At 46.3% G+C, this 72,089-nt stretch overlaps 1 protein-coding gene across 1 annotated transcript; it reads right to left on the bottom strand.

Annotated features, from left to right (window-relative positions):
- Window positions 1-34,508: 34,508 nt before the first annotated feature.
- cotl1 (coactosin-like F-actin binding protein 1) lies at window positions 34,509-66,823 on the bottom strand. Its single transcript, XM_038806315.1, has 4 exons — window positions 66,478-66,823; window positions 66,286-66,368; window positions 64,710-64,867; window positions 34,509-35,032 (listed from the first exon to the last, which is right to left on the bottom strand). Exons 1-4 carry the CDS (start codon window positions 66,552-66,554, stop codon window positions 34,916-34,918), a joined length of 435 nt encoding a protein of 144 aa, XP_038662243.1. The 5' UTR covers window positions 66,555-66,823; the 3' UTR covers window positions 34,509-34,915.
- Window positions 66,824-72,089: the final 5,266 nt, after the last annotated feature.

The following is a 72,089-nucleotide window of genomic DNA, read 5'->3' as shown; positions in this document are numbered from 1 at the left end:
CGCAGCTCCAACAATTTTCTCAACAATTTGCTCAATACCACTAGCTATCAGCTATTTATTTCTATTTGTACTATCAGTTCATATCTTTCTTTGAACGCCATGTTCATTCAAATACAGAGGCAGCATCGATTTAGCAGCTGTGATCACTGCGGGCACAAATCCCGTAATGGCCGCTAAATCTCACGAGAGGCCAAAAATGGGATTTAGGCTGGCGTGATTGCAGTTTGGGATCTTCCTCTCTCCCCTCCAATGATGCGATCAGGTTCACGTCCAGGAAGGTTGCAAACCTCAATTGCATACAGTGCAATATCATTAGTGAGCTTGATGCCAATCCTTCAACCCTCAAGGTACCCTCCCACACAGCCGGCCTGACATCACGCCAGCCCGAATCACTACTGATTTTCAAAAACGAAAACCAGTCGTGATGACCATGTTAGGAGCACACAGGTACGTGTTGTCACCGGGTGGTGAAGGACATGTCTGGGCACGGCCCCCTAGCAGTGCAAAACTGATAGTGCCAACCTGCCAGGCACAGGTCCTCTGGGGAGCCCTAGTGGGTTGGCTCCCCTTATGTGTGGTGGGGTGGGGCAGCCCTAATGCTTGTGGGGTGGAGTGAGGTACCCCAATGCTTAACGGGTGGGGGGTTTTCCCAATGCCTGTTGGGGGGGGTGCCGCAATTGTTGTGGGGAGAAAGTGCCTCGATGCCTCTGAGTGATGAGTTGGGTGCACCGATGCCTCAGGGTAAGGGAGTGTCCCGGTGCTCAGGGGATGGGGGATTCGCTGATGCCTGTAATGTGGTGGGGGGGGGGTGCAGATATCTATTGGGGAGCGGATAGTGCACCAATGCCTTTGGGATGGGCAGTGTGCCATGATGATTGTTGGGGATGCACCCTGATGCTTGTGAGGGGGCAGCGCCCAAATGTCTGTGTGGTTGGGGGGGAGGGGGGGTGGGGGCGGGGGGGGGGGGGCGCTGGGGGTGCTCCTATGCCTGTGGGGGAGCTGGGCCTCCCCGATGATTGTGAAAGGGTGTCCTCAATGCACTGTGAGGGGGTGGGAGGAGGCTTTTTTTGAGCTACCAGAGCGCGCTTTAGAAATGGCGCCCTAATTGTGGATCTAGCCTTGCCGGCTCTTTGAAGCCCCACCTCTCCAGAGTGATCATGCAAACCATGCCCCCCGATTCTCTGTGCACAGAGTGCCAGAGGACCTGGAGGGAAATCTCCGCTGTGCAGCCGGAGAGCTACACACCAGTTTCCATTCAGGAAAATTTTAGGACAATTCCACCCAGGGGCTTTAGCGCATTCGTGCACTTGCTGTGGCTCAGAAACATGCAGCACTTCTTTAGTGCTCAATGTCACCTGAAACCTCCAGTATGGCGGGTGGGAAGGGCACACACACAACAGGAACCAGAAGCACAGCATCTTCTTTGTTAGTGAAGGCCTCAGGATCAGCATACAGTACCCTCACCTAAATAGGCATGAGGTGAATTTCCCAGCCCTTTCTCCCGCCGAGACCTTCCGGTCGCACTGATGGCGACCCACGTGGGTTCCCCGGCGGCGGAGGATGCGCCATATCGCCATAGACACCAGCACGACCGGAAGATTCTGCCACTTTGGCCAATGACAGACGGCCTCTGCCGCTGGGAAAGATCTATGGGGGACCAGGCCCTCTTGCCTGTTGTCACTTTGCATGTTTGAATACAAGGCCCAGGGCCTATTTAAGATCCGCAATGCAGGGCGAATTTGGAAAACCATGTTTTAAAAAAAAAAAATTAGAGTACCCAATTCATTTTTTCCAATTAAGGGGCAATTTAGCGTGTTCAATCCACCTACCCTGCACCTCTTTGGGTTGTGGGGGCGAAACCCACGCAAACACGGGGAGAATGTGCAAACTCCACACGGACAGTGACCGAGGACCGAGATTCGAACCTGGGACCTCGGCGCTGTGAGACTGCAGTGCTAACCCACTGCGCCACCGTGCTGCCCCTGGAAAACCATGTTAACATGCAGCCAAACAAGTGGACCAACTGTTAGGCCATAGCCAATGAGGCAAACTTTTAAAACATTAAAATTTAATTAAAAACTAAACATTAGCTGAAATCGGAGCCTTCCTGGGGTCCAGCTGAGTATGTATACCCATCAAATGGCCACAGTTATTGTTATTGTTAATAGGCCGAAGCTTTCTGTCCTATTACACTCAAGAAAGTTGCCACATTAGTTTGATCCACTGTCCTATTTCTAGTAAGGTAGTATTGGAATCACCCTGCACAGGATCTCCATGATTCTCATCGAATGGCTCCATAGCACCACTGGCTGTAATTCTGCTTAATCTTGGTTACTAACGCGTTATTTTTCCTTTTTGGTCAGTTGCTTTTCCCCAAAACAATTCCCTGTCTCTCACTCTCCGAGTTCGAGGATCCGACGCCCCATCCTGCCACGTGCGAAGACGCGCTGCTGAGAAAAAAGAATGAAGAATGGTTCTGAGCGTTTTCTGTCGCTTCTAAAATTCACTCTTAGTAAAGCTAAAGACCCCGCTCCCGAAAACCAGATTTACCTCACATTTATGAATGATGGCGTGGTCTCCCGAAAACCGATCTTTGCCTCGAGGTCCAGGTCTGTGTTGATTTTTTTCTCTGACTATTACAGCAAAAACATCCTCATCGCCAGCTTTGTCTTTAATACCGTTATGTTTTAAGGGACTTTACTTTTTTCCACAGTGGAGACAAACAATAACCAGGTTGCCACACCCGTAGGTTACTTAATCAGCTGTCAGATTTTATTTATGGAGGTGTTGCTTGCTCACAGTCTAAAATGGAAGATAGGAAAAATGTCCCAAGTGCCACTGATGACGTCACCACGTAATCATGTGACACACTACACGTAGGACATAGGTTTTAATACAAAACAGTTACAATTTTTCTTTGTAATTGTTAGGGATTTGTTTGCTTGTTACATTATTACGCAGTACAGATTTATGCTGAATGTTTTTAAATACCTTTAAATTCCTATTTTTTCCAATTAAGGGGCAATTTAGCATGGCCAATCTACCTACCCTGCACATCTTTTTTGGGTTGTGAAGGTGAGACCCACGCAGACACGGGGAGAATGTGCAAACTCCACACAGGCAGTGACCGACCCGGGGCCGGGATCGAACCCGGGTGCTCAGAGCTGTGAGGCAGCAGTGCTAACCACGGCGCCACCGTGCCTCCCCTCTCTTGAATTTTGTAATTAGACATTTGGGGATCCATTTGACAGTCGCTAGTTACCGAACGCTACAACTGTATGAGGCTTATTTAGTACTTTGCGAGAGCAGGAAATTAGTTCAGAAAAATCACCCAATGGGAAAGGGTTGAATACATTTTCAAATTTTGCTGTGTTTAGTCTCATGTCTTGGCTGTGGAATAAACTGGCACGCGGCAGCACATCACACAAAGGAGGTTTCTCAAAATGGCTTGTCATACAGATACTGGCCAGAATTCTCCATCCTTTGGGATCTTCTGTTACCGCCAGAAGCGTACTCCCGCCCACGGGTTTCCAGGCGAGTGGCTTCAATGGGAAATCCTATTGACAAGCAATGGGAGTAAAGGATCCCGCCGCCAGTTAATGGCTGGGTGATCAGAGAATCCAGCCCACTATTTCATGCCTTCTTCTCCTGTTTATTCTGGAGGTGGAGTATACAATGATTCTTTCTACATTGCACAGCCAATGGTGCCGGTATGTTGAAATTTCTGAAATTATATATTCACAGTTGAGTTCACACCATTTGTGATACAACCTGTTTGGGGCAAGTATATTTATTCCAGGAATATTGCAACATACAACCTTGATTTGGCTGACTTTGTTTTTCACAAAATTGAATTGCAAAGTAACCCTTTTCAATCTGGTTCATACTGAAAATAATTCACCTGGAAAGTTGCTTTTAATTTTTCCCCCTGTCACCGGGCCAAATTCAGGCTGGAGGTTAAAGATGGGCATGCCGATTAGCCACTTGGAACCTGAACTTTCCCACATCCCCGAGATTCTGCTGACGCTTGAGCACTCACCTAAAGTAGGTGTAGAATTCGCTGAAGCATTGACCAAGCAGGTAGGAAACAAAGACTAGGTTTTATTTACGACATACAAACTCTCCACTCCCCAAAGGGTCTCCGGCCCCAACCTGCACGCAGTCAGGGTCTTTATACTAGTTAGCTAGCCTCCTGTTAAGGGGCAGCTCCGCCCCCTCATTCCCAGGGAAGTTCGGATTCAGTGGAGGTCATGGGGAATCTCATAGTCCTGGTGCGATGACCTCCATGAGAGTTTACAACATCCCTTCCCCCCCCCCCCCCCCCCCCCCCCCCACACACGTCCGGAGATACGTCCATGTCCATGTCCGCAGGCAGCTCCAATGAATCCCTAGTCATCTTAGCGCAAGAACGGCCATCAGGGGCCAGCCGTATGGCATCCGGAGGCGTGCCGAACCAGGGAGCAGTGTTTCCGCGTGGAATGTCTCAGTGGAGTAGTCAGATTCCACACACGACCCTGTCTTGCAACAACCCGTTGAGCATGGCACCAAATTCACTGGTTTCAGCCGATTTGAGGAGGCAGGCCAGAACGTTGCTGGTTGATTCTGACTGGGCCTGAGTGGCCAGAATTATTGGGCAATTAATGGCGATTTTGAATCAAAATGCCACTTCACTAAGGCCACCAATGTGGCGAACGACCAGGTATCCGGCGCATGCGGATGTGAGGCTCTGTATGTAGGCCCAGCGCAGGCCTTGAGTAATATCACAGTCTGCCATTCGTCCTCGATAATCCCATTGGTACAAAGAAATATTGCATGCACTCGACATACTGTCCCTAATCATCGACACCTGCTTGAAATGGCTCGAACTTACCGATTTGCGGCATTTTGGTAGATGGATGAGAGGTCTTTCTGAGCCTAGACAAAATGGCTCCAACGCATGGGATTTAGTGAAGACGGCAGCTCCACTTTATTCTCATCGCCAGTGTAGAATCCACTAAAGCAGTACGCATTGACCAAGCAGATAGAAAATAAAAGTTAGGTTTATTTACAATATACAAGCTCTCCACTCCCCGAAGGGAACCGAGGTTGGTGTTTTTATACTAGTGATCTAATCCCCTGTTAAGGGAAAGCCCTGCCCCCTCATTACCGGGTAGCTCATATTCAGGGAAGGTCACGGGGAATCTGATAGTCCTGATGCAGTAACCTCTACGAGGGTTACAACACTTAGGTTCCTGGACTCCATGGTTATTCCTCTACCTGGAGCATACTGCAGTACCGGCAGTAACCAACTCTCCCAGTGGCACTGTTGGTACTGAAGAGCTGCTGGCCTTTGATTGCATTGCAGGATCTGGGAACCCCGATATGGACCAGGTAAATACCCAATTGGCTTTGATTGGCTTTAATTGCGGTGGTGCACTCGAGGGTGGTCTCAGTAGGGTTGCTACCCGCTCTCTACTGGTGAATGGACCCACTGCTCTGACCAGTAAACCCAGCCCACTCTTTGCATTGACAGGAGGGTTGGTAACTGGGGGACACAGGTCTATAATAATTGGCACAAGAGCCAGTGAGGAGAGATAAGGAGAGTTATTTTACACAATATCATGTTACTGGACTATTTGAAGAGTAGTTGAAGCAGATTCAGTAATTACCTCCCTCAAGGAAATTGGATATATACTTGAAAAGAAAAAGAAAGTAGCATAATATGGAATGATTGGGACTAACTGGACAGCTCATTCAAGGAGATAGCACAGTCATGAGAGACTGAGTGCCTGCCGTCGATGCTCCAAGATTCTGAGGTTCTATGATAGGACTAAATTTCTATTTCACGGCAGCTAGATTCTCCGGTTCCGCAGCAGTGAATGGGAGATTTGGCTGAGCGACAAATTCTCGTGACAAGGGGTAGTGGGGCAGACCTGCAGCGGAGAATCTAACTAAATCCAGAGGCAAAAATATCAACGCGAATTACAATTGCACCTCGTACTGGAACAACACTGCTGGTCTCCAAATTGTGGCCACATTCGTCAAGGAGCGTCTGAGCTGGCCAAATTAACCAGACACAGACGTGCTCAAGTCAGCAGGAAAAGGAAAATTGAAAACATGGGCACCTCATTTGGATTTAAGAACAAACTGGGAACATCAATGAATAATTTACTAACCCATTCCGTTTCCAAAGCTTTTCTAACTTACATTTGCTGTCTTGGAACTGTGCAGATTCATTTGTTGTTGCTAACCCTCAAGCACAAACCTTAAGAAGCCCTGATTGTGCAACATGACTATCAATCTGATTGACCATCTTCACTGTAGTGTGCCCAGGCGTTTCTCACTCTGTTCCTGTCTACCTCTTTTCACATTCACCTTTCAAGATCCCACATGGGAAAGTAATGTGCTCTTAAGTGTGAAGATATTGAGGAACAGGAAACTCTGTTACAAGACATTGCTAATGACCAAGAACACAAAACTGAAATGGTATGGGAAAACAAGACTGCACAAGAAAGAAATGTGTTGCTGTAAGCAAAATCTTGCACTCGGCAAACGGGAAGCACCCTGACCAAACTATTTAACCAAAAATACGAGATTCCTTATAGTAGTGTGGGACTAATAAGAAATGGGTGAAATTCTCCCATCTGCAACTAATTCTCGTGGTGTGGACGGGGAGTATTTTTCCCGCTGCAGAGGGTGACAGGAAACCCTGTCATATATCCCATTCCTGGTGTAATTAGTTACCATCCAGGGGTTATGTGACGACTTCTATGGTGGGGTGGGATTGGCGGTATGCATCCCACTGTCATATCTGAGTGCCATATTTAAAAGGTTGGCCTACATAGGGTGCTCTTTCAGAGGGTCGGTGCAAGCTGGATGGGCCGAATGGCCTTCTTCCGCACTGTAGAGATTGTATGAAATTCTGGTCGGGCCTTAATCTGTATACCATGAGCGAGATGCAAAGAACGTCCAGAGTGATTCTCCTACCTGCAGGAAGGCTTGCAGGGCCCCGGAGTGCTTCTCGCAGCTCTGGCTGTGGATATGGGGCCCTGCACTTCTGGTCGGGAGTCCGCGCAAGCGCACAGAGGTGGCCTGTGGCGGCCGCCCTGTGTGACATGGCGACTCACCCCGCGGGACCTGGATGGATGAAGTAGGTCCCCCCGAGATCGTGCGCGCCGTGGGTCGGTGCCGCCTGATTGCTTGCCTGGCCGTCCATGAGACCGCCCCCCCCCCCCCCCCCCCCCCCCAGTGAAGGCTCCCCCCGTCCTCACCAGGGCAGCCGCCACCAGGGACTGAGTCCGCAGCCGCCACCCGAGGTTCCCAATATGTGGTTAGAACCACGCCGTCAGGAACTCGGCCAGTTACCCTCGGTGAATCGCGGGGGGGGGGGGGCACTCATTCAATGGCCCCCTACCCGCGCCGAGTAGACGCATAGGGACCGGAGAATCGCGGGAGTGGCACCGGCACTGATTCCCACGTGAACGCCCATTCTCCACCACTGCGCCAAAGGCTCAGAGAATCCCGCCCCATATTTCCCGATTTTCCCGTAATTTAATCACTCTAATCTGGGCTGATATTACAGTGTTGTACTGAGGGAGTGCTTTACTGTAGAAATTGTGATCTGTCGGATGAAATGTTAAAACAGTTTCGGGTGAATGCAAAAGGCTGGAATCCTCCGGCCGTTCACTGCTGGCAGGGATTCTCTGGTCCCACTGGCAGCACACCCCTCCGAAGGTTTCCCGACAGCATAGGGTGGCTTCAATGGGAAATTCCATTGACGAGCGGTGGGAGTAGAAAATCCTGCCGCCAGCGAACGGCGCGTCGTCTCCCTCAGCCGGAACCACGCGGCTGCAGGGCCGGAGAATCCTGCCTTTGCTGATAATATTTGAAAACAATAGTGGCCAATATTTATCCCTAATCAAATTCACAATGACAGATTATCTGACCATTATTATGTTGTTTGGGGAGTATTTTGTAGTGCACAAATTGGTTGCATTTCCTACATCAGTGACTACACTTCAGAAGTGTTTATTTGACTGTAAAGAACTTTGAGATGTCCTGGGATTGTGAAAGGTGCTACACAAATACAACTGGTTCTTTTCTTTATTTTCATTCCCAATGCTGTCCAAGGAAATTGAAGTCCACAGAGATGTATCACAGGCCATTGAACTGGAATCAGCCATTTTACAGTATTGTTCATGTAGAATCCACTAAAGTAGCACACATTTACCAAGTAGGTAGAAAAAAAGGTTAGGCTAATTTATGATATAGAAGATCTCCACTCCCCGAAGGGTCTCCCTCCATGACCTACACCCAGGTCGGGGCGGTTTTATATTCGTGATCTCACCCCCTGTTAAGCTAGTAATATAAAAGAAGATAGGAAGAGTTTTTTTCAATATATAAAAGGTAAGAGAGAGGCAAAAATAGACATTGGACCACTGGAAAATGTGGCTGGAGAAGTAATAATAGGAAACAAAGAAATGGCAGAAGAACTGAATAGTTACTTTGCATCAGTCTTCACGGGGGACAACACTAGTGAGATGCCAGAGCTCCAGGAGAATCAGGGGGCAGAGGTGAGTGCAGTGACCATTCCTAAGGAGAAAATTCTGGGGAAACGGAAAGGTCTGAAGGTGGATAAATCACCTGGACTGGATGGACTACACCCCAGGGATCTAAAAGAGAAAGCTGAGGAAATTGTGGAGGTATTGGTGGTGATCTTTCAGGAATCACTGGAGGCAGGAAGGGTCACAGAGGACTGGAAGGTGGCTAATGTAACACCGCTGTTTAAGAAGGGAGGGAGGCAGAAAATGGGAAATTATAGGCTGGTAAGCCTGACTTTGGTCATTGGTAAGATTTTAGAGTCCATTATTAAAGATGAGAACGCGGAGTACTTGGAAGTGCATGATAAAATAGGACTGAGTCAGGATGGCTTCGTCAAGGGGGGTCATGTCTGACAAATCTGTTAACTTTGAGGAGGTAACAAGGAAGTTAGATAAAGGAGAACCAGTGGACATGATTTATTTAGATTTCCAGAAGGTCTTTGACGAGGTGCCGTATAGGAGACTGTTAAATAAGTTAAGAGCCCATGATGTTAAGGGTAAGATCTTGGCATGGATAGAGGATTGGCTGACTGGCAGAAGGCAGAGAGTGGGAATAAAGGGGTCTTTTTCAGGATGGCAGCCGGTGACTAGTGGTGTGCCTCAGGGGTCTGTGCTGGGACCACAACTTTTCACAATATGCATGAATGATCTGGAAGGAGGAACTGAAGGCACTGTTGCTAAGTTTGCTGATGATACAAAGATCTGTAGAGGAACAGGTAGTATTGAGGAATCAGGGGGGTGCAGAAGGACTTGGACAACCTAGGAGAGTGGGCAAAGAAGTGGCAAATGAAATACAATTTGGAAAGGTGTGAGGTTATGCACTTTGGAAGGAGAAATGGAGCCATAGACTATTTTCTAAATGGGGAAATGCTGAGGAAATCAGAAGCACAAAGGGACTTGGAAGTCCTGGTTCATGATTCTTCTAAGGTTAAGTGCAGATTCAGTCGACAGTTAGGAAGGCAAATGCAATGTTAGTATTCATGTCAAGAGGCTAGAATACAAGAGGCTGTATAAGTCTCTGATCAGACCCCATTTGGAGTATTGTGAGCAGTTTTGGGCCCAGTATTTGGGGGCCTCACGGTAGCATGGTGGTTAGCATCAATGCTTCACAGCTCCAGGGTCCCAGGTTCGATTCCCGGCTGGGTCACTGTCTGTGTGGAGTCTGCACGTCCTCCCCGTGTGTGCGTGGGTTTCCTCCGGGTGCTCCGGTTTCCTCCCACAGTCCAAAGATGTGCGGGTTAGGTGGATTGGCCATGCTAAATTGCCCGCAGTGTAAGGTTAATGGGGGGTTTGTTGGGTTACGGGTATACGGGTTACGTGGGTTTAAGTAGGGTGATCATTGCTCGGCACAACATCGAGGGCCGAAGGGCCTGTTCTGTGCTGTACTAAGGAAGGATGTGCTGGCCTTGGAAAGGGTCCAAAGGAGGTTCACAAGAATGATCCCTGGAATGAAGAGCTTGTTGAATGAGTAATGGTTGAGGACTCTGGGTCTGTACTCGTTGGAGTTTAGAAGGATGAGGGGGGGATCTTATTGAAACTTACAGGATACTGCGAAGCCTGGATAGAGTGGACGTGGAGAGAATATTTCCACTCGTAGGAAAAACTAGAAGCAGAGGACACAATCTCAGACTAAAGGGACGATCCTTTAAAACAGAGATGAGGAGGAATTTCTTCAGCCAGAGGGTGGTGAATCTGTGGAACTCTTTGCCGCAGAAGGCTGTGGAGGCCAAATCACTGAGTGTCTTGAAGACAGAGATAGATAGGTTCTTGATTAATAAGGGGATCAGGGGTTATGGGGAGAAGGCAGGAGAATGAGGATGAGAAAATATCAGCCATGATTGAATGGCGGAGCAGATTCGATGGGCCAAGTGGCCTAATTCTGCTCCTATGTCTTATGGTCTTATGGAAGCCCCCCTCCCACATTACCGAGGGAGTTATTATTCAGTGGCAGTCACGGGGAATCTGATAGTCCTGGTGCAGTGACCTCCATGAGGGTTATAACAGTAAACAGTCAAAATTATTCCCACTGCGTTAAGCCTTCAACACAATTGCAAATTACAAGGCATGCCAAGCCCGCAATAGTTTTTGCCATCTTTCTGGATTCAAGTGCTTGGGCTACACAGGTGCCTGTCCCAGTGAAAACTATGTCGGGGGATTTCTTCTTCTTTTAATTTAAAGTACCCAATTATTTTTTTTTTCCAATTAAGGGGCAATTTAGTGTGGCCAATCCACCTAACCTACACATCTTTGGGTTGTGGGGGGTGAGACCCACGCAGACACTGGGAGAATGTGCAAACTCCACACGGACACTGACGGGATTCGAACTCTGGCTAGGCAAGTTCATGACTAATAAAGCCTATTGTTCATTTGCGCTCTCTGCCTCACTGTGAATTGAAGGTATATCTGGGGGCCAGTAATGGAGGTACCACACCCTCTCCAAACCAACATTGAGTTCAACAATGTAAAATCATAACCTCTACCCTCATTTTCTTAGATGGAAGCTGTTGGCGATGATGATTTGACTATTCTCATCTACACTTCCTCGAGGCCCATCCCTTGTTTCTTCCCTCTTCCTCCCTTTCAATGCCTCTGTACTTGCTTCAAATCTGAAATGTCTCTCAAGTCTTCCTCTTCTGATGAAGGGTCATTGACCTGAAATGGTAAACCTGGGCGGAATATTACCAGTCTTTAGGAACTGGCAGAGGAGCAGGAAGGCTAACAAGATGGCGCACATTTGCCTGCAGCACGAAGGGTGGCGGATGAACCACATGCCAGGAGCTGAATTGAGCCGCTTAAGTGACTAATGAAGGGCTTCTTTCTGCTTCAGCAGCCATTTTACCAGCACTTAGGGAGCCCTCTTCCATATGGAGAGGTTAAACACTGGCAATTTTCCAGTGGGCATCGGGTGGTCCTCCTTCTAAGCAATCATTGGCCCACAGAGGAATCCCATCCCCTGTTACAATGGTGTCACCTGCCCTTAGCGACCACGCCCTCACAGGGGCCTACCAGACTGGCCCCGGCATCCCCAGTCTTCGCCCAGATTGTTCTGGGGGCACACGGTCATTGGTGCATCCTCCTCTTCCAGGTGTACACTCAGCAGTGACCACCACTCCAACGGGTGATGCGGCTGCTGAACTGCCAGCCCCCTGATCGGCAAGCAGATCCTGGAGGTGGACAGCCATTTCTAATAGATATGGCAATCCCAGCCACTTAATTTTTTACTGTGGGCAGCAAGAGGACCTGGGGTCCCATTGATCATTAAGCTGGTTTTCCCCTCCCCCATTCCACATCTCCCCTCCCCAGCCTTTGGCGCTGGCAGCAAAGCCGTTGCCGTCACCAGAACATTCAGCGCTCTGTTTCTCTCTTGGCAAATGCTGCCTGACCTGCGGAGTGGTTCCAGCATTTTTGGTTTGTGTTTCAGCCTTTCAGCATATGCAGAATTTTGGTTTTGCAATTCAATTCTGCAATGAAGTAGTGATGCACGATCAATTGTACAAAGACTAAGGTTGGATACAACTGTGGCTTTATTGCAGTAAGATGTGTGGCCTCCCACAGCAGCTGGCGAAATGGCTGCTGAATAGAGGACACACTCCCCCTACTGGGCGGAGCCAGCGGACAGGGCTACCGGCGAACCTGTAGTACAGGTCCTACCTTACATCACCTAATACAGGTGTAACAGTGGTGTACCACAAGTAGCAGCTTAGGGGAGGTGGGCAAGGGCTTTAACCCTTAAAACCGTAAAACCTTGAGACTTAGGCAAGATTGTAACTGAGCCAAGGATGTTTGAGGTTGGTAAATATGGTAAACCTCATCAATCTACATCCTTTTCATGTAGGGCATACTTGTCAATTCACCGTTACATTTGCCTAATCATTGAGAATCATGCCAGAAACTCCACTGTTTCGATTACCAAGATTTCCTGGTCTCTTCCGAAGTGAAAGATATAGGGCGAGATCTTCTGGCTTTTCACGCCTTCTTCTGGTCTTCTGGTCTCGTCAATGATGCACTCCCGCTGCAGGTTCCCCGGCAGCATGGGGTGTATTCAATGGGAAATCCCATTGACTGCGGCAGGACGAGAAGACTCTGCCGCCGGCCATTAGCGGCCCACCTCCCACTATCCAAGAAACACACAGCGGGAAAGCAAGAGAATCTCGTCCATATTATTGTCTCAGGGTGCTACTGTGCTCTGTGTAGTGCATGAACTTTTAATACAACGAGAAACACAGGGCTGGATTCTCCACAAATGGGACTATGTCCCCACGCCAGTGTAAAAACGCTGGTGTTTCACTCTGGATTTTCCTTAAGAAAGACCCGAGTGATTCTCCTACATACAGGGGGGTAACAGGGCCCCGGAGTGCTTCTCGCAGCTCTGGCTGCGGATACGGGGCCCTGCAGTTCCGGTCGGGAATCCGTGCATGCGCATGGCGGCGGCCTGCAGCGGCTGTAACGTGCAGCATGGCGGACTTGCATCGCGGATCATCATCAAAAATGTTGGCCCCTTCGAGATAGCGCACACCCGCGGGTCCGTGCCGCCCGAACGCTCCCCTGGCCGTCCATGAGGGCCCCCACGGTGATCAATCCCCCCCACCCCCCACCAGGGCGGCCTGGAACTGAGCCCGCAGCACCACCCGATGTTCTCGATGGCCGATATGCGGCGCCGGTCCCGATTTCCAGGTGAACCGCCATTCTCCGCCCCCACGCCGAACGCAATTTCGGCACAGAGGCTCGGAAAATCCAGTATTTACCTTTCCTTTACTATACATTCCTGTTATGTAATTACGGTGGGTCCCTCCAGACCACCCTTAAGTGCAATGTGTCAAATCAACCTTTCATGCCTTGCCAGTCATTGGCTGTCAAAGGATTCTCCATCCATTCTCGGCAGCCGGATTCTCCAGTCCCACAGAAAGGAATGGGAGATTATCTGAGCGCCAATTTCTCCGTCCTCGCGAGCAGCGGTAGCGGGGTGGACTCACAACGCAGAATCCCAGCCAAGGTATTCACTCTTGCTCGACATTTTGTCTCTCAGGCCACTCACCACATTGGATAAGAGATTTGTCGTCCTGTAATTCTGTCTCATATCTCGGCACTTGATTCATATAAATAAGGTGCAGTAAAAATAAATTATAAAATAAACTAGTTGTCGCAAAGTAATTACTTTATGCCTAAGTTTATGGCCTTTAGTGAAAATGTGTATATTGCTCAAGCTGCTGTAGATTAAAAGATACAGTTACATTTCCTCTGTGGCTATTAGACCAGTTTCTAATATGGTTAAGAGGATGTATGCACTTTTCACTTTTAGACTGCAATGAACTTCCGCTACTTAGCCAGTACTCTGTCTTCTCTACATTCTTACCAATCGTGTTTTATTGTTACTTACATTTATGTTTGATGATTAATTTTGTTCTTCTTTGAACCGAACAAGATTTTCTTTTAATGCTGGGAATATGACAATTATGTACTTAGATTGTCATCTATGGTGTATCAGCCGTGTGTCAGTGGTGACACTCCAGACAATTGAGCACAAATTCTAGCCTGGCACTTTGATGCAGGGCAGAGATGGTGCTGCATTGTCAGAGGTCCCATCTTATGGGTGTGATGCTGAACCATGATCCTTTGCAGGAGGACATAAGATGTTATTTGATGAGCACAGGAGTTCATCCCGCCCTACAGGTCAATATTTATCCCTCAGCGAATATCGCTAAAAACAATGTTACCCAAAAAGGAAGACACTGGGAATATCCAGCAGGTCGTCATATATATCTGTGAAAAGAGAGAAAGACTTTACAGATCCATGACCTTCCGTCAGAATGACTAACTACTTTAAAAATGTTTGCACGAACTTGCTGTCTGCAAATTGGCTACTAACATTCCTAGATATGATGGCAATTAAGTTTCAAAGGTACTTCTTTGACTGTAAAAGGCTCTGTGAAAGGCATTATGTAGAGATGTGTCTTTGCTTTCCAATTTAATGCCAGCCTAGTGGTTGTAGGACTTGACCAGGGATGCAGAGGTCAAAATCCCACCATGACACTTTGTGAAACTGAATTCAAAAGAATTTGATCATGGGTGGGCTAGCACCAAAATTTGGCCACAAAACCAACTAGATTATTGCAAAAACCTGATTGGTTAATTTAGGGAAGGGAACCTCTACGCACCTGATCTAGCTCCGGCCGGCACAGTGGCACAGTGGTTAGCACGGCGCCAAGGATCCCAGCCCCAGGTCACTGTCCGTGTGGAGTTTGCACATTCTCCCTGTGTCTGCGTGGGTCTCACCCCCACAACACAAAGATGTGCAGGGTAGGTGAATTGGCCACGCTAAATTGTCCCTTAATTGGAAAAAAACTGAATTGGGCACTTTAACTTTAAAAACAATAAAGGAAAAAGAAAAAATATTAATCACACACAAGATTGCCAGCATATGGTTTCCTGCAGCAAGCAGCTCTTGGGTGTGAACATTTGCTCAGCTGCCTCTTCTCGAGATGCTATAATGCGTCTGTGAGATTGTCTTGATTGATAGCCGTGGAGGCCACTTTAGGTTGAGATAAACTGCAAGAGGCTATTGGCAATTCTATGCGCAGTTGCCTGGGTTCACTAAATCTATCCAGTTTCCAGGTCTTTGCACAGAAATCGAATAATGTGAGGGGTGAGGGCTGAGGCAGGCACCTATGTAGGTAGTCATCAGAAATGTTCACTTTTGAGGCCTACAATCGTGAAGCAAGTGTTGTACAGGTTGTATAGATAAAGCAATTTAACATATCAATGTAACTTAAGTACTGCATAGTTAATTTTATGATTGAATTATTTAGCTGCAGTATATGCTTTTTGCTATTCACTGTTTAGGTCGAACTACCTGACTATTTTCCAAGTAGTTGTTCCTGATGAGAGCCTCGAATGTCAGTTCGGAGTTCTGAATATCGGAGGCACTTTCCTGATATGAGCGATTGGAAAGTGAGATTCTCCATAGGAAACACGTACTCAGAAACACAGATCTAATTGGATGTACTGCTCAAGGGGCACCACTCCACATCAGGCACAGGGCAAGGCAAGGAGGCAGGTCCTCCTGAATACCGCCATCAGTACGGGGCTTAAACCCACGCTGTTGGCATTATTCTGCACACTCTAAACATCTGGCCAATTGAACTAACCAGCTCCCACTGGCAGCCTATCCTACAGACCAGGAGTATTTGGTGGGAAACCTAGACTATATATAGTGGGAAAAAGCAGATTTGTTAGCCATGACACATGTTACATCCTTTTCACGATAAACATACATTAAAGTTTCCCTTGCTAAATAAAAGAATGTGTTGATGGATGGCCTACATTGTAACAGACAGGACATCTGTTACATATTTAGAATTGGGAAAAATTATTTAAACTATTTATTCATACCCCATATTTATCAGTGACCTCTCCAGCATGTTCTTTTTTTCATAGAATTTTTTCATAAAATTTACAATGCAGAAGGAGGCCATTTGGCCCATCGAGTCTGCACTGGCCCTTGGAAAGAGCACCCCACCTAAGCCCACACCTCCATCCTATCACCGTAACCCAGTAACCCAACCAAACCTTTTTTTTGGACATTACGGGCAATTTAGCATGGCCAATCCACCTGCACATCTTTGGACTGTGGGAGGAAACTGGAGGAAACCCGGGGATACGGGGAGAACGTGCAGACTCCGCACAGACAGTTACCCAAGCCGGGAATCGAACCTGGGACCCTGGAGCTGTGAAGCCACAGTGCTAACCACTGTGCTACTGTGCCGCCCTTCTCCATTTACCTGCCTTTTCAAACATACTCGAAGAGTCCACTGGAGACCTAATTACAATGACCTTCCTGGTATTCCTTTGGGCCATTTGCACATTTGTTTCTGCCAGGTCAGCCAATTGATGTAACATAGTGATCAACACTATTAACTGGGTTCAGCGCAGCCTGACTTATTGCACTTTGTTTTCATACTCTTGGGGTTTTGATCTACCCCAGTTCATTTTACAACTTGAAAGGAATGAAAAGGGGTCAGTAAGGATTTTTTTAAATGTGGGTTGCCCTGTTTGTGAACCAGAAAAATGTCACTCATGCATAAGAGTGTCCATCACAGAATCTGTTCAACTTTTACTTCACGTTTACTTGATTTTTAATCTAGAAAAACATACTTATGAATTTGAACACTACAGTACCTTGAGTTGGGTATTCAGTGTTATTGGAGCAGAGGACAATTTTTTTTTTTTTACATTGTTCCAGTTAAACAGATATAAAACACATTATAGTCAAAGAATGAAAATTAAGACTTAAGGGCTGGATTTTATGCCTCCTCCCACCCGCGACCTGTTTCCTGGCGGCAGAGGCAGCTCGCTATTGGTCACCAGTGAGATCTTCCGGTCCTATCGATGTCTAAGACGTTTTGCGTGGCTCCCCTGCCCCACCAATGGCCATCGGCAGGACTGGATGACCCCAAGTACATATTTCAAACGTACACTTTATCCTGAAGTCTTTCAAATTTAGATGTCTGCTGTCAAATTCAATCATTTTTGAGGCAACTATTCAATCACACAAGCAATTTTACTGGATAACTTAATTTTTATTTGATATAAGAGTTCCTTCCCTTATAGATAAGTACTCAAGTAGTTCTAGGCAACATTGATCAATTCTCCTAATCATCAACTTCTCACCATTTCTAGATCCACAGGAGAGCAGATTTTATCTTTTGCACCTGTTAATGTTTTCCTCCTATGGTTAACAGGGATGTGTTCTGTGTGCATGCCTTCATCAAAGGCAGCTCCCAAGACACATCAGCAACAGACAATATGACTGATTACAGTGATTTAAAAATAGTGTAACCCATTGAATACTATTCAGTAATACTAAACTCAGTGTTAAAAAGATAAATTATACTGTGCCTTTCAGGGACCCAATGATTCTAGGCCCCAGAGCAATTGCTGAAAGGCTGTTCAACTCAAATTATTTATTGCCGTTTAGGCCATGGTCAAATAAAGTTGCCTGTCATACAGCTAGAAATTTGAGTCTGCCGAGAATAACTTCATCGGTCCAGTCACTCCTGCAAGCCGTCTGAACATTTTATTTTTATAGGAGTTGACTCATTTTGTCCTCTACCTGCTTCTATCATATCATAACAGTGAAATGAAATGAAATGAAAATCGCTTATTGTCACGAGTAGGCTTCAATGAAGTTACTGTGAAAAGCCCCTAGTCGCCACATTCCGGCGCCTGTCTGGGGAGGCTGGTACGGGAATCGAACCGTGCTGCTGGCCTGTTTGGTCTGCTTTAAAAGCCAGCGATTTAGCCCAGTGAGCTAAACCAGTAACATCATATCATCTAAACTGGGCATTTGTGCCTTTTGTTCCTCTGAAAGCAAACCAAACAAACATTTGGCAAGACACCGCCAGTTTTGAATTGATAAACTGCTTTAATTCAAAGTATCGCAAGTATATTTGCAATATGTATAAACATGAATTGTGGCTTTTGGCGGAGAGGGAGTGGAAGCTGGAAAATATCATCCTGTATTCATTTTGGTTCATCAACCGTAAATCTCACCTGCTGTGCATCAAGCATTCCTCCATCTGCACACAAGGGAATATTGAAGCGATTGTATCAATGTGATCAGAGCTCAGAAGGCTCACTGCTATGTGCTTCCTTATATTTGCATTGTATTTTTTCATTTTGAAATAAATTCAGAGTCTTTCATATTTTAAAATGAATTTATTTTGCATTAATAACCCTGACTTGGTCTTGAAGAGGTTTATCCATTAAATTGTACAATAGGATATATGCATGAATTTTTCATCATAAACATACAGATTAGGAGCAGGACTAGGCCATTCAGCCCCACACGCCTGCACCACCAATTTATTTTTCTTCTTTCAGCGGATGTGGGTGTCTCTGGATTTGCTGCATTCAAAGGTCAATTGCATTTAAGAGTCTGTGGATCGGGCGGCACGGTGGCACAGTGGTCAGCACAGCTGCCTCACGATGCCGAGGACCCAGGTTCAGTCCCGGCCCTGGCTCACTGTCCGTGTGGAGTTTGCACGTTCTCCCAGTGTTTGCATGGGTCTCACCCCCACAACCCAAAGATCTGCAGGTTAGGTGGATTGGCCGCACTAAATTGCCCCTTAATCGAAAACAAAAATGAATTGGGTACTCCAGGTTAAAAAAAAGAGTCTGTGAATCTGGAATCACATGTAGGGCAGACCATGTAAGGAGGGCAGATTTACTTCCCTAAAGGACATCAGTGAACCAGATGGGTTTTTAGGCCAATTGACAATGGTTTCATGGTCATCTTTAGACATTTAATTACAGATTTTTATTCAATTCAAATTTCACCATCTGCCTTGGAGATGTACTTGCCACGCCGCATCCCGAGTCAGGTGTGGCACAGCCGTTAGATTTCACCCAAAGTCTCAGCATCATTATCAAAAACGAATTCTGAACTCCCTAGATGAGATTGCAGGCAGGTAACAGTGCAAATTGGTACACCGCTTTTGTTTTTTTTTATTATTTCATGAGATATGGCAGGACCAGCATTTATTGCTCATCCCTGATTGCTTTTGGATTGAATAGTTGCCGAGGCCATTTCAGAGGGCAATTAAGAGTCAACCACATTACCTTGGGTATGGAGTCACATGGAAGACATTAGTGAACCAGATAGGTTTTTAACAGCAATCAATTATAGTTTCACAGTCACCATTACTGAGACTAGCTTTATATTCCAGATATATCAATTGAACTGAAATCCCCCCAGCTGCCGTGACGGTATTTGAACCCGTACCAATGTACCTGGGCCTCTGGATTACTAGTCCAGTGACATTACCACTACCCCACTATCTCCTACTGTACCCCAGCTGGAAAGGGGGAAGGAATATCAAGTTATAAACAATTTTGATTAACTTCCTTTCTGTTTCTTTATTGAGTATATTTTAATATTAAATTGATAAAGTACTTGGAGCAAATTGCCTGAGCCAAGCTGTTGATACATACAATCCAAGGGAATTAAATTGGCAAGATGTGGATTGATGGAATTGTTAAGAATTAAATATCTGATAAATAAGCTTTAAAAACTTTTTCCTCTATTGTGTCATGAGTATATATTGTTTAGACAAAAAAAAAATCAAAAGTAGTAGGCGCACAAAACATATAAATTACAGTTTTCTTAAAGTACACTGAGATTTCAGGTGGGATCTTTGTTAACTCCTTCCTTCAGGAGACATATTTCCAAGAATTCAAAAGACAAATTCATTCTATTCCTGCAGAGATCCCTTCCTGTCCAGATGTGAGCTCTATCCTTTTAGCATTTTCCAGACAGCCCATTACCTTCTCTATTGTAGCAACAACCCAAAGCCCCGAGGCAACTTCAGGAACCTCCTTCCCATCTGATCATCTCCTGCCCTTGCACCTTCTGAAGTTCCTTCATGTACAAGGCTCTTTCCATCCACATTGGAATGATGGAATTAACATCCTGATTATTGACTTTGCCTGCGGGTGCAACACCTTTCCCCCCAGTGAAGCCTCCCCACCCGATTATCACCTCTCCCAACTGACCCACTGTAGTGACAATACGGCTCAAATGTTAAATCATACTTTAATCTCTTCCTTTACTCCTAAACCATATTCACCTCCTTCTATTTCACCTCAGCTCATTTTGCCGTCTCTTCACTGCCATCCTTCAAATCTTACCTCCATGCAAACTCTCTTACCCATATTCAATCTTGCCATCTCTTGTGGTTTCTCCAGTCCCATGACCTAGATCATTGATATGGACCTCTCTCTTCCCCTCATTGCTCACGATCCACACATACCTAATCTTTCAGCCACTCTCTCTCACCTCAAATCTTTGAGTTCCTTGCCCCCAGAAAAACCTTCATTCTCTTCCATCCCAGCCTTTGTCCATGTTATTGGCCCACCTTCTCCCCCTCAAGTCCGAGACTTCACAATATCTGGTGCAAACCTAGTTCAACTTTCCATTATTTGAATTGGATGGGCCCCATCAAGTGGCACCGCCAGCATTGGTTTAATTCTTTACTAAAGCTGCCACAACTCCAAGATCATTCTAAAAATCAAGGTCATCAACTTCTTTACACCACAACCAAGTATTTCCTTAAACCCCTCCCACTTCTTCCCTCCGCCTTCACCTTCATAAATGTGCAAAGAGGTCATGGACTTCTTTCTCATTGCGGTGGAGACCCTTCATCCCGCTGACTCTGATGCTTCTCCTTCCCCTCATGCTTCCCTCAGCCAATCCTCTCCTCATCAGGGGTGGGCTGATCTGAGCTGGCTGCAGGTGGGGTGGGAACAGAAGGACTTTTGGGGTGGGCTAGGCTCAGGGACCGCGGTTCAGCCAGCACTCACCGCTCCGGTGTCTCTCCCCGCACACCCCCCCCCCCCCCCCTTCACCATCGACACCTCCGCCACCCCAGGGATCTGATGGGACCATGTGATGGAATGACCAGCTCGTGTGCGGGGATTACCCAGGTGGACAACGGGAAGTGTTAAAGTGGGCAGGAGTTAGACAGTGTCAAGCGATGCAGAGCACCAGAGCTCATCGCAGAGCGGGTGTCATCATCCTCCAGACCATGAACCATACATGCTGCTACTGCCAAACCAGGGCCCACACCCCGCAGTGCAGCAGTAAGTATCACATAGGAGAGCGCAGGTGGGGAGGGGGTTGGCGGCCTGGGGGGTGGGGGGGGGGACGGGGTTTGGGAGCGGTTGTTCATGCTCCTGGTCAGTTCCTCCCCCCAACCAGTCAGCGATCAGAGTGTCTCGTGCGCATTGGTCTTGGAGCACACGTCGTGTGGTCTCCCGTGCCTGCCCGGGCCCATGTCCTGCCCATCCTCCCCCTCCCCCGCATCCTCTGGCATTCTGGCATTCATCCACCTCCACCAGCACGGCATCCCTCTGCTGCGAGATGTTGTCGAGGATGCAGCAAGCCACCACAATGCAGGCGACCCTCCCAGTGCTATACTGGAGGGCCCCTCCAGAGCAGTCCAGGCACCTGAACCGCATCTTCAGGATGCTGAAGCACTGCTCAATCACGCCCCGGTCGCTGCATGGTATAGCGCGTCTGTGTCTTCCAGATAGGTGTGATCAGCCACGACCGCAGCAGATAACCCCTGTCACCCAGGAGCCAACTCCCACAGCCGGGGGCGTGCCTCGAAGAGGCGAGGAACCATTGGGTTTGCCAGGATGAAGGTGCAAGCATACTGCACGGGTATTGGGCGCAGACATGCATGATGCGCAGCTCATGGTCACACAACAGCTGTGCAACTGCTTTCAGCTTGTGAAGAGCGGCCTGTCATCAGCAGCTGCTCATAGGGGGACCTGCATCCAGGGGATGCATAGTACATAATGCATGAGGAGAAAGTGCAGACTCCGCACAGACAGTCACCCAAGGCCAGAATCAAATCCGGTCCTTGGCACTGTAAGGCAGCAGTGCTAACCACTGTGACACCATGCTGGAGGATGCCTATGAAACCTCAGAGGATGCATCAACAAGGCACTTACCTGCACCCTCACCAACACAGAGGCATTTACTCAATGGGTGCACATTCTAGAATAGGCTCCCAGTCACAACCTGGTGAGCACATCACGGATACACAGTTGGCAGAGGTATTGAGAGCTGAGGTCTCTCGCTTGGAGGACTGCGTGGCATGCGTACCCTACTAACATTCTGGGGCAGTCTGGCTTCTTTTCCAGGACAACGTCGCACCATTCCCCTGCCCAGCGCCTTCTCCGCCCTTTCCCCCCTTAGCCTCCCTCCCCTCTCCAGTTTCCACTCAACCCTTCCCCACCGATCCTGCCGCTTCTGTCCAGCTTTTGCACAGCTTCGGCTATGAGCACCCGCTCATAATCAAAAGGCTGACATTTCAGAGAAGTCCCAAGGAAGCCTAAGCAGTGTCTACTTACTTCAAAGTTGTGGAGGAAGCCAACCTTGCCAGGCGCATGCCACTTAAATACAGTCATTATCAAAACGGATTCATTTCTGATTGGTGGAGCACTCAATTAGGAGAGGGAGCTTAACTTTGGTGAGGTGGTCTTTTAATGAGTACGCATGACTACAATGCAATCAGGTTTCCTGACATTGTTTGTTGGCGATCTCAACCTGCCATTAAAGACCTGAGAACAAGATTGCAAAGGTCCAACCCGCAATCAGGAAATTGATGTTTGGACGCACGGCAAATTAAGTTCCCCCGCCCGCCACGTTTCCCTCTGCAGGGAGGGACTGGAAGGGTCTAGCCAATGGTCCAAAGCACTTCACAGTCAAATCATTATTTTTGAAATGTAGCCACTGTTGTAATGTATGCAATCCCAACACAATACTTCTTCACTGCTGCATCACTTACAACTCAGTGCATAGCACGCACACCTCTGAGACAGAAAGGTCATGTCCAGTGCCTTGGGTACAAACTCCAGGCTAAGATTCCAGTTTAGTACCATGGGAGTGCAACATCGCTGCAAGTGCAATCATTCACCCGAGACATTAAACCGAGGCCCGGTCTGCCTTCCCGGGCGGAAATAAAACATCCCATGGTATCAGGAGAGTTCTCACCAGTGTCCTGGCCAATATCCACCGCTCAATCGTTGACCTGAAATGGACCCTATTTTAATTCCTTGCAAGTGAAAGAGTTTTGAGCGAGTTAAAATCTCACCCGTTAACTCCGTTACTCCCTCCTTAGATGCTACCAAACCTGCTGAGAATTCCCAGCATTTTCTGCTTTTATTTCAAATTTCCCACATCCACAGTATTTTAGTGAAAATAGATTGGGTGTTATCTCATTGTTGTTTGTAACCCCCTCACATGAAAATTGGCTGCCGCATTTTGTGCATTGCAACCACAACATCAATTCAACCTGGTGAGCACGGTAGCATTGTGGATAGCATAATTGCTTCACAGCTCCAGGGTCCCAGGTTCAATTCCGGCTTGGGTCACTGTCTGTGTGGAGTCTGCACATCCTCCCCGTGTCTGTGTGGGTTTCCTCCGGGTGCTCCGGTTTCCTCCCACAGTCCAAGATGTGCAGGTTGGGTGGATTGGACATGATAAATTGCCCTCAGTGTCCAAAATTGCCCTTAGTGTTGGATGGGGTTTCTGGATTATGGGGATAGGGTGGAGGTGTTGACCTTGGGTAGGGTGCTCTTTCCAAGAGCCGGTGCAGACTCGATGGGCCAAATGGCCTCCTTCTGCACTGTAAATTCTATGTAAAATGAAAAAAGTACCTAATTAACAATAAAGCACTTTGGAACATCACGAGGTTGTGAAAGGGACTGTACAAATGCAAGCTAGTATGCATCTTTTATTCCAGCATTTTATTTGTACACAAGGGCCCACAAGCAGCAGAGAGATGAACTACCAATGGAGGTACTGGTTAAGGTGTTAATGTCAGGCCTCCTCCCCGGTACACATTCAGTTCATCCTCCCCGTCAAGGCTCAGAAGTAAAAAGAGTGGCTGTTTGTGGGTAGCAGCAGAACAACTGAATGAATTCGGAGATTCCAGTGATCTTAGCAGGAAAGCTGCGCTCGAAAGGAGCTCCCCACTGGGAGTGCAAAAGCAGCTGGATCTAAACTCTCATACCATCACAGCTCACATTGTCAGGGGAGAGAGAAGGAAACACTAGTCTTACACCGCCACCCAAAAAAGTACATTCCACAATACTAGCTCTGATGTGACTAGAGGTGCAGAGAAAATGTGGTTTTTGTACAATAACAGGACATATTAAAGTGCTGTCATATTTGGTCTTTGCATTTCTATTACACTAGGCATGGCATTATTAGTAAATACTTCCGCGTGTATTAAGTCAGCTAAATACACAGCAGATATTCATTGAATTTCCTATTAATTTTAGTAATTTTAACATTATGTTTCTCATTATTTTAACTACGAGCGCGTTATTTGCTTTTAGAAGCAGTTCTGAATTTTTGTGAACTTTTGTTTGTCTGGCACCATCTGTGATCAGGAAGACAATGTCATGCTATTGTTTGACTCTGCTGTTATGAGTTGGGGGGAAATTAAGATTAATAAATGAACTTGGGATAAAATGAAATAAAAACAGGAACTGATAAGGATAGGTGTCTGAAGGGGGGGGGGGGTTGATATGCAAATTAACATATCCATGAGATTAGCACAGTAAGACATCTTACAACACCAGGTTAATGTCCAACAGGTTTGTTTCAAATCACTAGCTTTCGGAGCACTCAGGGCATTCAGCCACTGATCTCCGGGTAAGAGTTCTCCAAGACGGCCTCAGGACGCGCGCAACGCAGAATCGCCAAGCAGAAACTTATAGCCAAGTTCTGCACACGAGTATGGCCTCAAGCAGGACCTTGGATTCATGTCGCATTACATTCTGGCCTGGGCTTGCGAAATTCTACCAACTGTCCTGGCTTGAGACAATTCACACCTCTTTAACCTGGGGTTACCCCAATCTCTGGATCTGTAAAGTCTTAATTACCTGCAAATGCTCGCATTCTAACCATTGTCTGGCATCTTTACATTTGTCTATATATATATATATATGTTTCTGGAACATACCTCTTCATTCACCGGAGGAAGGAGCAGTGCTCCGAAAGCTAGTGATTTGAAACAAATTTGTTGGACTTTAACCTGGTGTTGTAAGACTGTGCTCACCCCAGTCCAACGCCGGCATTTCCACATCATGAGAATAGCAAGTGTTTACCGATGCGATCAAGGCAAAACAATGGGGTTTAGAAGAGGTAACTGCAAAGTGGAGAGGTAAGGGAATTGGGACTTAGATGCTAAAAGCGAGATCCACAGGATGAAATAAAATGAAATGAAAATCGCTTATTATCACAAGTAGGCTGCAAATGAAGTTACTGTGAAAAGCCCCTAGTCACCACATTCCGGCACCTGTTCGGGGAGGCTGATACAGGAATCAAACCGTGCTGCTGGCCTGCCTTGGCCTGCTTTCAAAGCCAGCGATTTAGCCCTGTGCTAAACAGCCCTTGTGGGTGGGTAACATCAAAGGGAAAGCATTTATATATTCATAGCAAAATAACTGGAGAAAGGGACACAGTATGAGTGGTTACTGTCACAGTCACACCCAGCTGCAGAAAACAGTCTCCCCTGAAAACAAGTTACTGCTAAAAGGGCAGCCGGCTAAAATCCAAAACTCGAACTAAGAAGATTACACCTTTGTGAAACTGAAGACGGTTTTCGCAAATGTGGACGACTAACCTGTATATGGCAATTACCTGCTAGATTTAGCTTATAGAGCTCTATCAGAATTGGATGCTGTTTGGGAACAAGGGTTGTCTCAGAGTTCAGCAAACATAGGTAGTTGGGAACAAAGGAGTAACTTCATATAACACTATGTATGTATAGCCATCAGTGTAATTATGTGTACACAGCCCTTCTTGTTGTGTGTTTTTCTTTTAAGTTAATAAATATTCTTTACTAATTGAGCACAAAATGACTGCACTATTCCTCCCTAGTTCACATGTCTTTTCTTACAGATGACAAATTGAAAATATATACCATAAAAGGACCACAGTTCCAAGTTACCCTTCTATCATCCAAGATACCCCATCACCTATTGCCCTCCGCATCCCTTGGGCACAGTGGTCCAAGATAAAACTTCCCTGATGCAGACCCCGTTCAGAGGCTGGATGTGAGCGCGCTGTCAGCAGAGAGACAGGAGTCAGACTTTGGCGTAAACGGAGGAACACCAGTGATAACTGAGGTTATCATTACTCACCTGCCTTGTATATTGACCTGCTGACAGTACCAACATAGGCACATCACCCGATGGTTATGTTACACTTTGGAGTGTGGACAAGGTAGTCAGGAAGAGGGTGCATGTGGGAGGAAGGTGCAGGAATTGTTTTGGGGGGGGGGGGGGGGGGCGAGGAGGTGATTTGATGGACACAGCCTCGTCCTATGAGAGTCAGGTGAGGATAAGGACCCCCTGGTTCTCCGGGCATGCTGGACCCTAGCCACAGCCAGTGCTCCATCTACCGGCTCCTCCCAGGGCTCGTTCTCCATCCCCTCCTGTTCCACCTCCTCCTCCTCCTCAGCCAAGGCCACATGCTCCTCATTCTCTGCCAGCATGTCACCCCGCTGCTGTGCTAGGTTGTGGAGGGCACAGCAGATCCTCTGGGCTGTTTTGCAGTGCCCCACCAGAGCGGTTCAGGCATTGGAAGTATATTTTCTGTAGTCTGATCCACGACTCAATGACAGCATAGGTGGCACCATGGGCCTCATTATATCGGGTCTCCGCTTCGGTCTCTGGCCTCCGCTCAGGTGTCAATCAGCCAGTGCCTCAGCAGGTACCCCTCATCCCCCAAGAGCCAACCCGTCATCCTGGCGAGGCCCTCGAAAATGTTGGGCATCTACGAGTGCCCCAGGATGTAGCAGTCATGCACACTCCCTGGGAAACGTGCACACATGTGCACCGAAGGCGGTGGTCACACACAAGTCAAACATTCAGGGAGTGGAACCTCTTCCTGTTACCTCAGTGTGCACAAGTTGACATGCATGCCTTCTATTGTCCCCTGGACCTGGGACACCCAGGCGATGGCAGAGAATTCTATAGCTCGGACACCTTGGTGGGCCTCGTCCAGCTCAGTTGATAAAGTCTGACATTCGGGCATCTAGGCATCCATGAGCTGACGATTGAGACGGGCTGCAGCTTGGGAAATGCTGCTCAAGCCCTGGAATGATTTAGATTTATTGTCACGTGTACAGAGGTACAGTGAAATGTATTGTTCTGCATACAGTCCGGGCAGATCGCTCCATACATGAAAAAGCATAGGACATACGATAAATACACCATGTAGATACATAGGCATTGGGTGAAGCATACGGAATATGGTGCTAGCATACGGAATATGGTGCGAAGCAGTTGCATAGAAGTTCAGGGCTGGGGTGGCCAGGTGTTCTCCTCCACGGGGTGCCAAGTCGACAAGGACATGGTGCCTCACTGTCTCTTTGTTGAGACAGAGTCTCCTGTGACATATGCTCTCGGTGATCTCCTCGAAAGACCAACAACGCCTGTGCATCTTGGATCGTCGTCCTCTTGGTTCTAATGGGCGACCTGATTTTCAGCGTGTGCGGCGGCCCTTTGCACAGGGTACCGTCTCCAACCTGCGTCAACGCTGCTGCCACCTTCTCCAGAGTCTGCCTGCTCGTCTGTCACCAGCAACACGAGAGCAGGACCTATGTCTGCAGGACCGACATAACCAGCCATATTGCTAGATCTGTAAGGAATTGGAGGAGTGACACCGACAATCATTTAGGGCTTCCACCCAGGACCCTCAAATCCCCCAAGCCTCCTCCAGCCTTACGTGTCCCACCTTCTCTCAGAGTGCCATCCAGTTGTGCTGGAGAACCTCGCTCTGTAGAAATATAGAAAAAAAAAGAGGCCATTCAGCCCTTCAAGCCCACTCCGCCATTCATCATGACTCATCATCCAACTCAAGAGCCTAATCTGACTTTCCCCCAGGTCCTTAGATCCCCTTCGCCCCAAGTGCTTTGGACTCAACTACTTCCTGTGGTAACAAATTCCACAGTCTCACCACTGTCTGGGTGAAGAAACTTCTCCTCATCTCAGTCCTAAATTGTCCACCCCACATCCTCTGACTGTGACCCCTGGTTCTGGACACACTCACCATCAGGAACATCCTTCTTGCATCAACCCTGTCCAGCCCTGTTAGAATTTTGTAAGTTTCTATGAGATCCTTCCTCATTTTTCTGAACTCCAACGAATATAATCCTAACCGATTCAATCTCTCATCGCAGGAATCAGTCTCGTAAAGCTTCGCTGCACTCCCTCTATAGCTAGAGCATCCTTCCTCAGATAAGGGGTCCAAAACTGCAGACAATATTCCAGACAATGTGGCCTCACCAAGGCCCTGCATCCTGCTCCTGTACTCGAATCCCCTCACAATGAAGGCCATCACACCCGGCCACAGCAAGAGTCCCTAGACTTCAGAGCCCTGTCGGGAACATTAGGGAGACCGCGCTCAGGTGCCCTCCCCTGATCCACACACTAACTCTACAGTCTGAGGATATCCCCAGTGCAGAAGCTCAGCCCTTGAGTGTTGGATTGTTGGCTGCTGCCTCCATGGTGCTGACGCTTCCAAAGGTCAGGCAAACTGTTCAGTGTTCAAAGTTTGATCAAAATGCGATACAATAATCATCATCATGGCACGTGTACTCAGAAGCCACTGGAGAATATTTTGTTTATTAAACAAACAGCAACAAAGATTTGAAAATCAACTATGTAACATACCACAAAATCGCACTAACAATCAAACAACAAGGAAACGTCACCGTTCCACATTGGTACCAATACAAAGCTAGATCAGCTCATTTTCACAGAAAAAAACACTAACACACGGTATCGCCCCTTGCAGGTTCCTCAACAGAAACGGAGGATAAGCCTCAGAATGTGTTGTCATGTCCAGAACTGCGCCATAGAAATGATCTGTCTATCAATGTGTTATTTATTCTATGTATCAGTGCCATTCTCCATCCGGGAGCCGCAGCTGTGCAGGCCCTCCCACACGGCCCAATCTCACCGGAACAAAATATTCCACTGGCACCCAAGGTGCAGTTGAACATCCTTGATTTCTAATGTGCCTAAGCCGTGGTGATGTGCCAGTTACAGGCAGCACTCACCAGACCAACAACAAAAACATCAGTAATCTGCAAAAGCGTTTCTTCAACAGCGTCATCAAGTGGCCCATTTAGATTAATGTCACACACACCAGGTCCCACAGCATCTTCTTGCCTCAAACCAGATTGCCTTCTGGACTCGTACATCCTCCAGAGCCTGCTGTTGCAGGACGCAGGTATCTTAAAAAAGATGGTCCTTATTTCCGGCTGCAGAAAAGGAACAGTGGCCTCCAGGCATCTGCAAACACAACACGCAGCTGTGAATGCTCTCCCAACTAACAAGGCTAATTCCTCGTTAGCATTAACCTCCAGCTGCGAGTTACCGTGACCTTCAGCATAGAAATAAGAGCAGGGCTCTGTTCTGCAAGTGTTTGGTAGAACAGACAGGCAGCAGCTGTTGTTGCCCCCGTTATGGGTCTCCATGATATTTAAAGATGGCTTGAAGGCCTCACAGACATGAAACCCTTCACACACCCTCAGCTCAGTGTCACCTCCCGACCTGGAATGCTTCAGCCCCCTGACCCTCCCGAGCACTCCAATGTTCTGGAGCTGCATGGCCGAAAATGGAAATAATTACTCGCCCCCTCGCTTCCGCTCAGCAGCCACTGCGCCAGCTTCACATTTTTAAAAAGCAATACTAAATGATGCCCACCTGATTTCTTGCTGGAGAGACGGTTCATTCCCAGGAAGCCATTGCATTTGACTGCAATCTCACTAATATGAGATGCAAGTGAATGCAAATGAGAGCCAACGATCTGCTCGGCCTGATCCAGAACTCGCCATAGTGAGCGGGGTGGCTAGTTGGCAAACATAGCTGGTTTAGCTCACTGGGCTAGACAGCTGGTTTGTAATGCAGAACAAAGCCAGCAGCGTGGGTTCAATTCCCGTACCAGCTTACCCAAACAGGCGCCAGAATTCGGCAACTAGGGGCTTTTCACAGTAACTTCATACTTGTGTCAATAAAAAGATTATTATTAACTGTTCATGCCCAACGACAATCACTATTTCGGCCTTTCCTGTTATTTGACAGATGAACCCAGATCTGCGCCAGGTGCAATGCCGTCGTTGAATTACACCGACAATCTTATTGAATGGTGGAGCAGGTTTCAAGGGGACATGTGGCTTTATCCTGCTCCCATTTCTTACGGTCTGATCTGAAGGTAACAGTGTTTCACAGCGTAGGCAGAAATGGGTAGTGCCCGCTCCAGTACAAGAATCCGTGGTGAACCTTTTCCTTCCCCCCCCCCCCCCCACGTTTAACTATGAGCCTATGAAGGAGTATTAAGGTTGTATTTTCCATTAGTTGCAAAAATATAAAACGTGATCAACTTTCACAAATTAAAGACTATTAAATATGATATATCAGCATTTTGTAAATTATTTGTGGAACAAATTGAAATTTAATTTGTTCAGTGCAGTTCTTTTAAGGGTTACTAACTAGATCAATCAAATTGATTGCTTTGGGGTATTATATTGCTACAAGGTCAATACATGCACAACAACTTATACAACAGTCGATCAACTCACTCTGGCCGTCAGAATTCCAACTTAAACCTTTTATTCAAATGCACCTTCATGTTACAGCTAGGCTCATCAAGGTTAATTGAAGTCAACTATGAATTAGCATCAGTTTATGACATTTGTGCAGTGTGTTACTCAACATATTTCCTTCGCCTGCACAACAGTTGCTGCAATCCCCCCCAAAAATACATTGAATGTAGTGACAGAGATGTCGACGATGCGAGTTTGGCAAATTATAAATGGTCCTTTGACAGGATATGCAGATAAGCTGGTGAAGAGCTTAAAACACAGACATCGACCAGTCAGGCTCACTGCCATGTATCTGTGAATTATTTTCTTGCATCGAAGAACAATTTGTGAACTGGTTAGGAGGCAGCACAGTGGCAACCAGGCACACATGTGGCCTGGGTAAGGCTGCCTCGATGATCCAGCACTTTGTCCCAGCCCTCACCCCTCCTCACGACCCATGCTTTTTTTTTTAAATTTAGAGTACCCAATTCATTTTTCTCCAATTAAGGGGCAATTAAGAGTGGCCAATCCACCTATCTTGCATATCTTTGGGTTGTGGGGGCGAAACCCACGCAAACACAGGGAGAATGTGCAAACTCCACACGGACAGTGACCCAGAGCCGGGATCGAACCTGGGACCTTGGTGCCGTGAGGCTGCAGGGCTAACCCACTCACGACCCATGCTATCTATGCACCCCAACCACTTTTTGCAGTCCCATTTCCCTTAGCACAAACTCATGCCCCAACTCGCCATCCTTTGCCCTTACCCCCGCCAAGCCATCTCAGCCAGCATCAAATACCAATTGATAAAATCCATTTCATACATTAAAAAAGTTCCTTCTGCCACTCAACTCCTTATAACGAGAATTTGTATTCACAACCCCACAAAGACTTGATAAATAATTGGAGCTGTCAGGCTGTGAACTGACAGGCATCCCACTAGGATAGATTGTAAAATCTGTCATGCAGCACAAATCGCATCATAATAACCCTCAAGGCTTAGCAAGCACCCACTCCAAGTCATTTGACAGCTACGAGTTTATCCAAAGGGTCATCTGGACTCGAAACGTTAGCTCTTTCCTCTCCCAACAGATGCTGCCAGACCTGCTGAGATTTTCCAGCATTTTCGCTTCTAGTTTGACAACCAAAACGCTAGACTTCCGACATCTCTCAAATTCAGAATTAAGATGGACCCCCGGTTAAGATTCAAAGATGTCCAGTTAGATCTGTAATGGCTTGATTAATAGAAGTACTCCGGTTAAGAATATAGCTTCAAAAATTATCACCATTGTACAGATTCCTACGAATAACCGGACAAGCCTAAAAAGAAAAAGATTGAGCCAAAAGCATCACATTTTAACTCACTATTGCCATTAGAGCAACACTCAAGTCTCTACTCAAAGTATCGAGAGGAGAATCATCTGGCATTTCTCCAGGAGGATGAACTGTAATGCAATGTACAGCAACAAATGGAACCACTAGCTGTTGACAACTTTCCTATGATATCATTATTGCTTATATATAGTTTGATAACCAAAACATCAAACCTGTTCTTGTTATGAACTGAATTGTTTGCTTTCTAACTTGCAGCTGAGCCATGACCTTTGTTTTACTGCATTAGTTGGCCTACTGTACTTACCTGAATTGACTGGTCAATAAATAATTGTTCTCGATAATGCACGACAGTATGCACCTACCTGGCAACGTTTGCTTTCTCTGTGAGCAAAAAAGGACAGATCATTCTGTAATTCTCACAGCTTTACTGGGTGGCTATGGACTTTATGGAACACTGCTATCGCGCCTCATCTGTGCCATTCTTTATTATTCCAACTCTCTCCTATGGGACACGCGCCATAAAATGGAGCTCATCCAAAACTCTGCTGTCCACGTCCTATGTCAACTCTCACCACCAAGTGTTATTTGCCCATCTTCTTGTGCTCACTGGGCAAAGCCTCAACTTTAAAAGCTTTTCAAATATGAACATGGAATAGGAGAAAGAAGTCATTCAGCACCTCGAGCCTGCTCCACCATTTAATAAGTGGCAGATCAGATAGTAGTCTTAAAACTGTATCACTACCACCTCCCCTCCCCTCACCCCCTTACCAAGAATCAATGCCCCTCTGCCTTAAAAATATTTAAAAACTCTGCTCCCACCACCTTTCCAGGACGTGTTCCAAAGACACACGACCTTCGGTGAAAATCTTTTTGCCACATCTCAGTTTTTAATGAGCATTTAATACTAAAACCGGTCAGCCCTACAACCCTTCAAGATCTCTAACCCAATTATAGGCTCTTGGGCTACTTCCATTTATGGTTTCTCCTACACCTGACCAGGTTCCAAGCTTTGGAAGTCCCACGCCAAGCTGGTCTTCCTTGCTCTGCTCCTTGTAACCCAACACTTTGACCCTTTTATCTGTCCTAATATCTGGTGGTCAGTATTAAATTTAGTTTGATCATGCTCCTGGAGAATTTTTTACATTTTGTATAGCAGTATGTTATTATGGTTGCTACAAGGCACCATTATCTGGACTTTGTATGCTTATCAGGCCTCATTTTCTTTCTTTCCTCCCTCTATGACTCATTGTAATAAAGATGGAGTTTATAAACGGGCGAGGGAAAGGAAGAGAAGCAAAAGCAAAGCCCCTTGGGCTTAGCCCTTGTTTACCAGCTAACCAAAACAGTATTTTAGGGGCTGGTTTAGCTCACTGGGCTAAATCGCTGGCTTTTAAAGCAGACCAAGCAGGTCAGCAGCATGGTTCAATTCCCGTACCAGCTTCCCCGGACAGGTGCCGGAATGTGGCGACTAGGGGCTTTTCGCAGTATCATTGAAGCCTACTTGTGACAATAAGTGATTTTCATTTACCCAAATAAAATCATCCTCTAAATCATTGTACAATATTTTAAGGCCTAAAATCATAGAATCCCTACAGTGCAGCCCATCGAGTCTGCACCAACTCACTGAAGGAGCACCCTACTTAAGCCCAATCCCCACCTTATCGCTATAACCTCATCTAGACCCCATGGTCAAGTTTAGCATGGCCAATCCGCCTAATCCATACATCTTTGGATTGTGGGAGGAAACCCAAGCAGTCTCCAAACTCCACACAGACAGTCACCCAAGGTCAGAATTGAACCCGGATCCCTGGCGTTGTGAGGCAGCAGTGCTAACCACTGTGCCACAGTGCAAAGAAAAGCTTTCTCGGTTGGCACGGTTTCAACACCGTTGACCCGAAGAATCCCAAGTCCAGAAACAATAGTGGAGAGGCCAGTTCCTGAACACTTAACCATTCATTCATCAGGTATTTGCAAACCCCAAAATAATTGTACCAAAACAAGGAAGGCCTCAAATTCAGCTCAATTGCGAGTGGGTTTTTGAATACAAACACCAGCACTATATTCTCCATATCCAACAGATGGACGACTAGCAATAGCTTCTACACAACAGGGGATGGAATTGGAGCTCGAAACCCTTCAAATTTCACCAATTCATTCAACACATTACTGAATAGAGCAACCGGTTGGATAAAGGCTTCTCATCGTGGTGCAGAGGTAAAATGAATCTATTATAACGCAGTTGGATTTGAAGTTGTTGATACCATCCAGAGGATATTCCAGAAAGCTCAGTCCCAACAGGTTTAACAGTTGCTGCGGCAACCATCGATTGCCAATCAAGTCTTAACAAGCACAATTCGGAAGGAAAGCGCGTGTTTCTTGGTTCGTTAAAAGTTGCTTCATATTAAAAAAAAAAAACACCAGTGGCTTCATTTTTGAAAAAATTTATTTGAGAATGCATCATGATCATCATCCGTCCCCTGCCCCATGCCCACCACTTAACACGTTTCCAGAACAAGGAGCCTTGGCAAACTGGCATATAAAAATTTGAAACAAAATAAGATCTCTTCTTCTGGGACCATTTTGAAGAAATAATTATGTCAACCACAATTTAAACAAAGAAAAGGCAAACCAATAAATTGATGAAAAGCTTTTGACTGTGCCAGTGGACTCTTTTACATGCACCTCCAAACTAAATTAAAGAGGGCATCCAGGAAGCTGAATGACTACAAGTCCCTTGGGGTTGATGTGGGTAGGAGGAGATGCAACTATATGGCCATCCAATTTTCTCCACATCCTATAGCCAAGCAGCAGGTCGAAGGTTGCTCATACACATCATTCAACTTGTTGTTGTGCATCATAATTGGCTCCTCCAGTTTTCTCTAGTTCTTGTTTGATGTATTCCTCGGCCAATTCTTGGTGGTCACAGATGACAAACTCCTTAGCAAAGTTCTGCAAGTCAAAAAAAAAGAAAACTCTTGGTGAATAACAACATTAAAGATTTTAAAATAACTTCTGGTGCATGCGCACACTACTAAAACACACACGTATTGCCCATCCCCAATCACCCTTGAACGGAGTGGCAGCCAGACCATTTCAGAGGGTATTTAAGAGTCAACCATATTGGCATTCCCGGTGGCGGCAATGCGGAGCTAAGCCGCACGTTCGGCAGCTCCCGCTTTCGTAGGACTTGTGGGCTCTTTTAAGGGCCCCAAACGGCGCTGATTCAACGATTCCCGGTGTGTGAAGGGGTCCGGAGTAATACCCCCCCGGGATTTATGGTTCGGACCCGGAGTGGGGAGAGGAAAAAAAACGGCAGCAGATCCCCTGGAAAAGCGGGGGAAGGTGGACAAAATGGCGGCCAGTGGAGCCCAAGGAGTGGAGGCAGTGGACGCAGGAGCAGCAGGCGGCCCTTCTGCGCTACTTTACGGAGCTGAAAGTGGAGTTGCTGGACTCTTTGAAAGTTACTACAAGTAAGCTGCTGGAGACCCAGACAACCCAGAGTGCAGAGATCCTAGAGTTGCAGCAGCAGGCCTCTGAGCGCGAGGATGAGGTCTCAGCCCTCGTGGGGAAGGTGGAGATGCACGAGGTGCTCCACAAAAAGTGCCAAGATTGTTTCGAGGAGATGGAGTTTCGGTCAAGGAGGAAGAACTTGCGGATCCTAGGCCTCGCAGAGGGGCTGGAGGGGTCGGACCTGCCGGCTTATGTGGCCGTGATGCTGAACTCGCTGGTGGGGGCAGGATCTTTCCATCTGCCCCTGGAGCTGGAGGGGGCCCACAGAGTACTGGCCAGGAGGCCTAAGGCGAATGAACGCCCGCGGGCGGTGCTGTTTTTTTTTCTGCTTTCGGATGGTGTTGGTTATGGTTTTGTGTTTTAAGGGGGTGTTGGGGGTCTGTTTTTTTTTGTACCAGGTTGGTGGATGGATTGGGACTGCTATTTGGGAGCTGCGTTGAGGGGGTGGGGTGGGGCAGTGTGAAAGCGTGGGCTTTCCTCTGGTTTCCCGCGTTGCGGGACGAGGGGGGTGGAGCTGGAGGCAAGGGGCATGGATATCAGTTCCGTTTTCCCGCGCTGGAGCGGTGCCAAGGAGCTGCCGGAGTCAGCTGGCTCACGGAAGTACTATGGAGAGAGTGTCGCGGCTAGGAGGGGTCCTAGCCTTGGGGGGGTGATACCGGGTTTCTGCTGGATTGGCCAGGGAGGAGCTGGTGCGGGTCGGGGGGGTCGGGGTGAAGTTCTATCGCCATGGGAAACGGGCCGAGTGGGGGGGTTGCTGGCCAGGGGCGAGCAGTCGATGGGGTATGGCTAGTCGGCGGGGCAGGGGGCGGGGTGCCCCCTGATCCGGCTGATTACGTGGAACGCGAGGGGGTTGAATGTGCCGGTTAAGCGGGCCCAGGTGTTTTCGCATCTGAAGGCGGACGTGGCCATGCTTCAGGAGACTCACCTGAAGGTGGCGGACCAGGTTCGTCTGAGGAAGGGGTGGGTGGGGCAAGTTTTCCATTCAGGGCTTGACGCGAAGAACCGGGGGGGTGGCGATCCTGGTGGGGAAGAGGGTGGCGTTTGAGGCGTCTGAGGTTGTGGCTGATAGTGGCGGCAGATATGTGATGGTGAGCGGTAAGCTGCAGGGGGAGAGGGTGGTGTTGGTTAATGTGTACGCCCCAAATTGGGATGATGCTGGTTTCATGAGGCGTATGTTGGGCCGCATTCCTGACCTGGAGGCGGGGGCCTGATCATGGGGGGGGGGGGGGGGGGGGGGTTGGACCTTCAATACGGTGCTGGATCCCCCACTGGATCGTTCTAGTTCTATTACGGGCAGGAGGCCGGCGGCAGCCAAGGTGTTGAGGGGGTTTATGGACCAGATGGGAGGGGTGGATCCCTGGAGGTTTGGGAGGCCGAGGGCTCGGGAGTACTCTTTTTTTCTCCCACGTGCACAGGGTTTATTCCCGTATTGATTTTTTTGTCCTGAGTAGGGGGCTGGTCCCGAGGGTGGAGGATGCCGAATATTCGGCTATAGTGATTTCGGACCATGCTCCGCATTGGGTGGATCTGGAGATGGGGAGGTGCGGGACCAGCGCCCGCTTTGGCGTCTGGACGTGGGGTTGTTGGCTGATGAGGAGGTGTGTAGGAGGGTCCGGGGATGTATTGAGAGGTCCCTTGAGGCCAATGATACTGGGGAGGTCTGGGTGGGGATGGTGTGGGAGGCTCTGAAGGCAGTGATTAGGGGGGGAGCTGATTTCCATCCGAGTCCATAGGGAGAGAGGGGGAAGAGAGAGAGGGAAAGACTGGTGGGGGTGCTGCTGAGTGTAGATAGGAGGTATGCGGAGGCCCTAGAGGAGGGATTGTTGGGGGAGCGGCATAGCCTGCAGGCTAAGTTTGATTTACTGACCACCAGAAAGGCGGAGACACAGTGGAGGAAGGCGCAGTGAGCGGTCTACGAATATGGAGAGAAGGCGAGCAGGATGCTGGCGCATCAGCTCCGCAAGCGGGACGCGGCTAGGGAGATTGGTAGAGTGAAGGATAGGGGTGGGAATGTGGTGCGGAAGGGGGTAGAGGTCAATGGGGTCTTCAGGGACTTCTACAGGGAACTGTACCGGTCGGAGCCGCCAGTGGTGGTTGGGGGGGGGGGGGGGAATGGAAAGCTTTTTGAACAGGCTGCGATTCCCAAGGGTGCAGGAGGAGCAGGTGGAGGGACTGGGGGTGCCGATCAATTTGGAGGAGCTGGTTAGAGGGATTGGCCACACGGGGAAGGCGCCGGGACCGGATGGGTTCCCGGTTGAATTTTATAAAAAATATGCGGACCTGTTGGGCCCTCTGCTGGTTCGGAACTTTAACGAGGCATGGGAGGGGTGAGTTTTGCCCCCGACGAGGTCACGGGCGCTGATTTCCCTGATCCTGAAGCGAGATAAGGACCCCCTGCAGTGTGGATCATATTAGGCCAATTTCACTGTTGAACGTGGACGCCAAGTTGCTGGCAAAGATCTTGGCCACTAGAATAGAGGACTGTGTGCCGGGGGTGATACATGAAGATCAGACGGGTTTTGTGAAGGGGAGGCAGCTGAACACTAACGTGCGAAGGCTGCTAAATGTGATAATGATGCCGGCAGCAGAAGGAGAGGCGGAGATTGTGGTGGTATTAGATGCGGAGAAGGCCTTTGATAGGGTTGAGTGGGGGTACTTGTGGGAGGTGTTAGAGAGGTTCGGGTTTGGGGAGGGGTTTATTAAATGGGTGAGGTTGCTGTACTCCCCCCTCCCATGCCTCGTTAAAGGTCCGAACCAGCAGGGGGCCCCAACAGGTCCACATATTTTTTATAAAATTCAACCGGGAACCCATCCGGTCCCGGCGAGTGTAGCGACAAATGGGAGGAGGTCAGAGTACTTCAGGCTCTACCATGGGACGAGGCGGGGTGCCCCCTGTCCCCCTTGCTTTTTGCGTTGGCAATTGAGCCTCTGGCCATGGCGCTAAGGGATTCGGGGAGGTAGAGGGGTCTGGTGCGGGGTGGGGAGGAGCACTGAGTGTCACTTTATGCAGATGACTTGTTGCTGTATGTAGCAACAATGCCGGAGGTGATGGAGATTCTTGCTGAGTTTGGGAGTTTCTCAGGCTACAAGTTGAGCCTGGGCAACAGCGAGCTGTTTGCTGTACACCCAGGTGATCAGGAGGAGGGAATTGGTAGGCTCCCGCTAAAAAGGGCAGTGAGGGGTGGCGAGGACGGTGTCGAGGGTGGTAGGGTCCAGGGTCAAGACAGGCTGGGGACTCGCGATATTTGGGGTTGGGGTGGAGCCGGGAGTGCAGGAGGCGAAAGAGGCCAGTGTTTTGGCCTTTGCGTCCCTAGTAGCCCGGCGGAGGATCTGGTTGCAATGGAAGGATGCGAGACCCCCAAGCGTGGAGACCTGGATCAATGACATGGTGGGATTCATTAAGCTGGAGAAGGTCAAATTCGCCCTGAGGGGGTCGGTACAAGGGTTCTTTAGGCGGTGGCAGCCTTTCCTCGACTTTCTGGCTCAACGATAGGGAACTAGGTCAGCAGCAGCGGCAACCTGGGGGGGGGGGGGGGGGGGGTATTGTTTATGTTAATTTAATTTATTTTGTTGTTCATCGGGTTTGGGGGGGCTCGTTATATGCGTTGTCACGGGTCCAGGGGGGGTGTTTATTATTGTTATTATTATTGTTTTGTTGTTATACATTTTTCAAAGAGTCAACCATATTGTTGTGGGTCTGGAGTCATATGTAGGCCAGACCAGGAAGGGACAGCAGATTTCTTTCCCTAAAAAGAACATTCCTAAAAAAGACATTAGTGAACCAGATGGGTATTTACAATAATTGGTCATAATTCATGGTCATCGTTGCACTTTGAACAAAATGTCAACGTCTGCCAATGGTGGGATTCGAACCTGGGACCCAGGATTACTAGTCCACTAAGTCATTCCAGAATGTGTAAAACATGAGGGCTCGGCAAGATTCCCTGGCTTCCTCGCAGCATGTTTCTCAGCGCTGGAAGACGGCTTGCCATTGGCCAGTGGCAGAATCTTCTGGTCCCACCACGGCCAGTGGGATTTCCCATTAAATCCACACATGCTGTCAGAGGGGCCCAGAGGTCGGCATGAACAGCCGGAAAATTTTGTCCATGATATGGGAACAGAAATGTTTCACAAATTAATTTGTAGCTAAAATTTCACGCACCTTAAAAAACAAATTTAGAAAGAAAGAAAAATCATTAACCAACATGCAAAAGCAACCTCATCATAATCATAGAATCATAAACAAATCAGGAAAATATGAAGGACAAACACAGAAAATTAACAGTGGTCAAACAAATTCCATAAATATTTGAACTGCATATCAAAAATGGCAAAATGTTTTGTGCGTTAATGACAATCTTATATTCTGCCAACTAGAACAGAACTTTAAAAAAAATAAGGTTTTCTGGTATATCAATTTTATGCTCCACACATAAATGAACAAACCTATCTAGAAAAGAGAATGGCCACATTGCTAAATCCAATCATTCTTCCAACTTTCCGGTGTTCCAATTTATTGGATTATGCTCCAATTTGGCACACATCATGACTCATTTTATGATACCACAAAAGTCCTATAGCATCTCTTCCCAAAGAGTACGAGTGGTTCACTGTTCATTTCCCGCCTTTTCTTCCTGAAGGGGTATGAATGACTCATTTCTCTGGAAGATTTCCAGAAATGTCTCCCTCTTCCCCCATGCCCACCCCCTTCACCACATAGCCCTCATTAAAATATCCAGTTATTTATTCGTTCAACCAACTCATTAATTCTATTTATATACTCCTGCTCACACAGAAAAAACATGAGGCTTTCAAAACCATTATTATGAAATGGCAATGATTCTATGCATACAAATTTAAATGGAGAGGTTATGGCTCAACAAAAATTACATAAGTGCACCATCTTTATAGAATGCATTACACTAGCAAACAAGTCTAAAAACGGGCTTTCAAAAATTAGATTGAACAATATCACTTAGTATTCTTACATGTTAACATTGCAAAAAATACTAGGAATTTTTTTTTTTTTTTTTTTTAAATAAAGCATTGGGAACAAGTGTTTTTATCCAAGTTGACCCCCAAAAGCAGCGCCTCTAAACATTCAGGCCCAACTGGTAAACTACTTTCGGGAATTAGTGATGTTGTATAATTTACATTTCAGGAGATTCAGCACTCACTGAAAAGGTTTAATGTGTTGTTTTGAGCCAGTATATATCCAATCATCAAGAGCTGGAAAGTGGGATGAGATTGGTGAGCCCATATTCAACTGGCCTTGGCCAAATGGTGGCCTCTGGTTTTGTAATTCAATCCAGAATGTGCGCTGACCATTGGATCACTATCTTAGGAATGATTTCCTAAACAAACTGGAATGGCAACGAACGTTTAAAGAACTTCAGAACACTTACGCAAGTGGTTTAATGTATTTTGCCATGTGTTCTGATGCAAATAAAGCTTGTGCTTACAACATCTGCATTGCTTATTTTCAATGTATGCTATACACTAAACCAAGGAAGAATTGCTCCTGTCAATGTACTGGGTTGATCGGTATAATGGTGATCGACACAAAATACAAGTTATAATAGAACTGCATAAAACATGGCCACAGCTAGAGTACAGTGTACAGTTCTGGTCATGCTAGAGCAGGGGTGGGCAAAATATGGCCTGCGGGCCGCATGCGGCCCGGCAAAGGTTTTCATGCGGCCCGCCAATGAGGTGCTCGGAATCATAACCGGCATTTTTGAAAAGCCGCCGGGGAAAAGCCGCTGAAGTAAATGCGCTTATTCAATAAGCACATTTACTTCAGCGGCTTTTCCCCAGCGGCTTTTCAAAAATGCCGGTTATGATTCCGAGCACCTCATTGGCGGGCCGCATAAAAACGCGCGTAGTGGGGTGGATGAGTGGGCTGTCTCATTGGTCGGTTTAGTTGGGTGTGCGACCAATAGGAGTCCAGGTTACAAACAATAAGCCTCATTATTGTTTGTAACCTGGACTCCTATTGCTCGCACACCCAACTAAACCGACCAATAAGGCAGCCCCACTCATCCACCCCACTACGCGCGTTTTTATCGTTGACTCGGCTAGGCTGTGCTTCTGTCAGTATTAAGGATCAGCACAAGCAACTTGACACCTGATTTCAACAAACTGGTAAATGACTGCAGTCAGATGCATCATTCTCATTGACATTGTTCTGTTACTTACTGAGTTACTTTGTTTTTCAAATAAATGTGCTTTTTTTCTTTAAAGACCTTTTATTTTGGCTATTTAAAATATTAATTATTTTACTTAATATACTATGCGGCCCTTTAAAATTGTGAATTTCTGAATGTGGCCATTGCACGGAAAAGTTTGCCCACCCCTGTACTAGAGGAAGGATGTGATCTCATTAGACAGGGTACCAAAGGAATTTAAGAGTTTTGAAAGTGCTGAAGAAGAAGGAGTGTTGTCCATTTACATTCTGCACGGAATTAGAAAATCAGGTTTACAGCACAGAGGATGCCATTTGGCCTGCTGTGTGGGCCAGCTGGATATAGGTTGTCCAGACTCATCCCACATTCCAGCTCTTGGTCCATAGCCTTGTAGGATGCAGCATTTCACATTTTAAAACAATATGTATTTGAATGTTTCTGCCTCTACCACCCTTTGAGGCAATTAACTCAAGAATGCAACCACCCACTGGTATAATTCTCAACTCCCTTCTAATCCTTCTCCAAAATCACTTTCAAATCTATGCCCCCCTACATATTGCCCTCCTGCATATTGCCCTGACCAGACACTCAAATGTTATACGCTTCAATTAAATCTTCCAGTACCCTCCTCCATTCCAAAGCAGAATACCCAAACTGCTCCAGTCCTTGCAAATTCCCTCTGAACTCTTTCTAACAAGATCACATTCTTCCTCTAGCATGGACCTGAACTGTACACAAGTGGCCTCATGTTTTATGGAGTTCTAGCATCACCTCATCTACTTGTCCTTGTCACTTGGGATGCGATTGTCGCTAGTGATTGACCTGCTCTTATAGCCACAATAAAGTTGGCGCAGTTAAATGTCACATCGCTGCTGAAATGAAATGAAAAATTGCTTACTGTCACAAGTAGGCTTCAAATGAAGTTACTGTGAAAAGACTCTAGTCGCTACATTCCGGCGCCTGTTCGGGGAGGCTGGTACGGGAATTGAACCTGCGCTGCTGGCCTGCTTTAAAAGCCAGCTATTTAGCCCTGTGCTAAACCAGCCCCGTGGAGCCTCAGCAAATGGCCGTTGTTCTGCTGCTTTCAGGAATCCATGGCCATCCCTTCTCTATCGAATCTCTTCCAACCATTCGAAATATCTGTGATGCATAATCAATGACTACTAAAGCCAGGTTGTAGTACAACTGAAGGCTTTAATAAGCTAGATGATTCCCCCAGCAGCTCAGGTACAGAAAGGAAGCTGCTGGGGCAGCACGGGCTCTTATACCCCGCCTTGCAGGGCGGAGCTAACATACAGGGTCAACCAATAGAAAACATACATTATCCACCAATGGTGTTCAAGCATTACTAGGTATCGTAATACCTCTACACAGAATACCACAATCTGCACTAAATATTCTGGCCTCCGAAAATCCCTGATTCTACTGACTTTGCCATTCTTTAGGTGCCTAGGTCCCAGGCTTTAGAATCCCTTCCCAAATCTCCCTCCTCAGAGAGACTCCTTAAAATGTAGGCTTTTGGCCATTTGGCCTAATATCTTCTTAGGTGGCTCAGTGTCAAATTTCAGTTATAAACTTAGAACATAGAACATAGAACGATACAGCGCAGTACAGGCCCTTCGGCCCTCGATGTTGCACCGACATGGAAAAAATCTAAAGGCCATCTAACCTACACTATGCCCTTATCATCCATATGCTTATCCAATAAATTTTTAAATGCCCTCAATGTTGGCATGTTCACTACTGTTGCAGGTAGGGCATTCCACGGCCTCACCACTCTTTGCGTAAAAAACCCACCTCTGACCTCTGTCCTATATCTATTACCCTTCAATTTAAGGCTATGTCCCCTGGTGCTACCCACCTCCATCCGCGGGAGAAGGCTCTCGCTGTCCACCCTATCTAACCCTCTGATCATTTTGTATGCCTCTATTAAGTCACCTCTTAACCTTCTTCTCTCTAACGAAAACAACCTCAAGTCCATCAGCCTTTCCTCATAAGATTTTCCCTCCATACCAGGCAACATCCTGGTAAATCTCCTCTGCACCCGTTCCAAAGCTTCCACGTCCTTCCTATAATGAGGCGACCAGAACTGTACGCAATACTCCAAATGCGGCCGTACTAGAGTTTTGTACAACTGCAACATGACCTCATGGCTCCGGAACTCAATCCCTCTACCAATAGAGGCCAACACACCATAGGCCTTCTTCACAACCCTATCAACCTGGGTGGCAACTTTCAGGGATCTATGTACATGGACACCGAGATCCCTCTGCTCATCCACACTACCAAGAATTTTACCATTAGCCAAATATTCCGCATTTCTGTTATTCTTTCCAAAGTGAATCACCTCACACTTCTCCACATTAAACTCCATTTGCCACCTCTCAGCCCAGCTCTGCAGCCTATCTATGTCCCTCTGTAACCTGCAACATCCTTCCGCACTGTCTACAACTCCACCGACTTTAGTGTCGTCTGCAAATTTACTCACCCATCCTTCTGCGCCCTCCTCTAGGTCATTTATAAAAATGACAAACAGCAACGGCCCCAGAACAGATCCTTGTGGTACGCCACTCTTAACTGAACTCCATTCTGAACATTTCCCATCAACTACCACTCTCTGTCTTCTTTCAACTAGCCAATTTCTGATCCACATCTCTAAATCACCCTCAATCCCCAGCCTCCGTATTTTCTGCAATAGACGACCGTGGGGAACCTTATCAAACGCTTTACTGAAATCCATATACACCACATCAACTGCTCTACCCTCGTCTACCTGTTCAGTCACCTTTTCAAAGAACTCGATAAGGTTTGTGAGGCATGACCTACCCTTCACAAAACCATGCTGACTGTCCCTAATCATATTATTCCTATCTAGATGATTATAAATCGTATCTTTTATAATCCTCTCCAAGACTTTACCCACCACAGACGTTAGGCTCACCGGCCTATAGTTACCGGGGTTATCTCTACTCCCCTTCTTGAACAAAGGGACCACATTTGCTATCCTCCAGTCCTCTGGCACTATTCCTGTAGCCAATGATGACCTAAAAATCAAAGTCAAAGGCTCAGCAATCTCTTCCCTGGCTTCCCAGAGAATCCTAGGATAAATCCCATCCGGCCCCGGGGACTTATCTATTTTCACCTTGTCCAGAATTGCCAACACTTCTTCCCTCCGCACCTCAATGCCATCTATTCTAATAGTCTGGGTCTCAGCATTCTCCTCCACAATATTATCTTTTTCTTGAGTGAATACTGACGAAAAGTATTCATTTAGTATCTCGCTTATCTCCTCAGCCTCCACACACAACTTCCCACCACTGTCCTTGACTGGCCCTACTCTTACCCTAGTCATTCTTTTATTCCTGACATACCTATAGAAAGCTTTTGGGTTTTCCTTGATCCTACCTGCCAAAGACTTCTCATGTCCCCTCCTTGCTCGTCTCAGCTCTCTCTTTAGATCCTTCCTCGCTTCCTTGTAAATATCAAGCGCCCCAACTGAAACTTCGCGCCTCATCTTTACATAGGCCTCCTTCTTCCTCTTAACAAGAGATTCCACTTCTTTGGAACTTTTTATTACATTAAAGCTGTTGATTAGGTTGTAGATTGAGTCATGAAGTATTCGGTCATGGAGCTTGCCGTCACAAGGGGCTGGTTTAGCACAGTGGGCTAAACAGTTGACTTGAAATGCAGAACAAGGCCCGCGGTGCGGGTTCAATTCCCGTACCAGCCTCCCTGAACAAATGCCAGAACATGGCGACTCGGGGCTTTTCACAGAAACTTCATTGAAGCCTACTTGTGACAATAAGCGATTAATATTATTATAATAACCTGTGAATTTATAGAAAGAGGCCCAAGCAGTAAACGTGTGTGAAATGCAAACACATTTCGTGCAAGGCTTTTTCCAGAAGTGCATTTACTGAAGTTCAGTATTTTACAAATTCAGGCCATCTGTTTTTAGAACTATTTGTTATTGGTTACAAAAGCTGTATTGTAAGAGCCAGAGTGGTTGCATTTTGTTAACAGAGTCTTGACATTCATGTTAATTTACTCCGCACAATGAATACAAATTGTTCCTCTACAGCAAAAAGCACATCTCCTACTTTTTAAAAAAGGATCTCCACCCAGATTACAGTTTAAGTTCCAAGAAACCAAGTTTTATTGCTCACTATATTTATTTACTTTCAAAGTTATTAATGTCAGTTGTTTTTCAAAGCGACAAGTGAGATTACAGTAAAATTATAAATTTAAATATTGAAAAAGATGATCGCAATCAGATTTGCAACACTATGGGAAAAGTGCGATTTTGACACCTAAAAAATGGTATTCGCAAATATTACGGCACATCTAACATTACCCTGGACAACTCCATTTTATACCGCGTTTTAAATTTCATTAATACTATTTTATTAATACTATTGAGTAATATTATATCAATTGCAAATTTGAATATAACTACCAAGGGTACTGGGTCATTATGCCACAATTAAGACTTCACCTCGAGAGAATAGTCAAGAAAGTGAAATTGAGGCCAAGATCAGATCAGCCATGATCTTACTGAATGGGGGGGGGAACAGACAGGAGACACCATTTGGCCTACGCCTGCTCCCATCGCTTGGCCCCTTTGGTGTCCATAAGAAGCAAATCAGACAGCAATTTCCAGTTTTCCACAAGCAGTGGTTTTCCATTTTGCCCTGTCCTTCACACAAGCTTTGTACACTGTTGAACCTTTTGTGAGGCAACAATCAAATACATATGCAAGTACCTAATTTCAAGCCCTTCCCACAAGATACAGGGGGAAAAAAGTTTAGACTAGCCCATTCAGTTGCAAGTAAAATTTTTATGGTGTGCCAAATCTTTGCTAGCTACTTTTACAAGTGTGAGTTTAAATACTTATCGTTGGGATAAATATCGGTACTCTAAACCCTTCCCCTCATTATTTAGCTTTCGCATGTGACTTTATACCAAATTCTATTTTAGCAAGCCAGGAAATGCGAGGCTCATTTCATCCGATTGGTTGCAGGCACACATGTTGCCACCTCCCAGGTCCCCGAGACAGAGTGCTGCCCTATTTCGGTTTCCATCACAAGTTGCAATGCTGGTCCCTTTACAAAACAGCATATTCTTCAACCGAATATGGCAGGGGAACATAGAGAAAGAAAAATCGGCTGTGCTGAAGAATAGTAAAAGTTGCAGTCTTCCGGCAAGCGCCAAAAACCTGACACTAAATAGGACGGACGGACGCACACACACACACACTCTACACAAAGTAGGTTCATCTAAACCTCTGAACCATCTCGCCTCACCAAGTTGGAGGTGGTCTTTGCTGCTTCTCACTTTCTGGCAAACTCCATTCATAAACAAACTTCAATCACCGGAGGGTTGGGATTAACAGGAGCCTCTTCGCCAGTGAACAATCCCAGGGTCTCCAACTTCCAAACAGCGCAGCTGCCTAAAGTTAGGTTGTCTTTTTAAATAAATACCATTTTAAATTTCATGCATGATACTTATGCTGCAGATATTTGACAAAAATTGGACACCATTTCTAGGTTGTGGCTGTGCTGCTGCCTTGAGCAGACAGAGTGGAATTCTCCAGCCTCAGCCACGTGTTGCTCGGCAATGGGAGGTGGCCCACCATTCACTGGCGGAGGAATTCGCTGCTCCTGCCGCTGTCAATGGGAATTCTCATTGAAGCCACCCCACACCGCCGGGAAACTCACAGGAAAGCGTGGGCTGCCGGCGGAACCAAGGCATCCCGCTGTCAGTGGCCGGCCAGAGAATTCCGGCCATTATCTTCTCTTAGAATGTGTGCTTCGTCCAGGTCGGTATACAAAATCTGTTTACCACTCCTTATTGCTGCTACATGCTGCACGATTGGTTTTATTGAACTATCCTCCAATATCCCTAGATCCCACTTCCACGTCGAGTTAATGGACACTCCCAGCCGAATACATATCCCTAGTTTCAGTACCTATCACTTGTCCACATGAAATGCAATTGGAGGGCAGCACGGTGGCGCAGTGGGTTAGCCCTGCTGCCTCATGGTGCCGAGGTCCGGTTCGATCCCGGCTCTGGGTCACTGTCCATGTGGAGTTTGCACATTCTCCCCCGTGCCCCCACAAACCAAAATGTGCAGACTAGGTGGATTGGCCACGCTAAATTGCCCTTTATTGGAAAAAAAAAGTGAATTGGGTACTCAAATTTATTTTTAAATTAAACAAATAACACATTTAGATTTTCACGTCCTCACAAGAAAACCAAATGTTTTATTTTTTTTTTAAATTTAGATTACCCAATTATTTTTTCCAATTAAGGGGCAATTTAGCATGGCCAATCCACCTACTCTGCACATTTTTGGGTTGTGGGGGCGAAACCCACGCAGACACGGGGAGAATGTGCAAACTCCACACGGGCAGTGACCCAGAGCCGGGATCGAACCTGGGACCTCAGCGCCGTGAGGCGGTTGTGCTAACCACTAGGCCACCGTGCTGCCCTACCAAATGTTTTATTAACTGACTTCCACACTGAAAATGTACCAGGCAAAAACCTTGATACTTTGTACTTTTTATACTTTGTAAACCTAACAACTGGTTTTGGAGTTCTTTCAATGGGACTGTTCTATAACAGACCAGGTTTCGAATTTAGATGTGAAGGCCTAGATTATCCTCAATCCTGGTGAATGCTCAATTTTCTCCAGATATCAAGAAGAGAGCATGGGAAACACGATTATTACATCTCCATCTTGTTTATTTCCCCATAGGATTTCCAAGATGCCAACAAGTCCTATTTCCTCCTCCAGCACGTCGGTGATTTGGAAACCTCTTGGAAGCTGATCTCCGATGAAGATTTTCCAGCCAAGAAATACGTGGCTGGGAACCAGAAAATCCCTCCCCACATCTAGAATACGGTGTACAATATTAGTCTTCTTATTTAAGGAAAAATACAAAGGCATTGGAAGCAGTTCAGAGAAGAAGGTTTACTAAATTAATACCAGCAATGGTCTGATTTTCTTAGGAGGAAAGGCTAATCTTTTATCTACTAGAGTTTAGAAGAGCAATAGCTGACTTGATTATAAACACATGAGGAGTCGTGACAGGGTGGATGGGAAGAGAATGTTTTCGCTTGTGGGAGAATCTAGAATTCCATTTAGGACAGAGATGAGAAGAAATCTTCTCGGAGGGTCGTGAGTCTTTGGAAACCTTCCTCAAAAAGGCAGTAGAAGCGGAGCCCTTGAATATTTTCAAGGCAGTGTTAGAGATTAACAAGGTCATCAGACACATGAGATCGAGGTTACAGTCAGATCAGCCATGGTCTAATTGAATGACAGAAGGCTCGAGAGGCCAAGTGTCCTACTCCAAATTCGTATGTACATTTGTAGCATTGAAAGTTCAGAGATAATTGCACCAGAATGTACTGGAAAATGCAATCCCCAACAGCACAAGAGGCCATTTGGCCCATCAAGTCCATGCCCACTCTCTGGAGAGCAACGCAATCAGTCCGATTCCCCTCATTTAATTTAATATTCTTTATTGTCACAAGTAATGAAATGAAAATGAAAATCGCTTATTGTCACGAGTAGGTTTCAAATGAAGTTACTGTGAAAAGCCCCTAGTCGCCACATTCCGGCTGCTTACATTAACACTGCAATGAAGTTGCTGTGAAAAGCCCCTAGTCGCCACATTCCGGCTGCTTACATTAACACTGCAATGAAGTTGCTGTGAAAAGCCGCTAGTCACCACATTCCGACGCCTGTTCGGGTACACGGAGAGAGAATTCAGAATGGCCAAATTACCCAACAGCACATCTTTCGGGACTTGTGGGCGGAAACCTGAGCACCTGGAGTAAACCCACGCAGACACGGGGAGAACGTGCAGACTCCACACAGACAGTGACCCAAACCAGAAATCGAACCTGTGACGCTGGCGCTGTGAAGCAACAGTGCTAACCACTGTGCCATCATGTCTTCCCAGTAACTGGAGCCTTAAAAGGTTCTGCATAAACTAGCACTTTTAAGTACAAAAACAGCAAAAGTTATGAAGAGCAAGAACCCACAAGTTTAATGTCCTGTATTTCAATATCTAAATCATTTCTTTCAAAATAAAGGCGGGGGTTGAAGGACTGAACTGAGGAACATCACCGTCAACATCCTCCAGTCTGAAAGATAACCATTTAGCACAACTCGCCGTTTTCAGTTCCAAGCCAATTTCTTCTATCCAAGCTAACACTGTTACTGCTGTGACACAAACCTCCATTTTATGTGGTACTTTGCCAAAGGTTTTCTTAAAAATCCATATAGACAAACACCCAATGCATTCCCTTGAACAACCTTGGTTACTTGATCAAAAAAATGTAATTAGATTAGTCAAGCATGATCTGCTTTTACAAATCAGTACTGGGTCTCATTAATTAACAAAATATTCTCAAAGTATCTGTTGATTATTTTCCCAGGATTCCTTAACCATCGCTGATGTTAAACTGGCCAGCCTGTGGTTACTATCCTTGCACCTTTTATTGAACGAGGGTCAATCTTCAATCCTCTTACATTTCCCTCTTAACTAAGGAAGACTAGACGATTATTTCACTACTTGTTTTAGCAACCTGGGGTGCAAGCCTCTGGACCAGGTGACTTATCCATCCTTAAGTACAGCCAGTCTTTCCAATACTTCCTTCATATCAATTTTTTACCCCATCCATTAACACCACCATTTCCCCTTCTATCAATATTTTGTCAGCATCAAAAATTATTGATTTTAGTATTCTAGCCTTGCTCTGTGCCTCCAAGCATAGATCATGCTCTTTGATCCCAATAGGCTTCCCACTCACTATTTATATGCAAGATGATTTTTGGATTACCTTTATCTATACTATATATTCATTTTTTCCAATTAAGGGGCAATTTAGCATGGCCAATCCACCTACCCTGCACATCTTTGGGTTGCGAGGGCGAAACCCACACAAACACGGGGAGAATGTGCAAACTCTACACGGGCAGTGACCCACAGCCGGGATCGAACCTGGGACCTCAGCGCCTTGAGGCAGCAATAATTTGACCTGGTTCTTGCTTGAATAATTCATCTGACACGAATCATGTACCTTTTGGAGAATCTCCATCTATATCATCCCAAGGAGCCTTGGCACGAGTTTCCCCGTCCTCCTTGTTAGAATGTACCTAGCCTGTACCTGAACCATCTCCTCCCTAAAGATCACCCATTGTTCCATCAATCTTGGGTTCCATTTTACCCTGGATTGATCCCCACTCATCCCATTGAAATTAGCCCTCTTTCAATTAGGAAGTTCTACTTTTGATCACTCCTTGCTATTCATCATTGCTAATCTAAACCTTACAATACAATCAATTCAACAATCAATTCACCACTTGTACCAAAGTGTTCCCTAACAGATACTTGGCCCACCTAAATTCCCTGTACCATATCCAGTAATTATCTGAAAATCACTTATTGTCACATGTAGGCTTCAAATGAAGCTAGTGAAAAGCCCCTAGTCGCCACATTCTGGCACCTGTTCAGGGAGGCTGGTACGGGAATTTGAACGGTGCTGCTGGCCTGCCTGGGTCTGCTTTCAAAGCCAGCGATTTAGCCCTGTGCTAAATCAACCCTTTCCTATCTCCTTCCTAGTTAGAGTTAGGCCCAGAACTCTGATCAAGGACATTCTCAAGCACATTTCAGAAATTTCTCCAACTACACAAAATTGTGCTAATTAAAGTCTACAATATCACTGCTCTATAGCTCTTGCACATTTGCTCCTTGATGTCTAACTATTTAGAGGATTATAGAATATCCCCAGTAGTAATTATACCCTTACAGCTTCTCAGCTCTAACCAAATGGATTCAGTCTTTGCCTCCAAGGGACTCCTTATTGTTGAACGCTACATCTTCCCGAATGAATACTGCTACCCCACCTCCTTTTCATCGCATTTTGCCCAGGGCGTGTGGTTTAGCTCACTTGGCTAGCCAGTTGGTTCGTGATGCAGAGCAAAATGGGTTCAATTCCCATACCAGCTGAGGTTATTCATGAAGGTCTGCCTTCTCAACCTTGCCCCTCACCAGAGTTGTGGCGATCCTCAGGTTAAATCACCACCAGTCAGCTCTGCCCCACAAAAGGGGAAAGCAGTCTATGGTCATCTGGGACTATGGCGACTTTACCTTTACCCAAGGCGGCAGGGTTTAGCGTTGCTGCCTCTTTGGGTGACTGTCACGTTCTCCCCCTGCCCGTGTGGGTTTCTTCCGAGTGGTCTGGTTTCCTCCCACAGTTCAAGGACGTGCTGGTTAGGTGAATGTGCAAGAACTATGCTAAATGCGGGCATGGATGCACGGGGTTACAGGGATAGGATAGGGTAAGTGGACTTGCGCAGAGTGCACTTTCAGAAAGGTGGTGCAGGCTCAATGGGTCGAATGGCTTCCTTCTGCACTGTAGGGATTCTATGGACTATTAGACACTCCCAGCTAACCAATTTCAAGCCACAATTCTCCCAATTTTTTTTTTGGGACGAGTTCGGCGAGGTGTTTCCCGTCGGTCTTTTGGGCGACGTCAGATCCGTATTCATGCGGACTCATTTTCGGGGGCTTGGGGGACGTTTCGCACGGGTCAAGCACACACTAAATTCTTTTTCATTTTACAAACTTGAGTACCAATTATTTTTTTCCAATTGAGGGGCAATTTATTGTGGCCAATCCACCTACCCTGCACAGCTTTGAGTTGTGAAGGGGAAACCTACGCTGACACGGAGAGAATGTGCAAACTCCACACGGACAGTGACTCAGGGCTGGGATTCGAACCCGGGTCCTCAAGAGCCATAGGCAGCAGTGCAAACCACTGTGCCTCGTGCCACCCTTCTAAATTCTTTTCAGCAGTGGGAAACTAAAGTCGCATGCCAGACTGGCTCTTTGGGGCCCCATTTTGAAAGTATGCGATCTCCAATTGAGCTAGAGGGTCTATTCCACCCCCCTTCCAATTGAGCTCGAGGGCCCCGGGCCCCCCTCCCCTCCTAAGTGAGCACATCTCAACTTCATAGCCCCCTTTCATGGGCATGATCCTCCTCAGGCTCAGACCCTCAGACCACCAGCCACCTGACCGTACCAGAGATAGTGCCAGGGCACTGGCCTGCCCATCAGGGGGACCCCTGGAGTGGCCATGACGTCTGGTCTCCGCCCAAGGCCAGTGCTGGTCTCCGCCCAAGGCCAGTGCTGGTCTCCGCCCAAGGCCAGTGCTGGTCTCCGCCCAAGGCCAGTGCTGGTCTCCGCCCAAGGCCAGTGCTGGTCTCCGCCCAAGGCCAGTGCTGGTCTCCGCCCAAGGCCAGTGCTGGTCTCCGCCCAAGGCCAGTGCTGGTCTCCGCCCAAGGCCAGTGCTGGTCTCCGCCCAAGGCCAGTGCTGGTCTCCGCCCAAGGCCAGTGCTGGTCTCCGCCCGGGTAAAGCTTCACTGATGCCTATGGCCTAAAACAGTCAGTGCATATTTAACAAGCAGTTATATTATCTGGATTATGCCCAGTGAGGGAGTGATTCAGATGCCGGCAGGTGCGGAGTGAAGACTGTTTTGGGCCTCTTTCAGAATGCTTCTGGTGCAATGGGATCGGTGCCAGTGGTAAAAATTGCACCCTATTTTACTGTTACTGCCATATCATATTCCACATTGCTATTTGCACTTATAGCTCACCAACCATATTCACCACAATGAGACTTTTGATACACGCATTGATCTGCTCCGGTCTAATACAACACTGTTTTCTCCTCTAACATTATCCAATGCTCACTCCTTTATACAACAGGTATATTCTCTCTACTTTAGATACTGGTGCCCATCCCAAGCCCCTACCAATTTTCTTTAAACTCCTTCCCAATCACACTTCATGAAAATCTTGTTGTGAAGACACGAGTCCCCGTCCTGTAGGTGCAAAAGACATATACTCTTCCCCAATATTAAATCTTACATTCACTCCAATGGAAGCCACCTATATAAACCGCTCATACTGTAATTACATCCACCCACTGATGGCTCACAGCAATCCCTCCACTGCCATAAGGATGTACGTGATTGTATTATTACCTTCCAAACCCATTCCCATGGATTTTCCAGAGCCCAGTGTTTAAATCCATGTATCAGGTTACTACAATATCACCTCTTCCCCAACGTGTTCCACTGCTGCAAGATCAACCATCCAGCATTGGGTGGATGAGCAGAAATTTCCTCCAAACATTGGGAAGACTGAAGCTATAGGTGTCTGCTCCAAACTCTTTGTTCCCCATCTCCCAACTCCATCCCATTCCCTCGGAATGGCTAGTAGTTCCAAACCTTGGTGTCAGATTTGACCCCAAGAAGAGTTTCTGACCTCCTGCTCATCACACCTATCCCCATCACCGTAACATTGCCAGGCATCTCAGCTCATCGGCTGTGGAAGCCCGCGTTCATACTCAGGACTTCACTATTCCAACATCCAACCTGGCAGGTCTCCCTTATTCTACGCTGGTGGTGGAGGAGGAAGAGAATGGCGTACTTTGTCCTGGAATGCGTTAAGCTAGTGTCGATGGAGCTGCACTCATCCAGGCAAGTGAAGCGTATTCCATCACACTCCTGACTTATGCCTTGTAGATGGTGGACAGGCTTTGGAGAATCAGGAGGAGAGTTACTCGCCACAGGATTCATAGCCTCTGGCCTGCTCTTGTAGCCACACTATTTATGTGGTTGGTCCAGTTAAGTTTTGGGCCAATAGTAACCCCAGAACATTGAGGGGTGATTCAGCAATTGTCATGCCATTGGATGTCAAGGGGTGATGATTAGATTCTCTTATTTTAGATGGTTATGGCCTGACATCTATATGATGCAAATGTTACTTATTACGTCTCAGCACCAGTCTGAATGGTGTCCATGTCTTGCTGTGAGCGAGATTAGACTCTTCAGGATTAGAATTGTCGAATGGTGCTGAATGTTATGCAAATCATCAGTGAACATCCCCACTTCTAACATTACAATGTGAAGGCAGGTCATTGATGAAACAGATAAGATGGTTGGATCTAAGGAACTTCTGCAGTGATGTCCTACAGCAGAGATGATTGACCTCCAACAATTATCACACTTTGTGTTGAAGTCGGACTCAATCAGTGGAGAGATTTGCCTGTGATTTCCATTTACTTCACTTTTACTAGGGCTTCCTTGATATCACATTGGCATCAAGGCAACATGTAATCAAAGAGAATCACATCCTCATCACAGGTTCAGCTCTTTTGTCTGTGTTTTCCTTCACCATTGGTTTCAATTCTCTGTCGCCTGTATGTATATTTAGACCTGCCCACATACATAAGGAAGCTTTTCTGAGGTAAACATCATTTAACAAACAGTGATTAATGTCCCCACATCATTTTAACATATTCTACACTTGTACCTTTATTTGATCCACAATCCTGGATTATTTCCTCTGCAATTATCTTTGTATTTATGGCCTTGAGATAGAGCAAAGACCCCAACACAGATCCCTGCAGGGAACTAGCGGTAACTGGTTAGAAAACAGATCCAAATATGAACAACTTTCTGCCTAAAGGCCTTCAGCCAATTCTTATTCCACTGCAGTAAATTCTTTCCAATTCCACAAGATTTTATCTTAGAGTAGTTACTTGGAAGAGTACTTTATCAAAGGCTTCATGAAAGTCGAGGCCAAAATGGCAACTAGATTGCCCTGACCCACTAATTTGCCATTTCCAGGAAAAAAAATTCTAACTTATAATACTTCCTTTTCCAGATGCCAATTCGGCATGCAGGGCATCTCATTGAGAAAATGCTCAAAGAAAAGTTAGCCATTCCTGAAGCAATAGTTATCTGGCTCTGTATCTATAGCAACATCCTGCTGTTCCAAGATACAAGTCCCGACTCCAACGAGTTCTTAAAGATACATGGTTCACAAAAGAAGCGGTGCATGCACGTTAAAGGGATTATTGTGTGCATCCCTCGGCCAACACTCCCAATCTATTTTAACATTCCTTATTCTGTCCAAGATAGCATTTGCGATGATTTTATTTACAATTTTCCAGTTAACAACACAACCTGCATTAGTCTTTATTATTTTTTTGTTATAAAATTTAGATTACCCAACATTTTTTCCCAATTAATCGGGCAATTTAGCATGGCAAATTCACCTACCCTGCATATCTTTGAGTTGTGGGCGCGAAACCCACGCAAACACAGGAAGAATGTGCAAACTAAACACGGACTTTAGTTTTATTCTTGAAGACAAGGTACTTATTTAATACTTTCCATTTGGATCCCTTAAAAATCTGTCCTTGGGAATCTTTCAATCTTTTCAAAGCAGTATTTATGTCTTTTTACTCTCGATGAATGATTTTCTTATTGCTGCTACAATTATCCACGATCCTTTTCTAATAACCGCTTAGCTGACATAGCTTTATAGCTTCCCCATGTTCCTGGAAACTATCTGCTTTCAATTTATACATATTTCCAAAAAATCATACTTGCCTTTTAGGATATGACCAGCCACCTCGGCCTATTATTGCCAAATGTATTTCTTTTAGGGACACACTTGTCTTCTGTACGTTTGAATTTGCTCTTTTAAAAACATGCCATTTACACTCGGATGTCGTCTCCCATCCATCAGGGTTAAATCAATTGAAACACTTCAACTATTCTGCCATCTTACTGAACTTGGCCCTTTTAAAATCCAGAGACACTGATTTTCAGTTACATTAGCCAACCGAAACGTTACAAGTATTAGGGTTTGAAACAAACAGAAAATGCTGGACAATCTCAGCAGTTCTGACAGCACAGAATCCCTACAGTGCGGAAGGAGGCCATTAAGGCCATTAAGCCCATTGAGTCCGAAAGAGCTCTCCACCTAACCCGAGAGGTAATTTAGCACAGCCAATCCACCTAACCGGTGTATCTTTTACACTGTGGAAGGAAACCCACGCAGGCACGGGGAAAATGTGCAAACTCCACCCAAAGTTGGAATCGAACCCAGGCCCCGGCGCTGTGGTGCAGCAGTGCTAACCACTGTGCTGCCCCTCTGTGGACCTTCCATGCTGCATCTGCGGAGCGAGACTGGATTTGATTTATAGTCACATGTATTAGTATACAGTGAAAAGTATTGTTTCTTGCATGCTGTACAAACAATGCATACTGTACATAGGGAAGGAAGGAGAGACTGCAGAATATAATGTTACAGTTATAGCAAGGTGTAGAGAAAAGTGTAGGTGTAGAGAATGGAGCCAATGCTGCGAGTCTGGATGACTCATTGTCAAAGCATTAGGATTTCTCTAGGTGATTTCCTACACGCACGTTTGATACAGAGTTAGGCTGGCTATTAAAAACTAAATTTGATTAAACAATTAGTCTGATTTCCTCCTGAAACAGTCATTTCAACAAACTTTTAGCTGCATGGACCACATCACATTATGCTACTGAATTATGAAAGTGGAATTCTGAAACCGATCACTTGATTCAGAATTTAGTAATTTGATTACATACTAACTCCTCACTTTCAGGTGCCTGGCCTGGAAGTCAAGGCAAACACACAGATTCAAAATATTAGTAGATTACATATCCCAAGTGATAAATGTTTAGATAATCTGTTAAGCAGAATAGTACTACAATTACACTATACAAATACAATTACAAATTACAAATACACTGGAATATGACTAGTGTACAATAGATTACAATGAGATACTAAGTGGGCCAGCCTTTCACCAGTATTACTAGGCCCTCCTGTGATTGAGGCTGCATTGGACGTGCAACTCGGTTTTAAGATGCCCGAAAAGAGAAAAAGGTGGAATAAGCTTATATTTATAGCATGTCAATCAGCAAAGTAATTTTGAAATGCAGTTAATTAAAATATCCATTTTCAGAAATGGCAAGGAGATAGATGACCTAAAAACAATTTTGGTTCTGTTCTTTGTAAATACTGGGCAGAATTCTCCCCGCACCCAGCGGGTGGGAGAATCGCCGGGGCAGCGCACGTGTCCCGCCACGCCGCCCTGGAACCCGCATGCAATTCTCTCACCCCTCCCAAACCAGTGCAGCGAGAATCACGGCTGGTCGCTCGGAGAATCGTCGCTCGCCGTTTGCAAAAGGTTCCTGCACCGTGAGGGGTGGGGGCCTCCGATGGGGTCTGGTCCGCGATCAGTGCCCACCGATCGGCGGGCCAGCCTCTCAAGGGAGAACCTCCGCCGCCCCGCAAGATCCATCCGCCATTTAGGCGGCGCCGCTTTTTAAGCGGCGCCAAGGCCCAGCGCACGTAAATGACACGACGCCGCTCCTAGCCCCCTGGGGGCGGGGGAATAGGGGGCTGGGAGCGGGCTCCGACGCCGGAGTGAAGCACTCCGGTTTTCACTCTGGCGTCGGCACTTGGACTCCCGTTGGGAGAATTGCGCCCACTGCATCTCGAGCACACAAATAAGGGCAGAGAAAATGCAAGGATAGTTAAGATAAAGAAATTGATGCAACAGTTTCAAGTTTTTGGAAAAACATCCATATTTTGTAAATTGGAAGGGTGGAGTTTGGGGAAAAAATTGCTAATTAGCAGAGGATTTATCAAATAAGGTTGACTGGGGCAGCACCGTGGCACAATGGTCAGCATTGTCACCTACGGCGCTGAGGACCCGGGTTGGAAACCCGGCCCTGGGTCGCTGTCCGTGTGGAGTTTGCACGTTCTCCCCATGTCTGCATGGGTTTCACTCCCACAACACAGAGGATGTGCAGAGCAGGTGGAGTGCAATGCTAAATTGCCCCTGAATTGCAAAATATAATTGGGTACTCTAAAATTAAAAAAAAAAAATAAGGTTGACTGTCAAGCATGAAGGTCCTGCATTAGAGCACTCATCTTACATTCCAGCTTCCACGTTTGGAAATTCTAGCCTAAATTTTCACCCTGAAGGCAACACAGGAGAATAGAATTCACCAAATGACTTCATAAGATATATATCATGAAAGTGGAGAAGAAATCTTCGAGCAGCTGCACAAGTTGTGCAAGATATTCCTCTTCCATCTCTGTCCGAGATATGAAAGGCGAGGCTTGCACTTGCCAAATACATCCCCCAGGAGCCAAGATATCCGCAGGAACCACCCAGCTTTGCAGCATCATGGTTATTTCAATAACAGGGAGGGAGAATAAGAAATAACAGAGTAACCAGAGCTCAAAGAGGGAGGCAGACCACAGGCTCTGGATGCCAACAATGCCACACTGCCCAGAACGCAGGATGATACTTACCCAGGAAGATTCTTCCCCTCCCTTTTGAACACGGACCACTGACTCGGCAGCCCTTGCATTAAACATCACAGTCAGTGAAAGCTGGTTTAGCTCAGTGGGCTAGACAGCTGGTTCGTGATGCAGAACAAGGCCAGCAGCGTGGGTTCAATTCCCGTACCAGCTGAGAATTCTGAATTCTCCCTCTATGTACCCAAACACGAATGGGGTTTTCAGAGTAACTTCATTGCAGTGCTAATGCAAGCCTACATGCGGCAATAAAGATTATTTAAAATGACGGAAACACAGCAGCATGTTCCATTTATGTACATGATTCCACACTAGATTGAACCACAAGTGTGTGTGGGGGGTGGGGGCAGTTTAGAGTGGCATCTATACCTGCCCTCACTCTGAAGGAGGAGAGGCTCTTTATCCATTAACATTTTATTTTAAATCTATTAGCTAAGGAGCGCAATGCCCAAGCCAATCGGCTTCAACTCCCAGTCCCTCAGGATAAGCTCTCCCTTGTCCATGTCAAGAATTCATCCATACTTAAAGTGAGACGAAAACTGCATGCCAGGCAAAGGCATATTCATGCTCTAAATTAGACAAACTGCAAATGCCTTTGAAGAAAAATAGCTATTTATTTAAAAGTTCCAATATCAAATGCAGGAAACGGTTTGAATCGCTGGCAACAATCAAGTAGGAGAGATTACTGCTAAAAAAATAATTCAGCCATTTCATAGAATTTACAGTGCAGAAGGAGACCATTCGGCCCATCGAGTCTGCACCGGCTCTTGGAAAGAGCACCCTACCCAAGGTCAACACCTCCACCCTATCCCCATAACCCAATAACCCCACCCAACACTAAAGGGCAATTTTGGACACTAAGGGGAATTTATCATGGCCAATCCACCTAACCTGCACATCTTTGGACTGTGGGAGGAAACCGGAGCACCCGGAGGAAACCCAAGCAGACACGGGGAGGATGTGCAGACTCCACACAGACAGTGACCCAAGCCGGAATCGAACCTGGGATCTTGGAGCTGAGAAGCGATTGTGCTGTCCACAATGCTACCGTGCTGCCCCATGTTCCAAGTTTATTTTTTCATTTGCAGCTGTCTTCCAGCTTGTCTATGAACCTGCTGAGTCATGGGACTGCCACCTCTTCTGTAATATAAGCACGGCTTCTTTTTTGTTGTCATTGTTCTCACTGTCTTGTGAACTGGACAGTATTCTTCAAACTGCACCATCCAGGTTCTTGAAATATTGTAGTCTTGCTCATCATCCAGTGATTTATTGAAGTGTTTTCAGTCAAGGTCACAGGAATCTTGCACTGTTTTGTATTTTTTACTTTCCAGTCTTTGTGATCTGAGCAATGTTTTTCTCCTTTCTGCTCCGTGTCACTCGTCAGTCTCACAGTGGACTTCCACTCAGTCTGGGCGCTTCATCATCTTCTAAATTGTTTTTCACCCAGAATCACAAGGAGCACGAGAATGATGGCATCAAACTTTCAAGACCATGGATGTTTAATGGATGTTGGTCAAGTAGATGGTGTTCCAAATGCTCAGATACATACAATGCATTACAAATCATAGAACATTTAAAGCACAGGAGGTTGCCATTCAGCCTGTGTCAGCTCCCTATTAAGAACAATTTAACAAGTCCCATCCCATTCCATGCCTTTTCCCTGCGGCCCTGCAATCTTTTCCCCCCTTCAGGTGCTGATCAATTCCAATTTGAAAGCCATGACTGAATCTGCCTCCACCACATTCCCTCAGTAAGAAGTCTTAAAACACCAGGTTAAAGTCCAACAGGTTTGTTTCAAGTCACTAGCTTTCGGAGCACTGCTCCAAAAGTTAAGACTTCTTACTGTGCCCACCCCGGTCCAACGCTGGCATCTCCACATCATGGCCACATTTCCTCAGGCAGTGCATTTGAACTGGAAATACTCAAAGCAATAAAAACTTTTGCCAACTGTTTCAAATCAGGGCCCTCCAGTTCTCGTCTCTTCTGCCAATAGGAGCAGGCTCTCTACTTACCGTACAGACCGTCCTTCAGGATTTTCAATATCAAACCTCCTCTCAAAACTCTCTTCTCCAAAGGAGAACCTCAGGCATCTCCAATCTATCCAAACTGTGATTCTGCATCCCCAATAAACCTTATCTGCACCCTCTTGTCATTCTCTTCCCAAGTGTGGCCCAGTGCAACGGAGGCCAAACCAGTAATTTTTTTAAGTTCATCATAACGTCCTTGCTTTTGTAAACAACACTGCCATCTATGAAGCCCAATATCCATCAGCTTTTTTTTTTTTTAAATCACTCAACGTGCCCTGCCTCCTTCAATGACTCATGCACATATACCCTGGATCTCTCCATTTCTGCACCATCCCTTTTATGTCATATCATCTCAGTCTTCTTACCAAAATGTATTCAAATTTCACATGTCCATTCATTCCATCAGACTGCCTTATGTTCTCAACATTTATCTCTCCACCTCAGTTCACAATAAATACCCCAAGTTTTGGATCATATGCTAATTTTGAAATTGTGCCATCAAAAAAATTGGGGCAACAGTCCCAAGTCTCGACCTCTGTAAAACCCCACTGTACATCCATCTAACAACCATTCATCACTATTCTCTGTATCCATGTTGTGAAGGTCCCTTTTACTCCACAGTAAGCCTATTGCGTGGCACTTTAACAACCCCATTACTTTGATCAACCCTCTGTTACCTCATCAAAAACTCAAATTAAGTTCGCTGAACAGGATTTGCCTTTTAACAAATCTCTACTGGCTTTTTTTATTGAACCCATATTGCAATCATTAATTTGGTCCTGGCTTCTTTCGTTTCCAAAGGCTTTCTCACTACCAAGGTTAGCTGTGTTTGCCCTTTATTGGAAGAATGGTATAACATTTGTAATTCTCCAATCCTCTGGCACCACCCCTGTACAGGAGGAAGTGCCGCCACAATTTCAACCCTTACTTCCCTGAATGTACACCACCTGAAATTGGCCTCCCTCCAATTAACAATTTTCACTTGATTGCACTTTTTGTTTTCCACAACCAACTTAAACACTGATACCTTTTGATCACTGCCCCCGTCCCCCAAATGCTCTCCTACTGATACTTGATCCACTTCAGTACTATCTACCAGAACCAGTAATGCTTCCTTCCTTCCTTGTTGGGCCAGAAATACACTGATCAAGAAAATTCTTCTGGCACACTTCATGAACTCTTCTCTGCCCTAGGCCATTAGTCAACCAAATTGCTATGGGTCTAGAGTCACATGCAGGGTAAGGATGACAGATCTCCTTCCCTAAAAAGGACATTAGTGAACCATTTGGGTTTTACAACAATCAATGATAGATTTCACAGCTACCATTACGGAGACCAGTTTTTAAATTGAATTTAAATTCCACTAGCTGCCATGGTGGGATTAGAATCCCATTAGCCTGGGCCTCTGAATTACTAGTCCAGTGACATTATCAATACACCACCACCTCCTCCTTCATAACCCTACCTTTCCTGAGCAATTTTTATCCAGGAATAATACCCAGCCATGTCCATTGGAGCCAAGTCTCCATTATCACCATGACATCATATTCCCATGTGGCCACCTTTACCTGCAGCTCATCAACCTTATTTACTACTTGTACATTTACTACTTGTACATTTACACACATGTACTGGAGGGGGGGGTTGGGGAAAGGGGGTGGCACAGTGGTTAGCACTGCTACCTCACTGCACAGAAGATCCGGGTTCGGTCCCAGCCCACTGTCTGTGTGGATTTTTCACATTCTCCCAGTGTCTGCATGGGTCTCGCCCCCACAACCCAAAGATGTGACGGCCACTAAATTGCCCCTTAATTGGAAAAAAATGAATTGGGTACTTCTGCAGATTAAAAAAATATATATATACACACACATGTACTGGTTTGACCTCCATCTATTAATTTATTTCTTACTCATGGTGTTGACTCTCACAATCTTTTGTACACCTTGTTTCTCCTTTCTAATATTATATCCTGGTTCTCACTTTGCTGAAAAATTAGTTAAATCATTGCCAACAACACTAACAATCCCGCAATGAAATCCCACCTTCCCAGAAACCAAAAACCCACCCTTCTGCACCATTATCTCCAGCCTTGCATTAACTTATCTGCTCCATTCTCCCACTTCTATACTCACTAGCTTTTGACACCAGGAGCAATCTGGATTGCTACCTTCGAAGGTCCTGATCATTAGTGTTCTTACTAGAAGGACCTCTACTGATATTATTGGTACCAACATGAACCACAGCCTCTGTCTGTTAACCCTTTCCCCTCAGGACATTCTGCATCTACTCGGTAACTTCACCTCTTGGAAAATGCAGAGTGAAGGAGTGGAATAATCAACACAAAAGAATAGAATTAAATGGACAAAAGTTTAAAAATCACAAATTATTAGTCCTGGTTTGAAAAGGTGTTGTTCATGAAGATGAGATGCTTACAGTCAGTGCAATAAACTGACAGCTCTTTATTCAAAACCTTATCAGGCAACCATACACTGCAATCAGGTTTGTTTCTGATATGCACACTATATAAATTAATTATTGGGCTAGCATGGGACAGCAAGTCGATGAAATAATTTCCAAAAGTCATGTTTCAGATCATTAGATGGAGCAATAAATGTATTCTGAACATATGCATTCACCCTTAGTGCAAATGATCAGTAACTCGGATGTGCCTGCTTCTATGTAATCATGTTACCCCAAAAATATCTATTTCTGTTAACCTGAACACAAGTATGGTATAAGGCAAGGTGATAAACATTCTATTTCTACCTCTAGTGGGTTACATTATAATTGAAGCTAATTATTATTCCTGTGGCATGCTAACTCACACACAACACGCACGAGGGAGCAGGTTTGGAGTCTTTAGAGACTGTCTGCTAATGGAAACTGTCTTTCTTCCATGTTGGAGAAAGCTTAAATCATAACAACCCTTCTGCAGCTGATGATGAGCAACACAACAGAATTATTTTTTTTTTATTAAAAAGAAAGTCACTCTAGGTGCCCTTAACCCAGAGGCAGTTATAAATAACAGAATATTAAACTCTATTCATAATTAAAGATACGATTTTTGAAGCAAGCAGTGCAGTATTTATTAGCCAAGTGATTTATTTACTTCCAATGCGGAGCATCCAGGCCACATATTACAAGTGACAATGCATCTCATCCCACGTTTATACCAATAGCTTACTGAACAGCATCAATTTTAAATTGAAGGTGTCAAGCAAACGGATAGATTTGCAAGCTATCAAAAAGGTTTGACGTGATTAACATGCTCATTGTACCCATGGTCAATGGGAATGGGTCTTGTATAATGGAACGTTATAAAAGCATTAAGTTCCATTTGCTATCCCCAAAGTAGGAAGAGACAGCTTGCAGATATAATTGAATAATTCAAAGTATTTACTGGGTTATTCCTTAGCAAATCCCTAATATTTTTATTGTAAATACAACTGCAGAATGTATTTCACAACTGTAGTATGCATTTCACAATCAAATTTTTTCTGGCATAGACAAATGTTAGAGCAGTATTATTCCTTGCATGACAAAAACAGCCTGCAAATTCCTAATGAGCAAGGCTTTGAATTTTAAAAAACCTGGAAACTAACTAAAACCAGTAGCCACACTCATTAAAACCCATGTGTCTCCGCAACATTTAACTGATTGATCAATGACCTACCTGTACTACTTCCTTTACCAAACTTTTATCAGTGCTGACTTTGGCTCTCTGCAGTACAGTGACTCCATCTCCAATCCAGGTAATCAGAGCAAACTTGGCACGCTTGCTCATGGCGTCTCCAGTGATGATTCGATGAAACCCAAATAATATACGGTCATCTGCCAACCAGAATGGCAGTACGTTAGAAGGACACAATTTTGAACATAACCATTCATTCATTCAGCGTCAACAAGGCCTCTCTCTCTCACAGATGCCAAGTGTTTCTAGCTGATCTTTAAAATTTCAAGCATCTGCATTTTTTAAATAAGAAACAAGATTTGCTCACTAATCAATCAGTAGTAGTTTCTAACCCCGGCACACAGTGATTATTTTAATTAATGACCAAAATAACGGCAGAAGTCTTTTTAAAAAGTGAAAAGCTGTATTAAATTGAGCATGACGGGTTTAAGCTACCCCTTGGAGCATTGCAGATAGTGTAACCGTGCAACTGTGGGATGATAGGGCAGCAAGCATAACGAGCCAATCCTCAAAAGGGAAAAGAAACTGGGAGGTCGTTCTTACTCACCTACTGCTCAAAAAAAATACAATGCCACAACCTTGCTTTATCTCCCCACACCCATTTCCGGTGGGTGATACATGCACAGGAGGCAAGGGCAAATAGAAAATCCAAAATTTAAAAGAAAAAATCACAGCCAACTTCAGGACCAACAAGAGGAAGATTTACACCCTACACTTCACATTTTTTTCTAGAAGAGTGGGAATGAATCCACATTTTAATATGGTTGAAATTTTGCCCATATTAAAATAATTGTTTTTTTTCCCCAAAGTTCTCTTTTAAACAAAATGGTTCCTTCGTTTAGGTGATTGAAGTTGCCCAAGGACAACAGTTAAATCCTGATTAACGCTTGCAGTGCACTGCAGCTAAACCATTTTAGCCCGACAGCCAGCTCCATCTCCCTCCTCTCTATTAAAATCCACATTCCGGAATGGAGAGTTTGAAGACAGCTTTTTTTGATAGGCATTTTTCTTCAAATTCTTAGCTAAATATGAGGAACGATGTTTATAAAAAAACATTTCCAGAAATGGGGAACCAAAAGTAAAGCTGTGAACAATTTCCCAGTTGACTGCCACACCTTAAAAAAAAATTGGCGGCGGCGGGGGTCGGGGGGGGGGGGAGAAGAGATTTAACTACAAATATGTGCTGATATATATTTTGCCCAATGGCATAGCTGTGAATTACTGTTAAAGGGAAGGGAAAATATTGTGAAGAATTGGGATCATGTCGACTCCTTTGGTTGGACTAACATTTGGGGGGGGGGGGGGGGGGGGTCTACAGGGAATGCAAGGATCATTTCTACAGAGAATGCAATATTGCAGATGCAGTTTCAGCACAGCTTGTATGTACCCTCCTAGCGAGGTACCATCACACAACGAAGTGAGAGAGAGGAGTGCAGGGTTTAGTTTAATGTGGGAGCAGATGAGGCAGCTCATTTTTCCACTAGATAGATCCTATGCACATCAAAGAAAAAAAATCAATAAAATAAGCAGTCACAAAAGCCCCCCCACCAAATCTTACTTGTGCATTTAAGTTTAAAGTCCTCGTAATCTTTGCCTTGTGAGTCTGGAACAATAAGGTGTCCGTCGTATTTGAAAATCACCCTGGAAGGGAGAGAGACACACAATGTTGATATATACATACAGTTAGATTTTAAATAAGGACGGAGTTTGCATAATTAGAAGAAAGTGAGCGATTTGGCCTGAAACGAACCAATTGACATCGTTGTCATCGCCCCGGACGAGATTGTAGGACTCTCTGCACGCTTCTTTATCAATCTTCGTAGCCATTTGAGCGATAGGCGAATCAGCTGGCGAACTTCTGTCCAATAAATCCGAGTATCAATGGGTTCAGCGGAGAAAAAAAAACAAAATAACGTTCTGCAGCCGGCGATTTTATTTCAGGTTTGCAGCTGGCGATTTTATTTCAGGTGGGGTTGCCGGCTCCACGATATCTAGTAAGAGGTCTCAGACATGGGTTAGGAAGCTCCCGTTATGAGGCTGCACAGATAAATGAGCAGCTTTGGCGGATGCATTTCAGCCCCTTTTTACCGGCTTTGGGCGTTGGTGATGTCGTATTTCCGTCTGTCACCATCAACTCGCTTCGCCTCCTGAAGGCTGATCTAAGTGACCGCCCTACATGATTGTCTCCCCCTGTTGGAATTGGGCAGGCAGGGAGAATGCAGCTTTCCAGGTACCTCTTGTCCTTTCAGCAACTTTAAAGGCTGCAGGTCGGTGAGGATTTTTTTTGGCGTCGCACCCTCCTCTCCCACTCAAGCATTTTTCTTTGTTCTGCCTCCAAAACAACTCCGTCTTTGGGTGTGGATCCATGGATGCCAGAGAGAGTCCAAAGATGTGCAGGTTAGCTGGATTGGCCACTTTGGGACAAAGCAAAAAGGGGCACTACCTGAACATAGCAAAGATCAACAAACTTTAAAACACCAAATGAGAGTGCAATTATAGGGGTCAATAAAGCACCCCACTCCCTGCGGTGCCCACCGATGGTGTTCGTGGACACCGCATGCTCCCTTTCTAGGGACATCCAGACGTCAAGGGGCAGTCTGGTTGGATGACTCCCTCGGTTGCCCGATGCCTGGACCTATAAATGGTGCGCTTTGCCAGGAGCAGGTTCACAGGGAGGTCCTCCACCTTCCCCGCCCCTCTCTGCACCGGGCGTCCGTAGATCAGGAGCGTGGGACTGAAGTGCAAACACAACTTCAGCAAAAGATTTGACAGAAAATGAAAAAGGGGGTGCAGCCTATACACATAACATAGACGTGCTCCATAGACGGGAAGGGTGGAGTCAAAGTGACCAGCCGGTAGAACAACATGGAGGCAATTGTCATGTGAGAGTACCTTTAAGAAATGGGTGTTTATAAATGGGTGTGTATATAAATATCTGTAGTGAGAGCACCTTTAAGAAATGGATGTTCACTACTGTAGTGATGTCAGAGAGTGGGTGGAGCTGGGCTGTCTGTCAGCTTTTTACTTTTGTTTTAGGCTGTTTGCTGCAGGGTGTGTTTTAGTTTCATTTTCAGTGTTGGAGCTGAAACCAGACCAAGCAGTTGTACTGCTGTTCTCTCTGCCATCAAAAGACTATCTCTTGATCGTTTGGTGAATTCAGAATTATAAATGTTCTCAGTAGTGAATGTAAACCTAATATGCTTCTGTTGAAAGGTGTTTCTTCTGTCTTCTGGATGTTGTTTGGGAAGTTATTAAGGATGACTTAGTGTTGTATTCCTTGGGGGTTGTATTTGAATTAATGCTTGCTAAGATATTCACTGTATGTTTTTAAAATGTTAACTTGAGTTCATAGAATAAACATTATTTTGATTTTTAAAATACTTTTCCATTTCTGCTGTACCACACCTGTAGAGTGGGCCATGTGCTCCCCATACCACAATCTATTGAAAGTTGTGGGTCAGGTGAACTCCATGATATACTTTGGGGTTCTCTAAACCCTGGCCCATAACACAATCAGCTTGTTTATGATGAGAACTGAACCCCTGTGAGGTAGCACTCGGAGCAGTCCTGTCCAATATCGCAAGCAAGCAGTGACCTTGGCCTCCAGCTCTCACAAGTTAGCTGGCCAGGATTCCTCAGCCGGGCAAAGATGGACTCCCAAGTAGAGGATGCTGGTCATGCTCCAAGTGAAAGGCCTGAGGTCCTCTAGGAGGGAGTTCTTCCACCATGGACCAACCAGGAGTCCAGAACACTTGGAACAGTTGATCCTGGCAGAGGACGCAGCAGAGTACACCACCTGGCACTCGCACATCCTCCACAGTGGACCTGTAGAACACATCCCTGCTTCCGTTGATGTTGCGACTATGGTCACCTCCATATCAGCAGTAGAGTGCTACCGTCACCATCACCACTATGGTGCTCATAAGGAGCAGAGGACCGTGTCCCCCTCCACTCCCTCAGGAGCCCGGTGAGGAAGGATTTAAGCTGCCGCTGCTCATTTTGGACCGCATCCCGAGCCCCTTTGATGTTGGCATGGGAAGACCTGATGAGCATCGCCGTATCCGAACACCGGTGGAGGGCCAGCGGCATTCGGTCTGGTCGACCATGGTTTGCCGTCAGAAATTCCCGGTGTTCCCCAAGGGGGATGAGGGGTGACTCGCCATCGGGCACGAGGAAGTCCACCGACTCGCTGCAGATAGACTCCAAATCATCCCTCATGCCTGACACCGAGCAGCCGACCTCCTCTGAGCAGTCACCGTCTGGGCCCAAATCCTCCGCCACATGAAGTGTAGCTAGGCTAATGGAATGAGCCCACCGTCTAGCCCTGGGCCTGCCTCAATCCCATTCCCAGGATCGCCGACAGGCAGGTTCCTCAGGGGCTCCTGGCCAGATGGAGGCACCGGCTCAGGTGCCACGTCACCAGACAAATCCAGGAGAAGCTCTGGAAAAAAAGCTCCAAGATAGTAATGGGTGTGCCTGGCGTCAGAGGTTGGGATGGAAAGGGGGGACCGCTCCATGCCACCACCACCCAATGGCCCTGGGGTCAGGGAGCTGCCACGGCCCTCCAGTGTCACAAAAACGAGCGCCTCCAAGCTACAGAACTGCACCAGGTTAAACGGGCGCTTGGGGGTTCCGCCCATACCTGGCCCCGAGGCATCCTGCTCGGTGGTCTACAACAGCTCCGGGGCTGAGATATATTTATTCTTATCAGTCTTTTGGGGGCGAGGGGTCAGGTCAAGTGACAGGTGTCGGGACGTCACCCTCACTGAGCCTGGAGGGATGGGGGGGGGCAGGGAGGCTTCATAGCCTCCCCTCGTGGGTGGGAGGGGGAGGGGCAGATGTAATGTCAGTGGAAGGGGAGAGGGCAGTGGTGCCAGCCACAGCTGCCTTGGTGGTCTTGGAGGACTTGAAGGTGGGGCAAGTCTTCCTGGCACACCCCACCTCCTTGCAGGTGTGCACTGCACACCATCTGCGGACCAAATGACGGGGCACTTTTCCCCTTCAAAGGGGATGTCAAAGCCTCCTTCCATTACCTCCTCCCGGGCCAGGCAGATGAAAACCTGGTCCTTGTGCTGGAAGGAGTGGCTATGTCGGGAGGCGGCGTTCTTCAGGCCGAAGGAAGTGGTACCACCCCAGACCACACCTCCCCCAGTGGTTGGAGATCGAGGAGGAGGAGGAGCTCAGTGGAAGGTAGGGTAGGACATAGGACAAGATCACAAGGTGAAAACGGCACTCCCCCCTCGGAAGAAAATCGGAGGAGCGAGACACACAGGGGGAGAAGGAGGAGGGTGATACAGGAGGGTAGGGCGCCATAGAATGGCCGGTGCCTGTCAAGGGAGACGCCTGCACAGCTGGTGGGTGGGGCGACAGAGGAAGAAGAGTCTTCAGCTAGGGAGGGGCCCATCAAGTACACAATTCTACAAGTCATTGCTCCCACCTTGGGACGAGCCCTTCAAGGGAAGATGGCTCCCTCTGCCCTGCTGGAAAAGCAGCTGTCAATGCGTGGGACTGCAGCCCTGGAAGGGCTCATCAATCATACACACCGTCTACGGAGTCATTCGGAGTTCCACTCTGACCCTCTAGACCAGCACTTTGATGGAAGAAGAATAAAGATGTCCTTGCTGGAGAACAGTCGCCAGCGTGCAGGGTTGGCAACCCAGGAAGGGCACAGAAAACACACACACACACATAGCAAACATTTCCACTTCTGACCTAATATTGGAGGGAAGGTCATTGATTTAAATGGAGAAAAACTGTAGAAAGCTGCAACACAAAGGGACTTGGGGATATTACCAGACTGTTACCAGACTCCTAAACGACCCTCTTATGGACTCACCTGATTAATACTCCACTCCTGTGTGCGTCACCCTATGCCGGTGTCTATGTATTTACATTGTGTACCTTGTGTTGCCCTATTATGTATTTTCTTTTTATTCTATTTTCTTTTCAAGTACTAAATGATCTGTTTGAGCTGCTCACAGCAAAATACTTTTCACTGTACCTTGGTACAGCGACAATAAACAAATCCAATCCAATAAGAGTCGGGAAGTCTTGCTGCAACTGTACAAGGTACTGGTGAGGCCACATCTGGAATATTGTGTGCAGCTTTGGTCTGTTTATTTAAGGAAAGATATTATTTCATTGGAGGTGTTTCAGAGCAGGTTCACGAGGATGATTCCCGGTATGATAGGATTGCCTTATGAGCAAAGGTTAAACAAGATGGGACTCTACTCATTGGGATTTAGAAGCATGAGAGGAAACATCCTATCAGCATTTACTCTGTCAAGCCCCTTAAGAATCCTATCAGTGCAGGAGATGGATAAAAGTGCGGCCTCCGCATGGCATTCCCCGCTGAGGCCCTGAAATGAAGCAGAGTTCGTTGGGTAGCAGGTCTTTCTTGGCCCTGCGACCACTGGGAAAAACCCAGCTAATCATGCTCGCCATGGGTCTCTGTTGCATTCCCGTTAAATCAAGCCCCTTGTGTATACTTAAGGCTGAGATAGATCGATTCTTGGTCAGTAAGGGAATCAAGGGTTTTGGGGAAAACGCAGGAAAGTGGACGTGAGGAATGTCATTGGATCGACCATGATCCTATTGAGTGGCGGAGCAGGTTTTGTGATGTTCTCTGTTGTGTCTATCAGGATGTCTTGAGAACGTAGTGTTAACAAAGAACATCAAGCTGAGTTATTAAACAAAGATGCTATATTTTCACGATTAAATTATAGATTCTAACTAATCAACAAGGATTAAGTTATTAAATAAAACTATACCATTTCTCTTACAACAGAACTCTATGCTATGCAAGTGATCTTTCTCACACCTAACCACCTTCTTGGGCAGCAGCGTAGCACAAGTGGATAGCACTGTGACTTCACAGCGCCAGGGTCCCAGGTTCAATTCCCCGCTGGGTCACAGTCAGTGCGGAGTCTGCACATTCTCCCCATGTCTGCGTGGGTTTCGTCTGGGTGCTCCGGTTTCCTCCCACAGTCCAAAGACGTGCAGGTTACGTGGATTGGCCATGATAAATTGCCCTTAGTGCCCAAACAAAACGTGACGAGGGGTTATTGGGTTATGGGGATAGGGTGGAAGTGAGGGCTTAAGTGGGTCGGTGCAGACTCGATGGGCCGAATGTCCTCCTTCTCTGTTTGTTCTATGTTCTCCCAGAAGTCACATATTTATACCACTGCTCCTTATCTCCAATTGGTGGTGAGAAGTATTAGTATCTTATTGTTAACCCTTTTTACTCCTTACAATACACATGGGGCCGAATCTCCTACTCCTTTTCCTATTTTTTATGGTCTGATGAAGTAGCTGAAGGTGGTTGATCCTGAGAAACTCCTGCACCAAAGGTGAGATAATTTA

This window comes from Scyliorhinus canicula, chromosome 9 (genome assembly GCF_902713615.1).
Source record: "Scyliorhinus canicula chromosome 9, sScyCan1.1, whole genome shotgun sequence".
NCBI lineage: Eukaryota > Metazoa > Chordata > Chondrichthyes > Carcharhiniformes > Scyliorhinidae > Scyliorhinus > Scyliorhinus canicula.
The sequence above is the reverse complement of the archived record's forward strand: the minus strand, read 5'-3'. Positions and strand labels throughout refer to the sequence as shown.

Excerpts from the sequence above, each read along its gene's own strand:
- cotl1 (XM_038806315.1), bottom strand. The coding sequence starts at position 66,554 with ATGGCTACGAAGATTGATAAAGAAGCGTGCAGAGAGTCCTACAATCTC. Across the intron at positions 66,369-66,477 it reads GATGACAACGATGTCAATTG|GGTGATTTTCAAATACGACG; the intron begins GTTCGTTTCAGG and ends TCTCCCTTCCAG. Across the intron at positions 64,868-66,285 it reads CTTTAAACTTAAATGCACAA|ATGACCGTATATTATTTGGG; the intron begins GTAAGATTTGGT and ends TCTGGTTGGCAG.